General features: G+C 46.1%; 1 protein-coding gene across 1 annotated transcript; it reads left to right on the forward strand.

The window, feature by feature from the left end:
* Window positions 1–27,550: 27,550 nt before the first annotated feature.
* LOC308160293 (activating transcription factor 7-interacting protein 1-like) lies at window positions 27,551–58,912 on the forward strand (the record flags this gene model as incomplete). The annotated part of the gene is made up of 14 exons (XM_080534211.1): window positions 27,551–27,641; window positions 27,933–28,174; window positions 50,475–51,008; window positions 51,236–51,401; window positions 51,973–52,142; window positions 52,687–52,824; window positions 53,075–53,146; window positions 53,403–53,461; window positions 54,356–54,747; window positions 55,701–56,318; window positions 57,040–57,141; window positions 57,378–57,470; window positions 57,850–57,923; window positions 58,445–58,912. The coding sequence occupies 14 exons, from the start codon at window positions 27,551–27,553 to the stop codon at window positions 58,910–58,912; spliced, it is 3,219 nt and encodes a 1,072-aa protein (XP_080390337.1).
* Between the last annotated feature and the right edge of the window lie 13,177 nt (window positions 58,913–72,089).

Raw genomic sequence — 72,089 nt, forward strand, 5'->3', positions numbered from 1 at the left:
TGATGTGAACCTGAAGGACTCCTCAGGAGTTGATGTGGAAGCTGACATCTTCGATGAGCTAGTGAGGGGTGCTGCAGTATCTTTCAAGGTGTTCACTGAGGAGCACTCTGGTACTTTTGAACACTCTGGTAAGAAACAGGAACGCCCCTCTCCATTGTAAATTTTACATTCAGGGCCTTAAGCTGACAGTTTTATCCAAAGCAACTTTACATTTTGTGAGTAGGAAGAGAAACGACAATAACTGTGTTCACAGTATTTTAGTATTCAACGAATGTTAATACCCAGCCAACATGGGTAACATTTCGTGCAAACATGGTCCTTTTATCAGGAATTAAGGGAGCCTATTTCCTCGCCACCGAGATATATACTGTAGATACAGTGGTTTTGCTGATTTTGGCCAGGTATTAATGTAATGGATTTTGGCTTGATAGAAGATGGATGTGACTCGAGAGGCTTTGACCTGCGCTGCTTTGCAGTAGCCTTCTGATCCCTCCAATTACCGTAATTTCCGGACTATAAGCCGCTACTTTTTTCCCATGCCTTGAACCCTGCGGCCTATACAATGGTGCGGCTAATCTATGGATTTTTACAGCTAACGGCCACAAGGGGGCGTTCTAAATCTATGGATTTTACCGGTCCACCACCTTACACCTCATTCTGACATACAGCGAGCGAGCGAACCGGCAACAAAATCATGTGCGAAACTGTCCTCATATGCAGCGTTGCGATTTTATCACGGGTATATTCCAAACCACTCAAATGAACTAGGGGTGTGAACAAACTTCTAGTATTGTTTAGCGGTTGGACGGCCCGTTTCACACCCCATCCTGACATACAGCGACGCAAGCGAGTGAAAGTGATTAGAATGCATTCATTTCAATCAGGCTGTCCTGACATGCCGTGAGCGACGTTTTGCTGGCAGCGATGACGCTGGCCCCTCAAAAAATCACCCGAACCCTTACATATGGTAATTAAACATTAAAACACCTGCGGCTTATAGTCCAGTGCGGCTTGTATATGTACACAATTGGTTTTTACCCTAAATTTAGCTGGTGTGGCTTATATTCAGGTGCGCTTTATAGTCCGGAAATTACGGTACACTTTTTAACCCCCAAAGTCGACAACTAGTTGAAGCTCGTACTTATTTCACAGCTCTTGTTGCCACAATGCTAAATATACCTCAAATGGAATATTATGCAACTGAAGTTATTGTTTTGCCTCCCTTGTCCCTTTAGGTGAGAATGAGATCTCTGAGACCTCCTTCTGCTCAGATGAAGGGATGTCTTCCTCATTTCAGTCATCGTGCTCCGCATCAAGTGCTGCCAAATCCACGTCAAGTAGCTCCACTGTAATTTTAGAGAGCACCAAAACATGGAAAAGGAAACTGGTAGAAGGACCACCTGACAGCAAGGTGGCAAAAGATGTGAGTTCATAGGTTGCTGGTTGATGTCAGGCATTTTCAAAATGTGTGGTAGGTTTACATGTGATATCTGTATTGCAGACGGTCTACGTAGCTTTGCACCAAAAACCAGGGGGTGAGGATGTATTCAAAGAGTACAACAAAACCAAAAGCCTTTCTGATCAAACAAGAAGGAAACTCGTAAACATCTTGGTGGCAGATATGGTCGAGACTCATGGGTAAGTGACCAATACAATATACTCTACTTCCTTAACTGAAATACTTACTAATTTTGGTTATGTTAAACTCATCCATCCTCTTCTCAACCGTTTACACCGTTAAAAATAGCTTGAACTGTATTTCAAACTGACCTTGTTATCTCTCTCGCTATATTGCAGGAAAGTCCCATCGGTCAATGTCCGTGTTACCTATGCCCTTGGAATAGTCACCCTTTTCCCCAATTTGAAGGATCTGTCTTCACCAACTGGTTATGTGAGTTACAGTATATAGCAGGAACCTAATTTAATTAGTATGTTAGGAATTCCTAACTTGGTATCAGGATCCTGATAAAGACACACCCATAGCTTCACAATGAACTACACTGAGAGGAGTTCTGCTGAACTCTAGGATTTTCCCATTTTTGCTTTGATGGATTTTAAGTATCCAATAAGGACTAGATCCTTTCTCTACTAATTTGGCAGGGGATATTGTTGTCATCACATTTAGCTCAGGTCTACATTTTTGGACTAACTTTAGAATTTCAAAACAAAAATAATTTCACACCTTTCTTCCCTGTGTAGCACACATTGTTAACACATTGAGACAAAAACGAAAAAAATATATATATTGAAAGATATATTCATATTTTTGGTCTGATGTTGCCTTGTTTTACAGGAACAGTTCTATGATCTTGCCAGTGGACAGGGTTACCTGGGCTACAGATTGAAAACAGTGCAGCGCAACATGAGAAGTGCCTCCAAAGAAACCCGGAGGAGCTCCAAGTCTTCTCATAAAGATGGCCCCAAGAGTCAGCGTGAGACATCTACACCCGCACAGCTGTCAGGTGATGAATGCAGAGAAGCAATATCCATGATGAAGCATTCAGCCGACCAATCAGTTGTCAAGGAGAAAATGAAGGCAACGTTCAAGCACCGACAGAGTATGCTACACGATCAAGACCAGTCTGCACTCGTCCTAGATCACTTCTCCCGATTCTTGGATACACCAGGCTTGGTGAGCACAATGGAGACTAGCTAGATGTACTAATAATTACATGTCATGAATTGTGCGTAATGTTTGGACATTGTTTCTGTGTGCTAGATTGACCAAGACTTCAGAATGATCTTTGGAGAAGACATATCCCGCAAGTTTATCGAGAAATGGCCAACCTTCTACAAATCTAGGGTCTTTACTGCATGCAAAGACCTTCGCCCTGGTACTCATGTGGACGATCTTTTGACTGCTCAGGAGGAATCAAATGATTCTGTTAAGTGTACATTTAATGTGGGTGTTTGTTTACCAGTCCTCATCTGCACCTATGAGCTTTGACTGTACTCATGGGATGTGGGTGTGGCCCTTCTAATCCACTAGGATGGGACAGTGACGTGGCAGCGCTCCTCCTGCTTGTTCATCTCTTGCCTCCAACTGCAAAAGGAAGGAAGACTGGAAAAGTCAGTGCCAGTGATGCTGCTGGTCATGTGATCAAGTTTGTGAAGGTATGTTCTACACGTGGATGAAGAATGATTGTTGATTTAACCTCTGATTTGATACTCTAGGTCTGCCTAGAGTATCTCCCCTTCACAGCTCTTGAAAAGAAGCATCTCTGGGCGATAGATAAACAATTTGGTACTGTATATTTTATTCACTGTAATTCTAGGAAGAGACCAATATTGTACCAGATTGATCATTTAAAATGTTTTTTTTTAACCAAGCAAAAAACTGCTGCTTCAGTTTTAATGTACTTCTAAATGGTTGAATAGACATGATTATGATTTAAGAGCTTACGCCAGCCCTCCATACGCCCAAAAACTACCTTTAACATACATGCATGTAATTTTGAGATGATGCCTGTCCAGGGAAGGTGGAAAATGTTTTCTGTCTCTTGGGTGTGAGCACACACAAACACAAGAACAATTTCTTCTTCATCGCTCTATAGGTCGGGACGAGCATTGACGCGTTCCTCAGCAAAGTTGGATCAACACAGCCCTTTCTCCTCGCGGTCGGAGAAAAGCAGAGCAGTATCCAGAAGTTTTACATCGTCCTGGACCAGAAGGCCATTCCGTGCATGGTACAAACATCTGTCGCTGCCTTTGACGAACTGTTTAAGGCACACTTTGTGTTTGCTGTGTCCTACGACGAGGCCTTGACCAGCTTCTTCACCTTCCTTCAAACTACCGTGTATGGCATTGAAGTGGGAACTGCCAAGGAGAGTCCAAGAGTCAAAGAAATCAGGGTGCGACTTCACAACATTGAGGTTTAGGGAGAACATTGAAAGATGTTTACATGCTACATTTGTAAGTTAGAGCACAGCACTAGTTCAGCTTTGTTCCAACATTTGAAGTTTACTCATGCTTTGTACCCAGGCCGTACGTTGCGTTTAAAATGCGGTGAACATGGGTGTTCATCTGTTTTTTACACTTATTGTGGATTCAAGAAACATTTATTGAGAGTACATGGAGACTGTGTAGCCTCTGGATCTACTGATCATTTTGACTCTGTTGATACTCCTGCTGTTACTACTCCTACTGATACCACTACAAATGTTGACGTAGTTGGTCATTCACTGCCAAATGCAGCTCCTATTGAAAAAAGGCACTTATTGGATATGTGTAGCTCTATTATGGCTCAAGTACAAGCATCTGGAGTCCCTGAAAGTACTGTGCAATGTTTAGCTAGTTCAATGGAGGAGCTTGTCAAAGATGTCCATGTTCAAGCACAGGAGGCCGTTCTTAAGTGCCTTTCATCTGAAGTAACTGAACACGCCCTAGATAAAGTTAGAAACTGTTTTGAGCAGCTTGAAAATCCATTCTCACTCCTCAATACTGAAACTAAGAGGCAAAGATATTTTGAAAATAAATGGAAAATTGTTGAGCCCAAGGAACATGTTCTCGGTGTGCGTTATGATGTCCGCAAAGATAGAACAGGTCTATACAGTCAAATTCCAGTCAATGACAAATTTATGTATGTACCCATTTTGGGAACTCTTGAGTCAATGTTTACCAACCAGGAACTCTGCAACTGTTTTCAGGAAGTAAAGCGTCATCAAGATGGCATTTTCAAAGACATTAATGATGGTTCATTATTTCCGAAATCATTAATTATTTGCACAGCAAGAACATGCGCTTCAGATTCAGCTATATTACGATGATTTCGAAACAGCCAATCCGCTCGGATCTAAAAAAGGAATACACAAACTCGGTTGTATTTATTTCATTTTAAGAAATTTACCACCCAAGCTAAATTCTGTTTTGATGAACATTCACCTTGTGGCACTTTTCCATTCAGAGGACTTGAAGAAGTATGGGTTTGGTCCAATCCTACAGCCTCTTGTGAGAGACTTAAAAGTTTTAGAGACACAGGGACTCCAGACGCCCTTTTCAGATACACCGTTGAAGGGGTCTGTTATTCGGGTTACTGGTGATAATTTGGCTATACATGGCCTTTTTGGCATGGTTGAGTCGTTCAGTGCAACTTACTGTTGCCGATTTTGTTTAACCGACAAAGCAAGCTTGCAGTCAGTCTTTATTGAGGATGACCCAGATTTAATTCTTCGCACAAGGGAGCTCTATTCAGAACATTGTGAAGCTATGGCACAAAACCCTTCTCTAGTCCACTCATTTGGCGTTAAGAAAACCTGTCCTCTCAATGAACTGCAGTTTTTCCATTGCTCTGACAATTTTGCAGTGGATATTATGCATGACCTACTAGAAGGTGTTGTACAGTATGAGTTGAAGCTGGTTTTTCAGTACTTAGTGAAGGATTCTGTTTGTACTGTACATTCAATTTCAGAAAGGATTCAGAGCTTTAACTATGGATACAGTGAGAGAAAGAACAGACCTAGTACACTCAAAGTTGACGATGGTAGCAACGACCTTGGTCTCAATGCCATTCAGTCATGGTGCCTCCTGCGTAATACTCCCTTGATTTTTGGAGATCTAGTTGACCAGGACAGCAGTTTTTGGAACGTGATTCTACTTTTGATTCAGATCGTTAACATTGTATTTTCACCTATCATAACAAAAGGAATGACTTATTTTTTGAAGCACTTAATTTCTGACCATCACAAACTGTTCAAATCTGTATTTACAGATAAGAGGCTGATCCCAAAGCATCATCTGATGATTCATTATCCCAGATGTATCAGGAAAATAGGTCCACTTATACACATGTGGTGTATGAGGTTCGAGGGGAAACACAATTTCTTTAAGAGGTCTGTGAAGAACTTTAAAAACATAACCAAAACACTAGTAAAGAAACATCAGAATCAATTGGCTTTTCATTGGGAGAATTTTTATTTCCAAAGATTTACATTTGGTCCCCTTAAGTATGTATTAATTAGTGAGCTAGAGGGCGGTGAGGTCTTGGAGGCTTGTGTAACTTTGAATGCATCTAGTGTCCCCACTACTTCCTGGGTGAAAATTTATGGAACAGAGTACCACATTGGAATGTATGTTTGCACTCATGTTGAAAATGAAATGCCTATTTTCAATAAGATTGTCAATGTCATTATTAAGGATGAAGAAGCATTGTTTTTGACCACTAAGTTCATTACGATGTATTTTGACGATCACTTGAATGCTTTCAGTATTGGTGAGGTGGATGATGTGTTCACTGTCATTAGTGTGTCTCAGTTGGTGTATTATAGACCGTATGACAGGCAGTTTTCAACTGAGAATGATGAGAGGACATACATTGTGCCCTATTGCAGTTTTGTCTGATCCCAAGTGCAGAACTTTTATTTTTATGGAATGTGCCATTTTATTATTTCATGTACAAAGTACATGGCTGGGTCAATAAAGATGACTTAACAACCATTTCTGCAATTTGTCTTGTATGTATTTAGGCTAAGTGGGAAAACTGTTTTGTTGTATCCACACTACACAGGGTTGTTCTTAACACTGTATTTTAACACCCAACACCAGTGTAGTGTGAATACAACATTTTTGGTGTTAATTGTTACATTGTGGAGTGTTGAATCACTGCAAATTTGGTGTTAAATCAACAAAAAATTGGTGTTGAATCAACACAAATTTGGTGTTGAATCAACACAAATTTGGTGTTTAATCAACAAAAATGTGGTGTTGAATCAACACAAATTTGGTGTTGAATCAACAAAGATTTGGTGTTTAATCAACACAAATTTGGTGTTTAATCAACACAAATTTGGTGTTGGATCAACATAAATTTGGTGTTGAATCAACACAAATTTGGTGTTGAATCAACACAAATTTGGTGTTGAATCAACACAGATTTGGTGTTGAATCAACACAGATTTGGTGTTGAATCAACACAAATTTGGTGTTTAATCAACACAAATTTGGTGTTTAATCAACAAAAATGTGGTGTTGAATCGACACAAATTTGGTGTTGAATCAACAAAAATTTGGTGTAAAATTTTTAACACCATCAAAAGTGTTACTTTAACACTCAATAAAGTGGATGCATATACACACTTTGCTGGTGTTAAAATGAACACTGTGGGTGTTAATTTAACACTAGTGATTTTACAGTGTAGAAAGCGGCATGACTCCACGGAGGCCACCGGGGTACCTCCCAGCGTGATGGGAGGGGGCAGGGCTGCTTTCCTTCGGAAGTCCACCACCATCTCCACTGTTTTCAGAGCATTTAGCTCCAGATTGTTTAAACTGCACCAGCTCTGCAGCCCCTCGATCTCACCCCTGTAGGCAGATTCGTCCCCCCCGGAGATGAGGCCCACCAGGGTGGTGTCGTCTGCAAACTTCAGGAGCTTGACCGAGGGGTGGCGGGAGACACAGCTGTTGGTGTAAAGGGAGAATAGTGCTGGAGACAGGACGTAGCCCTGCGGGGAGCCCGTGCTGGTGGACCTGGAGCTGGAAATGCTCTTCCCCAGCTTCACCCGCTGAGACCTGTCAGTCAGGAAGTCCGTGATCCACCTGCAGGTGGAGACCGGCACAGGGATAGCTGGTGCTCCAGGATGTGTGGGAGGATCGTGTTGAAGGCCGAGCTGAAGTCCACGAACAGGATCCTGGCGTAGTTGCCTGCAGTGTCTAGGTGTTCTAGTACGTAGTGCAGAGCCATGTTCACGGCGTCCTCCGTGGATCTATTGGCTCTGTACGCGAACTGCAGGGGGTCCAGCACAGGATCCGTGATGAGCTTCAGGTAGGCCAGGACAAGGCGCTCCAGGACCTTCATGACGACAGAGGTCAGAGCGACGGGTCTGTAGTCGTTGAGGCCTGTGACCTTGGCCTTCTTGGGGACGGGGATGATGGTTGATGCCTTGAAGCACGCTGGGATGTGACACAGCTCCAGCGAGGCGTTGAAGATGTGGGTAAACACCGGGGCCAGCTGGTCGGCGCAGTGCTTCAGGACAGAGGGAGAGACGGAATCCGGACCAGCTGCCTTCCGGGGATTCTGCCTCTTAAACAGTCTGTTTACCTCTCGCACTGTGACAGAGAGAGGGGGTGGGGAAAGGGGGGTGGGGGTGGGCGGGGCGGGTGAGGAGGGGGGAGGGAGGGAGGGGGGGGGTAGCAGGAGGGACATTGGCCCCCCTGGGGGACGGGGGTGGTGGTTGTAGCCGGGGGGTGTGGAGGGAGAGGGCGGGGGTGGGCGGGAACCTCTCTTTCTCAAACCTACAGTAGAACTCGTTCAGCTCGTTAGCGAGAGGGAGGTTGTCGGACATCAGCGGGGACCTGGGTTTGTAGTTGGTGATGGTCTTTAGGCCTTTCCAGACGGAGGCGGAATCCCCCTCAGAGAGCTGTTGCTGCAGCTTCTCCGAAAAGCGATGCTTCGCCTCCTTCCTACCTTGATGAAGAGAAAGGTAATTAAGTCTTGTTACTCGTACATATGTGATTTTTATTTTTTTAATGCATAGGCTATTGTTATGAAGGCCCACAATTTAGAGCCAGTTAGTTTCCCCAAATCAGCCCTATTTTGCCCCTGTTATTTCCTTTATTATTTTCCATACTATTCATGTACGTTTTCATGAAGGTGTATGTATTGTTATTGTAATTGTATAAGTTCTGTCTTAGATTTGTTTAGTATTGTGCAAGCGCCAGAGTAGTGGGCGTGGTTTTGAGTGGCGTACGTGACCGGATGTATGATTGGCGTACGTGACCGGATGTATGTTCGGTTGGTATATATAGCGACGGAAGTGGTCTGTGAGTTAGAGTGAAGAAGAAGAAGCAGAAGGAACCGAATGTGAGACAAAGATGGTGGATCAGTAAACGCACACGGTGCTGAGACCGAAGACAACACGAGTCATTTAGAGACCTGCCTTTAACATTGACTGTTAGTAGTGAATCACGGGCTACCCGCAGCACCGCGGGAGTTCGGAGTTTGTTGAGTTGGCAGCGCTAGCCCGTTTAGCTGTGTCCCCGTTAGCCAGCCTTGCTAGCCGCCGGCTGCTAACGTTGGCGCATAGCGAGACCCAAGCTGGACAGAGCCGTCGCCTCCACGAGGTGGATTGCGACCGACCGCTGACACCACCGGAGCTGACCGTGGACCACCGGACCTGAACCCTTCACACCGCGTCGTTGACTACGAAGAAGCCCCTTTCCCTTCGAGTTGCAACGTCACTCCCCCCCCCTTGTCTGCTGCCTTCCTCGAAGCACATGCGAGCTCCAACCAGGCCTCAACGCGCTCATTTCAGTCCGGGACTCTAAGCCTTTTCAGGCCAGGTACTGTGTGTGAGTGAGTGATTGAGTGTGTGTGTGGCCGGCGGGGAGGGAGTATATCTGGGGATGTATATATCATTTGTATAAATAAATGTGTTTGTTCATCTTTGATACATTGCTGTGTGTTTAGTTGTCTGTTAGCTAATGCTAATGCTAATGCTAATGCTAATGCTAGTAATGCTAGTCTAAAGGGTTGCTGGCGCCCCCTGCCTCTATCCTCCTACACTGCCGATTCAGCTCAGAGTTAGTTAGATAACCAGCCCTTCCTAAATTCTACAGTCCTTTAGCTACTCCCTGGTTACAATTGGTCCTTCGAGCCGGATAGGTTGTGTAGTGATAGCATGGCTGAGCGCAGCCAACCAGACAAGACAGTTACCCCCCCTTCTCCGCCCCCTGAGCCAGAGCCACGACCACAGAGAGTCCCGCGGTTGCCTCAGAGGTTACAAGAGTATGAGCTTGAGCTCGAAAGCTCACTGAGTGGTAGTGAGGAGCGCACTCCACGGGATACAGTGGTCGGAGAGGCCGAGGTGTCCGCCGGCGCGCGGGTGGCTAGCACCGAGACAGCCATCAAAGAGCACCAGCCTGAGGATGAGATGGCAGAACAGCAGGGTTTTGCCGTAGAAACGGAAGAGCAGGAAGGAGAGGCCCGGTCTGACAGCGCCTGCGGGCGGAAGAGGGAGGGCCTCAGCCTTAACGATCTGCCTCCCAGTACGGCGCGCTCGAGACCTAGCTCCTGCCGTTCAGTGGCTTCCTCCCGGTCCAGGGTTTCCGTGGGCAGTTCTGCCTCTGGGGCGGATAGCATGCACTCCAGAGGGAGTAGTGCCGCGCTGTCAGAATGTATGCGCCAACAGGCCGAGATGGCAATAGAGCGGGAACGCCTCCAGTTCGAACGTGAACGCCTCCAGATGGAAGGAGCGGAACGTGCGGCGGAGAGACAGCGCCAGGAGGCGTTAGAGAGGGAACGCATCCAGTTCGAGCGCGAGCGCCTCCAGATGGAGGGGGCGGAACGCGCGGCGGAGAGGCAGATGGCGAGAGAGCAACTGCACGCGGAGAAGATGGAGGAGATGATGCAGACCATGCGCGACGTGTGCATCAGCAGAGCTCCGTCGGCCCGTAGCTCCAGAGCATCATCCGCACGGCCCTCTCGAGTGCCATCTCCTGAACCCCCCGCCGATGGCTCCATGACCCCCGCCATGACTGTCCAACTACAGGCCCAGCTGACCACCTTGAAGGAAGAGGACCAGGGACCCGACCGCTACGCGGCCCAGAGGGAGCCAGCGTCGCTGCCCGGGAGGGGAGCCATTCCCCAAGAGCGTAGCACACCCCTAGGTCCTCCAGTGAACCAAAATGCATGCAGGCCGGACACCCAGACCGTCACTCCAGCCCCGATCATCCACTACAGGATGTTTCCCCAGGTGGAGGGACCCAAGTTCCCCTTCTTCAAGGACGAGGACAGGAGCCAGTATGTGGAACTACGCATCTGCCTAGACACGCTCTTGGACGACTCCTGCTCAGAGTCCTACAAATATGCGATTCTCCTTCAGCATGTGAGGAACCCCAGAGCCCACAACATGGTTCTGGCCCATGCCTCCGCACCGACCCCTTACACCAGAGCGCTCGCCGACTTGGATGCCCGCTACGGTCGTCCCTGGAACCACGCCCTTGCTGAACTGCAAGCCCTCGAACAGCAGGCCCCCATCAAGGATGAACGGGCGCTGGATGACTTCGCGCTCCGCGTGCACACCTTGGTTGGAATGCTGAAGACGCAGGGCCCAGCTGGCGCCAGCGAGATCAACAGCACCTCCAACGTAGAGCGGCTGCTCCGCAAGATCCCACGCTTCCGGCAGGAGAGGTTCCGGCGACAGCAGCGCGTTCGTAACCCCGGGAAGTTGGGTCTGAGCATGGCTGCCTTCGCGGAGTTCCTACTGGAGGAAGTGCATGACACCAACGTAGACGCCATGGGTTACGCTGAGCCGAAGAAGGAGAGGGAGAAGGGAGACCGCTGGGACAGGCCGAGCTCGAACAGAGGACGCCCAGTAGGAGTGCTGCACACGGAGGAGGAGCCTCGGAGAGAGAGGAAAGCCCGACCTGAGGGAAAGGATTCCTCTCAACCCCCTCAAAAGGGACGGAGAGGTCCACCGCCATGTCCGTACTGCACCAGCGAGCACTGGTTCAATGAGTGCAGTGACTTCAACAACCTGAGTACCGAGGCCAAGCAGAGGTGGCTCGAGGAGAACAAGAGGTGCTGGAACTGTGGGCGCGACCATCTGGCTAAGAACTGCACCTTGAGGAGAAAGTGCAACCGCTGTGAGGAGGTCCACCTCAACATCCTACACGAGGTCTCCCTCGCCAGGTCCACGGAGGGCACCAGAAGCCCTAGGTCCGGTAGCGCACCGGAAGAGGAAACACCTGTCTACTACCTAGACCCAACCCAGAGCAGCGGCTCCAAGGTCCTACTGAAGGTGGTGAAGGTCCGACTTCACCACAACAACGCTGTGTACGACACGTACGCCGTTCTAGACGACGGGTCGGAACGGACCATCCTTCTCCAGGAGGCAGTGCGCCAGTTGGGGCTCCAAGGGACTGAGGAGAAGCTGACTCTGCGCACGATACGTCGCGACCTTAAAGAGGTCACCGGGGCGAGAATCAACTTCTCCATCTCCCCGGCGGGGCGGCCGTCGGACAGATATCGGCTTCAGAATGTCTTCACCGCAGACCAGCTAGCGCTCTCCCGCTACGACTACCCCCTGGAGAGATTACGCGCAAGATATTCCCACCTACGGCGAGTAGACCTACATCCGATAGAAGGAGCGGAGCCAACCCTTCTCATCGGCTCGGACAACGCTGCACTGATCGTGTCGCTCCGTCCTCCGCTGAGAGGACCACGAGGCTGCCCGATGGCTGTTAAGACTGCGCTTGGGTGGGCCCTCCAAGGCGCTACCGAGTGGAGAGATAGAGACGGGAGAGCTACGTCATCCCTCCATGTCCGAACCGAAGAAGTGCAGACCATCAACTGCCTTCACACCAGTGTGGACTCCATGAATGCGGCGCTACTAGACAACGTCCAGAAGCTGTGGACGCTAGACGTTGCGCCCTACAAGAATGAGAAGCTCTATGTACGGTCAAAGGAGGACGTCTACGCCATAGACCTCCTTAAAGCAAAGACAGTGCGTATCGAAGTCCAGGGCGTGAAGAGATACGTCACACCACTACTCCGAAGAGAACCCATGCCAGAGTTTCGAGTATCCCCTCGAACCGTCCTACAGTGTCTGACCAGCACTGAGAAGCGTATGAGGAAGGACGAGGTCCTTGCTGCTTCTTACAGAGCGGAGATGAAGAAACTGACGGAGTCCGGTCTGGTGAAGAAGCTTGAGCCAGCCGAGGCGAACCAGAGTGCCGAGTCTTGGTACCTCCCGCACCACAATGTTCACCACAACGGGAAGAACCGAGTGGTCTTCAACTGTAGCTACCAGGTGGGGAAGCTCAACCTCAACCACTATCTTCTCCCTGGTCCAACCTTGACCCCAGCCCTCTTGGGAGTTCTGGTGCGATTCCGTCAGCAGCCGATCGCAGTCAGTGGTGACATTAAGCGAATGTTTCACCAGGTCAGGATGTTGGAGGAAGACAAGCCACTCATGAGGTTTCTCTGGAGAGAGGACCCGAGCGACCCCGACCCCTCTATCTACCAGTGGGAGGTGCTACCCTTCGGGACAACCTGCAGCCCCTGTTGCGCTACCTATGCGCTACAGACTCACGCCGCGCCGGAGACGGCACCTCCTGGAGTGTTTGACGCCGTCCATAAGAGCTTTTACGTGGACAACTGCCTCCACAGTTCGAAGACAGCCACGGAAGCCCGTCAGCTAGTCCAGGACCTGCGTGCTCATCTCCAGGAGGGTGGATTTGAGATCTGCCAGTGGGCCAGCAACGACCCGCAAGTCATCAGAGACCTCCCGAAGGAGGCCACCTCGACCAGCAGCGAGGCTTGGGTCTCTCACTCACCAGATGATGCTCAGGAGATGACGCTCGGACTTATCTGGCAGTTCCAGACCGACACTCTACGCTATCGCAATAAGCCTGCCAAGCCCCAACGCGTCACGATGAGAACGATATACAGCACTCTAGCGAGCCAGTACGACCCACTGGGATATATCGCTCCCTTCACGACGATGGCCAAGGTGCTTGTCCGGGAGCTGTGGGCCCAAGAACGAGGATGGGACGATCCTCTGCCTCGTCACCTAGAAGAGAAGTGGAAGGCCTGGGAGCAGGAACTTCCCACTCTCCAGCACATCAAGCTGCAGCGGAGCTACTTCCCTCCCTCCACGGACCTAGAGAGGAGTGTCATCACGCTACATGTATTCTGCGACGCCTCGGAGATGGCGTACGGGTCCGTGGCATACGTCAGAGCGGCAGAGCTTGGAGGTGAAGTCCACGTCTCGTTTGTCCTGGCACGTTCCCGAGTGGCGCCGAAAAAGCAACAGTCCATCCCAAGACTGGAGCTGTGTGCTGCCCTGAACGGCGCGCAACTGGGAAGGTTCCTGCTCGACGAGCTCCAGCTACCTCTGATGAGCGTCACCATGTGGTCAGACTCAACTACCGTCCTCCAGTGGTTGAAGTCCAGCTCATGTCGGTATAAGGTGTTCGTGGGCACCCGAGTCGCAGAGATTCTGGAGTTGACTGAGGTGAACTGCTGGCGTTATGTAGACACCAAGAGGAACCCTGCTGACGTCATCACGAGAGGGGCAACTCTCCAGGATCTGGCTGAGCCCCACCTGTATCACACGGGACCAGACTTCCTACAGGAGCGGGAGTCAGAGTGGCCAGCCACGCCGGCGTTAGCAGAAGACAGAGAGGACAAAGAGCTGCGTAAGACGTTGTTCTGCGGAGCCACCCAGGTCGTAGACCCTGAGACTACTCCGGGAGAGGAGTGTGAGACGCTCGAAGAGCTGCAGAAGAGGATGTTCTGCTCCAAGGCCGGTCTACCCCTAGATACTACGCTCAGCGCCGAAGATTACACCGCGGCGGAGCTCCTGGTGCTGCAGAGTGCCCAACAGGATGCCTTCTCCCGAGAGCTGGAGTGTCTCGAGAAAGGGAAGCCGATCCCCTCGGACAGTAGACTCCGCGGCTTAGCTCCAGAGCTCGACGGTGTTCTCATTCGCGTGGGTGGCAGACTGCGCCGCGCTCAAGATCTAGACCTAGACACGAAGCATCCCATCGTGCTTCCCACTAAGCATCAGGTCACCAGATTGGTCATCAAGCACCATGATGACAAAGTGCAGCACGCGGGTGGAGAGCGTGTCTTCGCGGAGGTACGACGGAGATTCTGGATACTCCATGGACGGGAGGCGGTACGGAGATATCAAAGGTCCTGCTCGGACTGCCAGAGGTGGCGAGCCACGCCGCCGCAGCCCATGATGTCCGATCTGCCCGAGGACCGGCTGCGACTGAGACAGGCTCCGTTCCACTCTACTGGGGTCGACTGTTTCGGGCCACTCCTAGTCCGAAACCGGCGAGCCTCCGAAAAGCGGTGGGGCATCATCTACACGTGCCTGACGACGAGAGCAATGCACCTTGAAGTTCTGCACCAGCTCACAAGCGACAGCTTCCTCATGTCCTTCAAGAGGTTCACCTCCAGGCGAGGGACCCCTAAGACCCTCCGGTCGGACAGAGGCACCAACTTCGTCGGTGGTGAGGCCGAGCTGAGGGCGAGCTACGCTGCGATGACTGAGGAGGCCCGTGACAGACTCGCCTCCCAGCAAGTGAAGTTTGAGTTCAACCCCCCAAATGCTCCACACTTCGGGGGAGCCTGGGAGCGGGAGATTCGCTCAGTAAAGAACGTCCTACGTACCATTCTCGGACAGAAGGTGCCTACCGATGAGGTGCTCGAGACTGTACTAGCAGAGATTGAGGGCATCTTGAACTCCCGGCCCCTAGGCTATACCTCCAGTGATGTAGCAGATCTGGATCCCATTACGCCCAACTTCTTGCTGATGGGGCGGCGAGACTCTGCACTGCCTCAGGTAGTCTACGACCCTGCAGAGCTCACCGGAAGAAGATGGTGGAGGCACAGCCAGGTGCTCGCGGACCAGTTTTGGAGGCAGTTCATACTGCACTACCTGCCGACCCTGCAAGTCAGGCAGAAGTGGACGAGGGAGAGAGACAACTTGTCCGAAGGTGCCGTGGTACTGGTGATCGACCAGTCCCTTCCACGCGCCGCCTGGCAGACAGGCAGAGTGACCAAGGTCCTGCCGGGTCCGGATGGAAGGGTGCGGACGGCCATCGTGGACGTTGGTGGTCGCACTTACACCCGACCTGTGGCACGCCTGATTGAGCTCCCTCAAATTACAAAGGACACTATCACCTCATACCTCACGCTGCTAGAGCAGCCTAGCCAGTGTGCCTTCCTTAGTTAAATGAAACCGAGGGTTTCATGGGGCGGCTGTTATGAAGGCCCACAATTTAGAGCCAGTTAGTTTCCCCAAATCAGCCCTATTTTGCCCCTGTTATTTCCTTTATTATTTTCCATACTATTCATGTACGTTTTCATGAAGGTGTATGTATTGTTATTGTAATTGTATAAGTTCTGTCTTAGATTTGTTTAGTATTGTGCAAGCGCCAGAGTAGTGGGCGTGGTTTTGAGTGGCGTACGTGACCGGATGTATGATTGGCGTACGTGACCGGATGTATGTTCGGTTGGTATATATAGCGACGGAAGTGGTCTGTGAGTTAGAGTGAAGAAGAAGAAGCAGAAGGAACCGAATGTGAGACAAAGATGGTGGATCAGTAAACGCACACGGTGCTGAGACCGAAGACAACACGAGTCATTTAGAGACCTGCCTTTAACATTGACTGTTAGTAGTGAATCACAGGCTACCCGCAGCACCGCGGGAGTTCGGAGTTTGTTGAGTTGGCAGCGCTAGCCCGTTTAGCTGTGTCCCCGTTAGCCAGCCTTGCTAGCCGCCGGCTGCTAACGTTGGCGCATAGCGAGACCCAAGCTGGACAGAGCCGTCGCCTCCACGAGGTGGATTGCGACCGACCGCTGACACCACCGGAGCTGACCGTGGACCACCGGACCTGAACCCTTCACACCGCGTCGTTGACTACGAAGAAGCCCCTTTCCCTTCGAGTTGCAACGTCACTCCCCCCCCCTTGTCTGCTGCCTTCCTCGAAGCACATGCGAGCTCCAACCAGGCCTCAACGCGCTCATTTCAGTCCGGGACTCTAAGCCTTTTCAGGCCAGGTACTGTGTGTGAGTGAGTGATTGAGTGTGTGTGTGGCCGGCGGGGAGGGAGTATATCTGGGGATGTATATATCATTTGTATAAATAAATGTGTTTGTTCATCTTTGATACATTGCTGTGTGTTTAGTTGTCTGTTAGCTAATGCTAATGCTAATGCTAATGCTAATGCTAGTAATGCTAGTCTAAAGGGTTGCTGGCGCCCCCTGCCTCTATCCTCCTACACTGCCGATTCAGCTCAGAGTTAGTTAGATAACCAGCCCTTCCTAAATTCTACAGTCCTTTAGCTACTCCCTGGTTACAGCTATATTTTCCTAGCCTGGTGGTCATGTTAATATTTTCCAGATGTCTAAAATAAATGTTTTACCTTTTTATTCTTTTCAGGGAAAACCTTACTTTTCGACGGGGAGACGGACCATCTGGTTCCGTCTACTGACCAGACCCTCCTCGACAGCGACTTCTTCATTGTCGCGGGCCGCATGATGGGGCACAGTTTCCTGCATGGTGGACCATGCTTGACCGGCCTGAGCCCAGCCATTGCACATGTCCTGTGTGGGGGGGCGCAGCACATGACAATTGTCTCCCCATTGGATTGTGTGGACATGGATGTTCGGGAGGCGCTGGAACTGGTTAGAAATAGCTTTTTAATTGCTAGTATTGTGCAGTATTTCATGATGTTATATTGCTCTCTATTTACAATGTGTTAAGTAATTGCTTTTTACATTTGTTACATTTCACAATTACATTTCTTGTCAGCTGAACAATGGTCATGACCTCACCGAGGACAACAAAGAGAAGGTCCTCTCCCTATGCCAGGCATGGGATTTCCCAGGGCCTACATCAGCAAACAGGATGTGGCTGGCGGAGAAACTATTGGTGCATGCTGTAAGTTTGTCTTTCTTAAGTCTTTGAATTTAAACGAAACCACTGGTTCTCATTGAATTCACTGTTGCCTTAATATAACCATGACACGTTTTTGGGGGGGTTTATTTGTTTTACAGGTGCTGGAAAGGACGACCAAGCAGGTCAAACACCTGAGGAGGGGGCTAAAAGACACCGGTGTCTGGGAGCTATTAAGTTCCAGGCCGGACACTGTGCCAGTCTTATGGCCAAGAGCCGCAGAAACCAGGATCACGCCACAGGTAATGCAAATGAAAACATTAAAGCTACATGTGACAGCATTTTTATTGCTAAATATTCACTTGTTTTTGTTTACGAGAGTATGGATTGGCCTTAGCAAGATCCCCAAAATATTTTTCGTGACATGTGACCCTGTGAATTTCAGATTTTAGACATAGGTGTCTAGGCTAGATACCGTGGGAAATATTGCCAGAAGTGACTTTTTAAGCATGCAACTACATCAACACTCCGCCCTCGGAATCCACAAAGCAGTGTCACAGCAAGAGAGGAGGGAATTGTAGGAGATATGGTTCTTAAAACACATGATCATTTTTATCATGACCAGTGGGGTCGCCAAAGTGCGAACTTATCACATGTAGCTTTGCATTAAATGTGTCTCGATTATTTTTTTAAAGATTGTGTATTGAAACGGCTTTTGTAATTGAAAAAGCATATAGGGGGAGCAAATTTTAACCGGTGCATTTATATTAGATGATTCTGGAGAAAATTGAATGGCCGGAGGCAGATTCGGACATTGAAGATGGCGATGAGGAGGGCCAGGAGAGGATGCTGGGATTCCTGAGGACCTTCATCGAAACAAGTATGGCTATTTTTCATTATTCGATACTGATGCCCTTACATGGATGTGTATACAGAACAAGCACCAAGCGCATTAGACCACAGCACTCTCTAGGGCACTTGCAATTGATTACTTTATTCTGCCAAAATCTGCCACCTATTGCTCTAGGATAGGTCTCCTAGGGCGGAGACATTCGTTGTTGGCCCTTGTTGAAATGGATTGTTTCTGAATTTATATCCTATCCACTACCTAGGTTCGTCTGAAGGTCTGAAAAGACTTCTGGCTTTTTGGACTGGGTGGGATGTCCCTCCAGAATACCTGGAAGTGGAAGTGGTTGACTGTGTTCTACCACAGTCATCCACTTGCTTCCTGAAGCTGAAATTGTCCAAACATCAACGGACATATGAGGACTTCCACCGCGACCTGATGGCCAGCATTTCGGCCGCTTCCTATGGCTTTGGCCAGTATTAAAGGTAAATAACATTGAATAAAAGAAATAATAAAGTATACTTTCATGACATGCAGGCACACACATATACACACACAGACGTACATCTGGAGATACTTACACTATCATAACATCCATCTATCATTTATACAGAGCGATTAAGACCCCAGTCATGTAGCTCTATACCATAGATCTGACATGATCACCTTTTCCTTCCCTCACAGGTGCCTGATCTCCCTCTGTGTTGTTATTGTTGTTGTTCCTGGAGATGGTGTCAGGTGTTGAATAGGACGTCCTGCTTCCTGCTGCAGCAGTGGGTGTGGCAGAGGCCCTGGAGGGCGCGTGCGACAGCAGGATGGCCGCCATGCTGAGCGGCTCGGGCACGGAGCAGCCTGGGCACAGCGTGGCCTTCCTGATCTCCCGCCGCCGCCTCCCCCTCCCGGCCTGGGCTGGCCTCCTGTGACCCCTGACCCTGGCCCAGACTCCCCCCTGGTCCTGGTCCTGGCCCACCCCCGCCTCAGGGTGATTTAGGGTTGGGTGGCTTCGCCAGGCTGCATGTGACTTAATAAAAGGCCTCTTTGGAGATAATTGATTTAAGCTCTTTGTGCTTTATACGTTTTACTCAATCTAATAAGAATCAATTAAATCCACGACAATGGCCTACACTGCTGTTCTTTTATAGCCTAAACTGCTCCTGTTCCTAGTTACAGTTTTTTTACGGTCGCTAAGTCACAGTGTTCAATACTGAAGTCACAGAGTCACAACTCTAGATACAGTCTGCATTACTAACACGCATGTTGGCCAATCACTTCATTCATGTCTCAAAAGAAGCTCGTTCAACCATACACTGGCAACAATGTTCACTCAGAAAGCATACACAGTCATTCATAACATTCTGACTTACATAACATTAACAACAGGGAGCATTACATAGTCTGAATGATTTTCACAAGAATGAATATTTCATTATAAGAATGGTTTGATTTATAGTAATCATAGACAGAATAGATGACTGTAAAACTGTAAAGTATTAGGCAACAAGAATGAATCAGAAATGCCGCAATTTGCTTCTATCCTTAAGTGTATTTATTTTTTTCAGTATCTTTGCAGAAAGTAAGTTACGGTACATTTACTTCAAAGTACACAACATTTACTTGTGTAAAATGAAAAGTGGAAAATAAAGTGGAAGATGCAAAGTTCAAACAAAAAAGAAAAACGGAAATTCCAGGGCTACAATACAATAGCAATCACACCAAAAATGTCTCACTCCTGAGGGTTTTGGTCCACCCTCTGGTCTGCATCTGGTCACATCTAATGTCTTCCCTGGCAATGCATCTAGTCTATTTCATTTCATTGTATATATTCTGCTAATATTTTCTAGACATGTCAATATGATTACTGCAAATAGTGAAAATACCACCGCTCATCCCTTATCAGACTTTGCTGAGGTGCTGGAACTGAAGAGTATCAATAGAGTGCAAAATAACAGTCACTCAAAACACTGTGCAAAAAAACTGTTTATTGTGAGCTTTCTGTCATATATGATAGGAATATGATTACTGCAAAAATGCACCAAATCATTTTGTTTTGAACGTGTTCTTCACCGTTTTGAACACAGTATGTTAACAATGAAAACATTTCAACTTTGTCGCTTTTAACAGGTCACGCGCGGTATCAACCAATGAAAATGCGTGGGGCATCAACCAATGAAAATGCGTGGGGCGAGGACAACATGCAAGACACGCCCCAATATTTGCATACATTACTGATAATCGGGGAAAGAATGAAAGCATGAATGTGGAAAAGAAAGAATGAATGTGGAAAACAATGTGGAAAAGAAAGAATGAATGTGGAAAACAATGTGGAAAAGAAAGAATGAATGTGGAAAACAATGTGGAAAAGAAAGAATGAATGTGGAAAAGAAAGAATAAATGTGGAAAAGAATAAATACATATAGAAATGTATTGCGTTATACTGTGTGTATTCATTGATGTATTTGTTCATACATTCATTTATGTGTCTATATATTTATTGTTAATTTTGGCAGACTTGGTCCTCCATAGTAGAGGAGCTGGGAACCGGAGGACGACTGTTCAGATGGGAGAGGAACAGTCTGCATGTGATTGACACCGGTTTTGTTTTGGTGTTGTCTCGCGTCCATGTGCGTATCCTGACTGTGTCACCCGTTTTACCGTTTTTTGTTCTTCCGTTTTTTGTTTTACCGGTATTTATGTTCAATGTGCTGGTGTTCGAGCGCGACCGCTCTGCACGTCATCTGTCGTAAATAGAGCGGGAAGCACGTTCAGCTGGAGCGCCGCGCGACTCGTTGCAGATACAACGCTTCGGTAAGTTAGCTGTTCTCTTCCCGTTTGCTTTTAACGTTTAATGATCAAATCCGTAGTTGTTTGAGTGTTGGTTGTAATTACTCTTTGGCTGATTATGTTACTATACCCTAATAAATAGACGTTTCTGTATTTATTATACATGATTCTCTATGTATTGTTTGTTTTGTAACATGGCTGTTCAGGCCAAGCAGGGAGGGGGCGGGGCGTAACGCTAGCTAGCTAGCAGATTTTAGTGAAGTTAATGACAGTTTAGGCAGTTGATTGAATTCATGTCAAAATGGACCAGAATCTCAAAGGAATGTTTTCAACCTCTTGTGGAATCAATGCCACAAATAATTGAGGCTGTTTTGAGGGCAAAGGGAAGCCCTACCCAGTATTAGTATAATGTTCCTAATAAAGTGTCTGAGTGTAGACAGATTTGCAGGATTTGGAAAATATCCTCAAGTAAAAGTATTAATTATCACGTTTATCACGTTTTCTGAATACTTTACTATTTTCCTGGGTCCTATTATCCCCTTTTTACTGCAAAAAATGGGTTTTACCTGGTTGCCTGTGAATCACAATCAAACCCATTCACCACCCAGATCAACTTTCAAGTAGGCGCAATGAGGATCCTTTCCTTTATGGGTATTCTCCATATATCAGATTTTGTAGGTTTATGTAGAGAACTTTAGGGAGTGCCCTAATCTGATTGTATGGTGGTCTCTGACATTTCAATAACTGGAGATAATAGCTCCAAGTCTGCAAGAGCAATGGTGGACACACTAGCTGCCGGGGCCAAGCAGAGCAGACCTGGTGGCCATTTTGAGTTGCTGCAATAACCTGTGGCACCACCAGAAAATGTGGCGGTGGAGAGACCATGTGTGGGGGAGGGGAGAGTGAATATGTAGCTGCTGCCTTACCAGCCTGAACACAGTTTTCTGAACATAATTATGCAGGAAGGATTTAGATCTAAGCCTAGGTCTATTTTTCTTGATTCTCCACAAGGAGTATTCCACAAATCCATGTTGATGCCCTACCAGTTCCACGAATGGAAGCGTGACAATAACCGCGCCTCAGAACATTTTGTAGTCACTATGTTTTGTTTTATACACCTTTGTTTTTAAAAAATAAATTACGCAAAGATTGTGGGAAAGATGAGGTAGTGTGTGTTCTAATAGACCCAAGAAGAGCTTAAAGCTGTGTAACAGACAGAGTGCAGACTCTAACACCATTTTGCGTTACACCTCTTGTCACATGGTGTTTGCTAGCATGCTGAAGCTTTAGGCAACCTTGTGCTTCCCAGGGAAAAGCAACTAAATAACCTGCTAATAGACTAAAATCATGGCTCCATTGATGTAAAAAAACGGTTAGGGTTTTAAGTGTTTTCCTTGTACATGTTATATTTACTACATGACATTGGTCTCTTCTGACAATTTGTTGTGAACTACCCTGTAGCTTCTTAAAGTGGTACAACCCTGCATCGGTGTAATTTTCCACTGAGCACACTGAGTCTGTAGCTGAGTGAGTTTAGTGAGGGGGGGAGGGGTGTTCCAATGTCTATTGTGTAGGCTACAGGTTTACTGTGAACTCTAGCATTTTGTTGTTGTTTTTTGTTATTACAGTGTGTGTGTGTGTGTGTGTGTGTGTGTGTGTGTGTGTGTGTGTGTGTGTGTGTGTGTGTGTGTGTGTGTGTGTGTGTGTGTGTGTGTGTCTGTGTGTATAAGTCACCCAAGTGATTTCAGTCAGATTCTTTTCTATTCTTTTAAATGTCTATTGAGTAGCCTATAGAAAGATTACATTTGACATTTAGATTTCTTTAGGCCTTTAGTTGCGCATAAAGTATGCCATTCTGTTTAAAAATGTGAGGAGTTCTAGAATAGATTTCTTTTCTCTGGTGACCAAGACAGGTTTTGGTTCTAGTCCAAGAGTATTCACACCCAGTGTGGGTCTCTTAAACCAATTTAACCTCACCCACTCAGGAACATGGTACAGTCCAGCAGACAGTTTCCCCTCCCCCACTGTTTTTCTGGCTCTCAAATGCATGTGGTTTTGTGTTCACATGGTACAGCAGCAATTCAGTATGCTTGCTTTTTTTCTCTCTCTCCAGCTCAGAACAAATCTAACTCGGAACAAGAATCATTTAGTCATTCCTTTAGTTACCGGCTATACTGATATAATGTAGGCCTATCGCAAACATACAGTGTTTAATTAGAATTGTTACATTTGAAATCAAATGTAGTGGTTGTATCATGTATTTTATTCTAGAAACGTGATGACAAATTAACAAGGCCTCTTTAAGATTTATAGTAATAATAATAATAATAATAATAATATGCCTTATTTATGCATCAGAAACATAGCGAAGAACTGCAGTGTTATTTGCGCACCTTGTTTTGGCTAGACCTAATCACGTTTGTGGTCAGTGAGAGATGTTAGGCTAGTTAACGCAACCTGCACACACAACCGTAATAGTGTTCTGGATCCCCTGGTGCAATCTAGATAGTGATGTCATAGTTCTCCAGTTAAGTAAAGAAGTAAAGAAGTAAAGATAAGCTAGAACACCGGATAAGGAAAGGGAAGGGCAGAATGATTCTGAATATATTACCTCAACTGGTTTCAGCCGGTTCTAGCCAGTTCCTATTTCACAACCTCTCTGGATTGGCTAACAACATGCTGGAGAGAGGAGGAGCGCAATCTTACTCGAATCCACTTTATATTAATCAACAGTTCTGTCAACATATTAATAAATAATGTATTATTATTTTCTACCACATTAACATCACAAGATTGATACCAAATATTTAAATAATAGATCATAATAAACAATGGCTTAACTTGTGCAGTCTTTCAGATCACACTATAATAAATGTTGGCAGGAAACCCCCCAGGGTGCAGCAAGAGTGTTGCTAGGCTCTGATCACTTGAATCTGAGCACCAGCCTACATGTAGCTAGCTACTGCAGCACTTTATCCTCTCTATGCTTGTCTCTATGGTGATCTTGTTTAACTAGGCAGGTTATCAGGACATTTCTCAAATCGTGTTGCTACCACGGAGTTAGGAGTTAAAACAGGAGGTTGTTATAGGCATCTAGTCACTAGTAATTTGGTTTTGAGCAGTGTCTCTCAAACCCAGGCTTTGTGGTCTGGTGCCGGGCCCTGAGCTGACACCAATGTAGTCCTCAAAGGAGGACATAGCTTGCTAGTCCGTTCCCCAAAAAGACATAGCTTCCAAAGATACACCGGGCTAGGGCATTAGCCTATACAGTCATGATCCACTTCCATTCACAGTCTGCCCCAATCAAGATAAATGACTGTAACTGCATGGTATTTGGATTTGAGGATTAAGGGACAGCCCTTATTATAAAGCAATTACTAATGTACTGTGTAATTAACAACATGTTAATACAATTTTGTTACCTACAGACTTGTTGTTACAGACTTTCTACACAGGTACTGGGGCATCTTGATTTACCTGTCAGCAGCTTCCATTAAAGCTGACATTGCACGACCAGACCTTATGTGAAAAGGCTATTATTGAATGTAGCAAGTGCCAGTAGCAGTGCCTGTAGCTATGCAGACGTCAAAATGACATCCACTGGGCTGAGGCCCCTGTATGGTTAAAATAAACTGAGGTCTGTCAAAAACATATTGACCATATTGTTTTTTCTACACAAGTGAATTTTAAACAGACAGATACTTGAAGTTAATTCAGCTGCCATACAGGTAGCCACATTTTTCTGGTTGTAAAAGGTCATCTTTTGTCTGAGGGTTTCTGCTAATATTTAAGTGATACTGCAAAAGTAGGCGGAGTTTAAACTCCAAGTCGCTCTACTAGTAATTCAGTCAACAGCTGCCATGTGAAGCCCTGCAGTGCACAGCAGCACTGGTGGCCATTTTGAGTTTCTGCAGGCAGCCCAGATGCTATCTGTGAAAGATAAGGAAGAGGGGGATGGGCAGACTACAGAGTGAGCTGTTTACTGAATAGGCTAGTTCTACTGAAGAAAAAAAAACGTAGTCTGAACGATTCCTAAATAATTTATATTTTTGGTTTATCTCCCAAGACCATACATTTGGAAGAGACTTAAACAAATATTTCAGTTTATGATGACTAAAGGGCTCTGCACACAGCGTGCGATTTCTGTTGCGCATCAACGTTCCATTTTGAAGTTTGAATGGAAGTCTATGAGAACATCGCATTTACCCACACACGGCCCCGATTTTAATCGCACGGCGAACATTCGATTCCATTCATTTTGAATGGGACAAAGCACACGGCGTGCGAGTTTTGTCGCACTGCTTTGTCCCATTCAAAATGAATGGAATCGAATGTTCGCCGTGCGATTAAAATCGGGGCCGTGTGTGGGTAAATGCGATGTTCTCATAGACTTCCATTCAAACTTCAAAATGGAACGTTGACGTGCAACAGAAATCGCACGCTGTGTGCAGAGCCCTTAAGGTTACATAATTTTATTGCTTTCACAGTCAGTGATTTCTTTTCACATGTATGTTAGGCTGAAGAAGGCCATTGTTGCTTGTGTATTTTGTCTGTTAATTTTGTGCTCAGCTGCACCGAGACTATTGGACTTGGACTGTATGTTCCCCTGGAATGCCATGTTTCCTAAAAATATATATATATATATATATGTCTCCAACTATATATATATATATATATATATATATATATATATATATATATATATATATATATATATACATATATGTGTGGTGGCCTGGGAAAACCCTTCACATGGTGGCATTTTGACATTTTCATTTTTTTAAATATTTCCATAAATTAGAAGTTCTCAGCTATTCATAACTGGTTGAATGACTGAGATAGCCCTTTATTTTAAAAAGTTATGAGCATTTTAATGTATCATGTCAAAAAAAGTGAAAGGTGAGATGCTGCCCCCATGCTGCCCCCGACTCCTTTCTCCTCCGGGTCGGGGGAGGAGCCTATGCAGATCGTCCGGTCTCGTTTGTCTGCTTGTGATGCGGTGTTAGTCTGCTCGCCTCGTTGGTAAAGTATAAGTACTTTCTCTTTTGTTTTCTTAAAATGTTTATTCACCATAATGTAGTATGGAGTTCAAAGTACTAGAATACCACATAATATCAAAATCGCCAAAATCGCGATTTCCATCTATTTTTGTTCTTTGCCACAAACGAACGCCAGCGACATCCGACGGGTTTTCCCAGGCCACCACATATATGTGCTCCCCCTCTAGTTGGAGAACCCTCTTCTAGTTGGAGAACCCCCCTCTGCCAGAATGGTACAGCCCATTCTTGGCTGTAATTTTCCATGCTGTGGGAGACTGTGCTCGGGTGGGGGAGGGGTGGTGCTAAGTGTGTCAGGCAGGCTGTGCACCTTAGTATTGACTGTGCGCGCAGTTAGCTGTGGTTGCTTGGCAAAGAGCATGCTGTGCTGTCTGTTGATGCTATACAAGTAGCCTGTTTTTTTTCTTCATTTCCTGTAGCTTTTAGCCCACATGTTCACCATGGCATATATCCTAAAAAAACAGTGTCCTTTTGTCTTCCTCCTTCTACAATTACATTTACATCTTTGGCATTTAGCAGACGCCTTATTCCAAAGCGACTTATAATCGATACATTTGACTAAGCAAGTGAATCATCAATTCACCCTCTGCTGTACGGGTGTTTCATTGTGTGGTATCCAGTGATGTGAATAACGGCCTAACGGCGTTACTAACGGAGCTACTTTTTCCAGTAACGGGTAATCTAATTGATTACTATTTCCATCGTTATAACGCCGTTACCGTTACCGGTAATTCAATGCGGCGCGTTACTAGTTACTTTACTGAAGCTTCTCATTGTCATCCGACCTCAGTCACAGCTGCAAATGTGCTTTTGTTTGTTGGGGAGGGGAGGGGCGAGACAACCGCTTAAGTGATCATGATTGGCTATGGTAGAGAACATGTCATGGTAAGCCAACCATAGTTCAGTGTTGTGCGGATGTTTCTACACTCAAACCACACGCACACTCAAACTATCAGAGAGATACACGCAGCAATGGCTAACAAAGAAGGACACGGAGCCACGCCGTCCAAGCAGCTAAAGCTGGATTTTTCTGCGTCAGCTCCACAAAAACTTGTGACACAGACTGAACTGAACGGAATGATAGGCAGGTATGTTGTTGAGAACATGCTTCCGTTATCAACAGTTGATTCTGACTCCTTCAGAGCCCTAATTGCCAAAATACCGGCGAGAGGAGGGGCCGGTCCGCCATGCAGAAAGACGTTTTCTAAATATATAGACGCCGAGTACGCCAAAATGAATGCCGAGCTCCAAAATACATTTGAAGAGTTAGAATATGTCTCTACAACTGCAGACATTTGGACTGCACATAATAAAAGCTATCTTGGCGTGACCGCGCATTGGATTCATCCACATAGCCTGGAACGAAGGAAAGCAGCCCTGGCATGCAGACGATTCAAGGGCCGTCATACTCACGACAGTATTGCAACTGAACTTGACTACATTCACTCATCCTATGGCATATCCCACAAAATAACATCAACTGTCACGGATAATGGCTCTAATTTCGTCAAGGCCTTCAAAATGTACCAGCCAGCCAAGGAGGATGACTCTGGGGAGGATGAGGATGAGGTGACTTTTATGAACATTAATGATGTCTTGCAAAACAGTGTTGGTGATGATGATGCTGTGATTACTTTGCCGCCACATCAGAGATGTGCATTGCACACATTAAACCTGGTTTCATGTACTGATGTTGACAAGTGGCTACTGTCAAGACCAGAAGCAAAAGCAATATACAGAAGTGCTACGACAAAATGCACAGGCTTATGGAACAAGGCTAGCCGTTCAACGGTGGCCGCAGAGACCGTGGATGATGTCATCGCAAGGAAGCTGTTAGTCCCTTGCACTACAAGATGGAACTCGTTCTATGATGCCCTTGTTCGAATCTGTGAGATCCCTATAGTCGAGCTGAACACCATCTCCTCCAAGTTCGGGTTGAAAGCCATCACAGAACGAGAGCATCAGTTCATCAGGGAGTACTGTAGTGTAATGAAGCCACTAACAGTGGCCTTAGACATTCTTCAGGGAGAAGACCACTGTTTCCATGGCACACTCCTACCCACGCTCGAGACACTGATGTTCAAGACCCTGGAACTGAAGAGTGGCCTGCAAATCCTTGTTGACCTCCCAGAGGCAGTTGTCAAGGTAAGAACTAGTATCTATCTTTAAATACATTAAATGCATCCATACATTATGAAAAGTTTTAAAATATGGTTAATGTGTAATGCTATTAGTGTGTGTGTGTGTGTGTGTGTGTGTGTGTGTGTGTGTGTGTGTGTGTGTGTGTGTGTGTGTGTGCGTGCGTGCGTGTGTGTGTGTGTGTGTGTGTGTGTGTGTGTTTGTGTGTGTGTAAGACAGTCAGTATAATATGCTCTTTGCATTATGTATCATTTCAGGCAATCAAAACAAGATTTGCAGAGGTGCTGGAAAGCGACAATGCTGTCTTGGCTGCTGTGACTCTGCCCAGGTTTAAACTACGTTGGCTGCGGACACAGGACAGGAAGGATAAGGCCAAGGCAAGTCTGCTGGCAGAGTGCCGGAAAAGTGTCCAAGACGAAGACCAGCAAACAGGTACTACCAGCACACCAACACTCACTGACTCAGCCATAGAGGAGTTCTTTTCCTTTGAGGATGAGGATGACCCCTCTGCTACTGCTGAAAGTGAAGTTGTGGATTATCTCAAATCAGGAGGACAAGGGATGGACACTCTTAATGGATTTCCACGGATAAAGAAAATTTCACTCAAATACAATGCAGCCACTCCATCCAGCGCCCCCGTAGAGAGACTGTTTAGCCTGGGGAAGCTCGTCTTCACTCCAAAGAGGAACAGGCTCTCTGACCAGAAGTTTGAAAAGCTTCTGCTTTTAAGATACAATTACTGGTTTAATGGCTAGGATGGTTAGATGACTGGGTTGGCTGGATGAATGAATGCATGCATGGATGGATGAGTGTTAGGAAGGAGTGTACGGATGGATAGATGAATGAATGAATGTTAAGGAGCTAAAGTTGGATTTGTCCAAGAAATACTTTAAAAGCACTTCATATTGTTTAACTGTTTACTTTTGTTGTGTTGAAAATACTTGAAGTTACAGTATATCTACCAGTTGTCTGAAGTTGTGTGACAGTTTGATTTATTTAATTTATACTACAAAGATTTAAAAGCACTTCTTATTGTTAAATGTTTACTTTTGTAATGAAGAAAATACTTGAAGTACAGTATGTCTACCAGTTGTGGTCTGTTGAAGTGCAATAAATATGAAAAGTTCCCTGCTGAAACCTGTTCAGAAAAAAAAAAAATCCAAATTATTTTCTTCCTGATAGGGACCCGCTAGCCCGCTGCACCGTGGTAAAAAGTAACGCAATAGTTACTTTCCCTAGTAACTAGTTACTTTTATAATGAAGTAATTCAGTTACTAACTCAGTTACTTTTTGGGATAAGTAACTAGTAACTATAACTAATTACTTTTTTGAAGTAACGTGCCCAACACTGGTGGTATCTAGGGGTGTAACGGATCACGGAAATTCCGTGATCCGTTCGGATCGCCCTCCACGGTTCGGAACGCGTGTGTACCGCGGATCAATTGCAAAAAAAAAAAAAAAAAAACTCGTTTTTTTTTTTTTTTTGCGTTCGTAAATCCGCTCTGGAATCTGATCAGCGTTCAAGGAACGCCTCTTGTCCAATCAAATTACTTGGTCCCTTTATGACGTCGGACCCAGTGTGCGCTCCGGCGCTCTCAAAGCGAATTTACGAACGCGGCCCAAGTGTATCATGTTACGTTGTTCGGCGGAGAAGAACTCGAAATGCCTCCCTCGTCATTTAAATCCCATGTATGGGAGCACTTTGTCTTCTCTGTCAACTATGACGGGAGGCACGAAAAAGGTAGCTCGACAACTCAAAAAAAACATTTTTTTCATACCATGTTCAAAATAAGAGTTCACTTTATTATTTAGTTAAAAGTGGCATAAAACATGTGTATTCATCTGCTTTAAAGAGCCCAGTGATTCACTGCTGCAACCAGGCGCCTCCTCCCTCTCTCCTATCAGTTAAATTGAGTGTATTTCAGTATGATTATGTCATGTTTGAGTGTAGAATATGTTATATATATTATATATATATATATGTATATATATATATATGTATATATATATATATATATATATATATATATATATATATATATTACCAGTTTTGACATCTTGAATGTTGTTGGTTTTTGTCACATAGTAAAAGTGGTGTTTTTACAGAATTCAAGGAAAAAGCAGTTTTTATAAAAACAAAAATGTTTGTGTTGATCCGAAAAATGATCCGATCCGTGACTCAAAAACCGTGACACGATCCGATCCGTGAGTTAGGTGATCCGTTACACCCCTAGTGGTATCATATGTCAGAGCAGTCTATGCTGTGTCAGTATCACTTCATCAGGCTGTGCCTGTCACGGTGCACATGTGTACAGATCCTTTAAAAAACACACACCACGCTACTGAAACTAATGGAACAGTCCTAGAGCCCAGCCTCCCTCCCCCCTCCCGCCTTTTCCCTCTCTGCCCTGCCATGGCTAGTTCCCTCGATCACAGCAAAACAAATCAAGCGTACAACCTCTGTCCAACAGAAGGCCTACTTCTCCAGGCAGGTTAATTTGGATTTCTTTCTTTTTAAATGATATTTGACATTTGATATTGGTATCACTTCTTTCTGGCTAACATATTTGCCAACATTTTAGCTTTTAACTTACAGTTCTATTTTGTTTAGCTAAAGACCGCTAAAGCTAATTCCGCGAAATTCATCGTAGGCTATTGTTTTGTTTTTTAATTAATAAAGTGCTTTGTATGTGTTCTGTTACGTGTTTGTTTAATAGTAGGACAATTGATATTTGTATTTTATAATCTTTTGAATTTTAGCTGTTTAGAGGTTAGCACTAGGCCTATTAGCCTATTTGTGTTCACCTTGTTAGAAGTGACAGGATCAGGGGAGGCTGGTTCATTAGGGGCAATTGGACAATGCCCCACCAAAGGGAGAAGAGAGAGATATTTTTTTCTATGACTTCTAGACAGTGTTGCTTCTGAATATCATAGTCCAATCAGCTAGTGTTTATTTGTTTATTTGTTTATTTAAAAGGATCCCCATTAGCTTATGCCGTAGCAGTTTGCTAATCTTCCTGGGGTCCACATATAATCAACAGACAAACACCTAATACATTAATACAACATATAATACATTAAAGGGACAATGCGTGACCCTCCGGGACATCCACACACTATCCCCCCGATACAGTAGTAAATACAACAAAATAAACTAAAATAAATAAACATTTACAAAAAGGGCAAATATTATTAATCCATTAATTAATTAATTATTAAATAATTATTAATTAATCCACCTCAAAACCTACCTGTTCTCCCACGCCTACAGCCTCCCCTACCCCTAGCCATCTCCCCCATCCCTGCCACCCCCGCCCCCCCCCCTGGACATGCATACACCCTCCCCTATCCCTAACCATCTCCCCTCACCCTGCCACCCCCCTCCCCCCATGGACATGCATACAACCTCCCCTTCCCCGTTCGTTACCTCTGTGTTCTATGTGCTCATGTTATCTGTTGCTTGTTGTTTCTGTGTTTTCCGTTTTGCCCATATTGTCAGCGTCTTTGAGCCTCGGAAAAGCGCTATATAAATCGAATGTATTATTATTATTATTATTATTATTAAAATATAAAGACCAAAAGTGTTCTGTGGAGTATATCATAGTCCAATCAGCTAGTGTTCTGTGGAGTATGTTCCAATCAGCTTCAAGTCCCGCCCCTTTCAGGGCAACTTTCACTCTACTCGAAATTGCACTAGGCTGTTCTCGTAGACTTGCATGTAAAATCTATTTTGGTAACTTCAGGCCATTCGGTCATTTGTCTATGGGGTTTTGGGACATGCACAAAGAATCGTACGTGCTTACGTCATGTCATACGGCCGGCGTTCACCTGCTTCACCATGACTATGGCGGCTAGTAATGTTCTGAACAACTCGGTTGAATCTTTAAAAGAAACACCGTTCAGCCGTCGTAGCAACCAGGATAACTTAACAGTAAAGGAATTAGGACCACCCAGACCAAATGTAATTATAAAGCAAGTTTATACAAAGGCAGGGAAAATTGGAAAATCGTATAACCGAGGATTTATGAGGGGTTGGTATGAGAAGAAAACATGGCTAGCGGGATGTGAAGTAACAAATGCGTTGTTCTGCTTTCCCTGCATGTTATTCCATCCGAGTGCGGACGCATGGACAAGTACAGGTGTCACAGACATGCACCATTTGTCTGAAAAGGCAAAAAAACATGACCTGTCAAATTGACAAACAACAAATTAAGTAGTTTACAATGTAAGGAGGATTTATTTCTGTAAACAAATTGAGCAAATGGATTAGAAGGAGGCATCTTTTGTTCCCAACTTGAGGATATTACAACTGGACCTATTACCGAAGTCAAACTTCGTTTGTGGTCGCAATCTCCGCACCGGCTGTGTTAGGCTGCTACTGTTGGTGTTTTGCGAAGCCAGAATACACAAACTCGACCTGAAGGTAAGAGAGTCAGCTAAGATAAAAGCTACTTCAAACATTTAGTAATATCGTCAGCATGGTACGTTTTCTAATGTCGTCTTTTAGCTTGTTTGTTTGTATGTATTCAGCACACGCACACACGCACACCCGCACACACACACACACACACACACTCACACACTCACTAGAGGGGATGAAGAGGTCTGTACAGGGGGGTAGGGGGGATGAAGAGGTCTGTACAGGGGGGTAGGGTGGATGAAGAGGTCTGTAGAGGGGGGTAGAGGGGATGAAGAGGTCTGTACAGGGGGGTAGGGGGGATGAAGAGGTCTGTACAGGGGGGTAGGGGGGATGAAGAGGTCTGTACAGGGGGGTAGAGGGGATGACGGGGTCTGTACAGGGTGGTAGGGGGGATGAGGAGGTCTGTACAGGGGGGTAGAGGGGATGACGGGGTCTGTACAGGGGGGTAGGGGGAATGAGGAGGTCTGTACAGGGGGGTAGAGGGGATGAAGAGGTCTGTACAGGGGGTAGGGGGGATGAGGAGGTCTGTACAGGGGGGTAGAGGGGATGAAGAGGTCTGTACAGGGGGGTAGGGGGGATGAGGAGGTCTGTACAGGGGGGTAGAGGGGATGAGGAGGTCTGTACAGGGGGGTAGAGGGGATGAAAAGGTCTGTACAGGGGGGTAGAGGGGATGAAGAGGTCTGTACAGGGGGGTAGAGGGGATGAAGAGGTCTGTAGAGGAGGGTAGAGGGGATGGAGAGGTCTGTACAGGGGGGTAGAGGGGATGAAGAGGTCTGTACAGGGGGTAGAGGGGATGGAGAGGTCTGTACAGGGGGTAGAGGGGATGGAGAGGTCTGTAGAGGTGGGTAGAGGGGATGTAGAGGTGGGTAGAGGTGATGAAGAGGTCTGTAGAGGTGGGTAGAGGGGATGAAGAGGTCTGTACAGGGGGGTAGGGGGGATGAGGAGGTCTGTACAGGGGGGTAGAGGGGATGAGGAGGTCTGTACAGGGGGGTAGAGGAGATGAAAAGGTCTGTACAGGGGGGTAGAGGGGATGAAGAGGTCTGTACAGGGGGGTAGAGGGGATGAAGAGGTCTGTAGAGGAGGGTAGAGGGGATGGAGAGGTCTGTACAGGGGGGTAGAGGGGATGAAGAGGTCTGTACAGGGGGTAGAGGGGATGGAGAGGTCTGTACAGGGGGTAGAGGGGATGGAGAGGTCTGTAGAGGTGGGTAGAGGGGATGTAGAGGTGGGTAGAGGTCTGTAGAGGTGGGTAGAGGGGATGAAGAGGTCTGTACAGGGGGGTAGAGGGGATGAAGAGGTCTGTAGAGGTGGGTAGATGGGATGAAGAGGTCTGTACAGGGGGGTAGAGGGGATGAAGAGGTCTGTACAGGGGGGTAGAGGGGATGGCGAGGTCTGTACAGGGGGGTAGAGCTATTCTCATGCTAAAAGCGACTGTAAATCCAGATTTTAAAGTTGATATTCTTCCCCGTGGAGCATGCCCCCATAACCTGTGCCCCACCCAAAAAAATTAGCACCAGCCGCCACTGCACAGGATCCCAAGAACAAGAACATGGAACAGGTTATTGTCATAAAAGTCTCAGCTGTTGAACTCTTCTAGGCCTAGCCAAAATGTTTTCTCTCATTGCTTTCATGACTAATGTGGAAACTTGACAGAACAAACATCCTCTGATCAACATGGGGAAAAAGCGACTCATCAAGGTTCCTTTTGGTGTCTCCTCCCACTTGTTAATTAGTCAATTAATTTGCTAATTGGAGAAAAAACTAAACACCTGGGGGTTGAAACTAAGGTAGACCCCTTCAGGATCAAAGCTGGTTAACCAATTCATAACTAAATTATTTGGAGCCAGTTAGGAGGAAAGGGAATACTTCTGGAAGATTCCTGGGAACCAGCTACCTCAGCTAAAGCAACTGTGAATAACAAATTCAACATTTGCGAGTCTTATTCAACAGTGCAGAGTGAGGAGAAATATGCTTTTTCAGTGTCTTGTGATGGATCTAAAATCTGTTGGAAATGATATTGAGCTGAAACAAGTTCTTGAAATGTAGGCTAGGCCTTTCCCTACGCTTACAGGGCATGTAGACCTCACAACAGAACATGGGAGGACTGCTTTCGCTCAAGGGGGCCTTGACTGGGGAAAGCAGTGGCTTTTTGGTTTGAGCATATTCTCTCTCTTTCTGTGTAACAAGAAACACCAGAATAAGTAGTATTCAGACAGCTCCATGCACATGAATGAATTGTTTCTAATAGACCTTCATTGAGTCCTGCATATTTCTAGCTTGGACTCCTGTTGTCTAATTAGCATCAAGAATAATGTGATTAATGGCCTACAACCTGCATGGTGTGTAGGTGTAGATGTTTCGAGGTGTTTTTGTGACTCTCGATAAATATCCTCTTGCTGTGCTTTTGCTCAAGAATTGTAAATGGTAAAAGTATTTACCATTTTCATTGATTTGGAGGCATGTTCTTATGCCTGACCATGCTGCCAGACGTTGTTGCTCTCTGTCAACTGTAAAGTCAGTGACATTTCCGAGGTGGAGGGGAATGATCGAGATGGATAGAAACAACTTCAAAGTGACAATGCCGTTGACGGGAAATTAGTAGTCAGTACTGCTGCGATAGGATGGACGGTTTTGGAGTGATCCATAGCAGATCATTTGGCTTTCTTTAGACTTGTGACTGAGAAAATCTTTAGTACCCTTTCTGTGGATATTGGATCCAATGGACTATATGGGTTTCACACATAAAACATTCAGACAATCTAATACACAATGCGAATACTTGATGAGCTTGATTATTACTTGATTATTTATTTATTTAATCCATGGTAGTCAACAGAGAGAGAGTTCATCAAGTCCAACCATTTTGTTTTATGAGCGATCTTGTCTGCAATGCAGTTTCAATACATGTTTTGATTCGCTCTGTGACTGCTAAGAGGAACGATAGTTATGGAGATAGACTCCAGTTCTATGAGTGGAGCGGAGCCCCATAGGGGAGCTCTGCTCCTATTGGTTTACCCGCTACCTAAAGTAGCCAATGACTGAATTTTTCAATGTCTGCGCCCGCCTGGGGTGCTATATAAAGGGGCGTCCTTCGCTCCCTCATTCTCCCAAACATATACAAAACAGCCGGGTTTGAACGAGTCGAAGTGGGCCAGCAGCCCTATGGGGCTCCGCTCCACTCATAGAACTGGAGTCTATCTCCATAACTATCGTTCTATATCGTGGAGCTCCGCCCCATAGGGGAGCTCTGCTCCTATTGGTTTAGGCGGAGCGAGCGAGGCCAAATGTACCCCCACTGAGACTATTAATCCGAAAAACAATCTCAGCGGCACCCGGAGCTGACCACTGATGTTGGTTCAAGACAACCTTAAAAAGTTGGCCCAACCCACACCGAGTCTGCTCCACTGATCTAGCCCTTACGTGAGCACGCAGGGTCATAGATCTAACGGAACATGTCCTGGAGGAGGTCCCCTCCCCAGGCACATCCGTAATCATCCTGACAGCACTTGAATAGCATCCCCAACCAGGGTAATCCAAGTGCCATCCCCACTACATCAGTCCTCAGCAAACTGAGGACCGAATGAGAAAAGGATGACGAAGAAATATCACTTACCTAACCCTTACGTTGGGTTGTTGATCTAACCGAACATGCCCTGGAGGAGGGTCCCCTCTCCAGGCACATCCGTATTCATCCTGACAGCACTTGAATAGAATCCCCATGACCAGGGTAATCCAAGTGCCCTTCCCACAACATCAGTCATCAGCAAACTGAGGACAGAATGGGAAAGGATTGAGGAAGAATATCACTGACCTAACCCTTACGTGAGCACGTAGGGTTGCTGATCTAACGGAACATGTCCTGGAGGAGGGTCCCTTTCCCAGGCACATCCGTATTCATCCTGACAGCACTTGAATAGAATCCCCATGACTAGGGTAATCCAAGTGCCTTCCCCACTACATCAGTCATCAGCAAAACTGAGGACAGAATGAGAAAAAGATGAGGAAGAAATATCTTTCAAGTAATACCGTACAAAAGGTGATGGCGACGACCAAGACGCCGCCTCACATATCTCCTCCACTCCCACTCCCCTGAGAATGGCCACTGATGTGGCCATGCCCCTGGTGGAATGAGCCCGAATGCCAGTCGGCACGGGCTGCCCCTTCGATTCGTATGCGAGGCTAATAGCCTCGCAAATCCAATGGGACAGCCTCTGCTTCGAGAGTGGTGCCCCTGCTTTCTGTCCGCCGTAGCAGATCAGAAGCTGGGGAGAAGATCTCAGTCCTGCCGTGCGCTTCACATATTGTGCCAACGCGCGCACCGGACATAGACAATGTAAACGCCTCTCCCTCTCTCCGTCGTGAGGAGGAGGAAAAAAGGCGCTCAGAGCACAGCTCTGAACCCTAAACCCACGATTAACCTTAGGGATAAAAGCCGGGTTAGGGCGTAACACAGCTTTTGTTTCGTCATCAGATATGATCAAACAATCTGCCCGTGTCGAGAGAGCACATAAATCACTCACTCGCTTAGCCGTAGTCAAGGCGAGGAGTAGACTCGTCTTGAGAGACAATAAACGCAACGACACAGTGTCAATGGGTTCGAATGGGGGCACGCACAGCGCCTCTAGCACAATCGACAGGTCCCATTTTGGCATTAGAGTCCTAAGAGGGCGTCTAAGCCTACACACTCCAGTCAAAAAACGCTTAACCAGCGAATGACTGAACAGTGTCGTTGTCGCAAAACCCTCATGACAAGCTGAGATGGCAGCCGCGTAAACTTTAATAGTTCCCGCCGCCAATCCCTTGTCAAACAGCGACTGTAAGAAGCACAAGAACGTTTCGACCCGACAGCAGACTGGGTCAACGTCCTGTCCCTCACACCACTGTGTAAACACTCGCCAGCGCGCCGCATATCCCTTTGCAGTGGATTGCGCGCGCGCACTCTGAATGGTCTGAATGACCGCGTCTGTCAGACCCCTGCGTTCTAACAAATCCCTCTCAGTAACCAGGCCATGAGGGGGCCCCCCATCATAGGCGGCCCCCTCACCAAGCCTCTGGCCTGAGAGAGTGCATCTTGTCGATGAGGTATGGGCCATGGGTCCTCTACCAACATCTCCATCAGTTCCGGAAACCACGGGGCTCCGGGACGGTCCGGGGCTACAAGAATTAACTCTAGCCTCTCTGACCTCACTCGTGCCAACAGTGGGAGGATAGATGTCAGGGGTGGGAACGCGTATAACAGGACCCTCGGCCATGGGTGGTGTGCGAATGCATCGACTCCCAATGGCGGGTTGTCCTGTTCGCGCAGGGAGAACCAAAGGCGACACTGCGCATTCGTCCGGGACGCAAACAGATCCACTTCTGCTTGCCCGAACCGTGCCCAAATCAGAGACACAATGGAGGGTGCTAACCTCCAGTCGTCGTCCCTCGGGCCTCCCCGTGATAACAGATCTGCTCCTTCGTTGAGCAGACCTGGAATGTGGAGAGCTTTTAGCGAACTCAGGTGTGTGACAGCCCACAGCCATATATCTGTCGCTAGGCGATGAAGTGACGCTGAGCGTACTCCCCCTTGACGATTGATGTATGCTACTGTTGTCCTGTTGTCGGATCTGACTAACACGTCCAGATCCTTTAACACTGGGGCAAAATGAAGTAGCGTTAACTTCACCGCCTCGAGTTACAGCAGGTTGATGTGACGCGTCTCTAACGGTCCCCATCTTCCTGCCACCGAACCTGCCTGACACACTCCTCCCCACCCAGTCAACGATGCGTCCGTGAAGACTGGGTAGTGGGATGCCGGTCTGCCCATGGCGACTCCGCGCGGGTCTCTCCAGTAGCTCAGGTCGGTCTTGACCGATCTCGGTATTACAATCAACTTGCGACGGTGTCTCACTGGATCCAGTCGCAGTCGTGCGAACCACCTCTGCAGCCTGCGCATGTGTAATAGGCCTAAGGGGACCACTACATGGGCTGCAGACATCATTCCTAGTAAGGACATCATTGACAGAGCGGTGATTGTATTTGTCACTCGACACACCCGGAGAGCTGACGTCAGTGTCGCTCTCCGTGGTGCCGATAAACTGGCCCTCATCTTGGCAGTATCCAACTGAATGCCTAGATAGGAAAACTGTTGAGCTGGCCACGGAGCACTCTTTGTCCAGTTGACAGCTAACCCCAGCTGAGTGAGGTGCTGCACCAGTGAGGTTGCGTCCCGAATGGCTCGATTTGGGCATTGGGCCAAGACCAGTAGGTCGTCGAGATAAGCTAATATGCGTATCCCGTTTCGCCTCAGTGGTTCGAGTGCTGTCTGCACGCATTTGGAGAAAGTTCGAGGAGCAAGCGCGTACCCGAAGGGCAGGCGCGTGTACTCGTAAACCTTCCCTTGGAAGGCAAAACGTAGAAATTTCCTGTGCCTCTCTGTGATTGGCACATGAAAATACGCGTCCCTCAGGTCTATGCTGATTCCGTAGTCGCCTTTCTGTATACAAGACAGAAGGCGCCTCGTCGTCAACATACGAAAGGGGCGTTTCGCCACTCTCTCGTTGAGGACCCTTAAATCTAGTATGGGTCTCATGCCTCCGGATTTCTTTGGGACAAGGAAATACGGGGAGTACCACCCCATGTCCCACTGGTCCCTCGGAACCATTGTCACTGCGCCCTTTGTTAGGAGATTCGTAATCTCCTCCTGGAGCGCACGTGTTTTTATCGGGCAGGACAAAACAGTCTCTCTCACGCCCCTGAAGGGCGGAGGAGGCTGAATGAACTGTAGTGCATATCCCCTCCTCAATGTCCTGTCCAGCCAGCCCGACAGAATACCTGCCCCTTCTAGCCATTCTGCATAACGCAACGACAGCGGCTGGGCCGTCTGTTGTGGTGCAGTCGACAGAAAAAGCTTGAATTTCTGTATGACCCCAGCCGCCGCTGCACACCGAGGAGGTGGCACAGCCCAAGGTGGGGTCATTTCGAAAGGGATGGGCTGCCGTCTGTAAAGAGTGTTTGCTATGTGTAACAATGCCCTTTATTGACGCAGGTTTATTATGTCTGATAATCAAAGAACCGGCCGCACGCTCATGAGCTGGGCCAGATCCTGATAGACATGGAGGGGTTATTGATGTAAATAACGATCCCTCTATACGGCTACAGACAGGGGTGTTTAACCCTGTTTGTGTCGTGATAGGGGTAAGTCTGTTAGGCAGAGAGCTGGCCACACGCTGGTACACTGGGCCAGTCTCCGCTTCGTTTCTAACCGGTAGCGATTGGACCACGCTCCGACAAGGCAGGCGGGTCTCCGCTCCGGTAGATAACATGGGAAAATCACCTTTACTGAAAAAGTAAGGTGGGGATTTTCCTTCTTTTACCTCTTTATGAGGTAGCAGCCATGAAGAGGAAACCGGTGGTGGGGTCATTACCGACCCCTCCGCCAGTGAAACCGGGCCACGCTGCCGTGGGGGGCCGTAGTGGGCCCTCCGAGTGGTCAGCGGCGGGGGCTGGGGATGCCGAGTGGGGCATGGCTCCGTCTGTAGAGGTGGAGCCAGTGCCGCATCACACCGAAACCTCCGTTTCGCAGCCGTTGACGGTCCAGTCGTCACCACGGCGGAAGAAGAAGAGGTGGAGGGTCGCTGGAGGGGGAGGTGGCTGGCAAGGTGCCTCTTAGCCTCCTCCATCGCGGCCAGGCGCACCGTCAAGGTGTCCATGGCGGGACCGAATAGCCCTTGTCTCTCTATTGGAGCATTCAGTAGGGCCATCCGGTCCGCCCCGGTCATGGTGGTGAGAGACAGCCACATCTGTCGCTGCTGCACCACCGCGTTTGCCATCAGGCGACCCCCACAAACCGCGACGCCCTGGGCCAGGTACATCGTCGCGGCACTGAGCTTGCTCAGAAGTACCGTCTCCGCTGCAGACAAACCGTAGGGTCGGTCTGTGGTGATTTTCGCAATGGCGGCGTTAAACACGGCGATGTTATTCGCCGCTGCCGCCGCCTGCGCACCGAGAGCGTAGCTCTTGTCTACCAGGGTGGCGTTAAACCTGTCACGCTGGTTGGGCGGCATAGGTTTGTTAGGCACCGACCAGGCGCTGGACCCCGGTACCAAGTAGGCGGCTAGCGCTGGTTCGAGCGGCGGGGAGCCGTTGGTCATTCCCTCCGCGAGCCCCTCCACTCTGGTAAAGGGCAAGAACGCCTTCACTGGCGCCCTGCCTGTGAGTGGTTCTCCCCACTTGTCCTCCACGAACTTATCTAAGCCCGGGAGGACAGCGTTAGGAGGTTGGTCCTGTCGCTTCGCCCTTTTCCCGTAAAACAGGTCCTTCTCCCAGAAGGACTCCGTTGGGGGAGGGGAGGCGGGACGGGGAATTGCCAACACGCCTGCCGCAGCTTCCAGGAGGCCCTGGAAGTCGTGGCGGAGTGATGGGGGGGCGAGGGCGGGGAGCACGTGCTCTACCTGCCGCTCGCTCTCATCAGAGCTTTCTGATTCTGACACCGGCACCGACCACTCAGTTGGGTGAGGGCGGCGTGATGTCAGGGCCGGCTGAGCGGGCGGGACCATCCCTACTTGGGGAGGTGCCTGCCCAGAACGCCGTTCTTGCTTGTCCTCCGCTGCTAGAAAATCGCAGCGGCAGGTGTCCCGGAGGAACTTCTTCGTGGTCGGCGGCGGACGATCCATCGCTGAAGGGAGAAGTCTCCTCCGCTGAAAAGTGTCCTCCGCTGCTTGGAAGTCGCAGCGGCAGGCGTCCCGGAGGAACTTCTCCATAGGCGGCGGACGATCCATCTTGAAGGGAAAAGTCTGGCGGGTCCTCCAGTCTTAGTAGTCGTCCTTCTCAGTCTTCAGATATAAACCCGTGCTGAACTTTTTGGGAGAATGAGGGAGCGAAGGACGCCCCTTTATATAGCACCCCAGGCGGGCGCAGACATTGAAAAATTCAGTCATTGGCTACTTTAGGTAGCGGGTAAACCAATAGGAGCAGAGCTCCCCTATGGGGCGGAGCTCCACGATATAGAACACATGGCGACAACAAGAAAATACATCTTAAGAATGATCTCCCTGTCAGCAGCTTTGTATTAAAACAGATAAGACTACATGGAAAGGTTGTGATGATGTCAACAAAAAGCAATGTGGTGGTGGATCTCAACAAGTGAATGTCATAACTTCCACACTAAGGCTCCTGGTCAGATAGAAGGACAAAAATGAACTAGAATTGGTATGCATGGAGTAGGCATAATATGACTTGGGCTTTCCTCACATTGTTTCACAATGTGAAAAATCCATACAGCAGTTGTACCTTTCCCCTGTAATAATGAATAGACAATGAACTCCTGGTGTTAACTGAATTCTCAAGTGGTTCAAAGGTCAAAGTATGAGGATGGATCTGGAAGGTGAAAATGAGGAGATGCGGAGACATAGCTAGTAATGCAGGAAAGTGCGTGTACGAGCTCACATTGTTAATGTTCATGAAGATTCAATACAGTGGTAAATAACTGTTTCTCAATCAAAGGTCAAAACAGTCAAAGATTCTGGTTATATTGTTAGCAGGAACAATCAATAAAAGAGACATGGGAAAGAGGCAGATTATAAATAATAATAATCTTTTGGTTAAATCCCTATTAGGTCTACATGTAGGCTAGATCAATGCAAATATTAAGTTGACACTGAAAAGTGGGCGGAGTTTCAACTGTAATGTCCTCCTGCAAATGTGGATACTGATTTAACAGCTGGCAAGCACTAGGCCCTTCTGCGCACAGCGCTGGCGGACATTTTGAGTTTCTGCAGTGTATGGAAGAGAAGAGAGAGGGGGATGGGCAGAGTACGCAGAGTGAGCTAGTAGCTGGGCAACATTATTTATACAGTGGTGAAATTGAACTCATTTATACTCAACATAATAAATAAATAAATAATCTAATTTTGGCCTCAGCTTGTACTATTAGAGCAGTGAGAGAAACAGAAATGAATGAATACTAAAATAATGTGTGATGATTAACGTTATATCAACATATTTTTGCCATCAGTGACTAGTTTTCACAGGCTGTATGTTATAGGTCTATTCATTAATCATATTAAATGATTGATTTTTATCAACGTTTTTATGTTTTTATCACCTAAAAAACGGAATTATCTTTTATCTGGTACCTCTGTATTTCTCCTATTCTTTGTATGCTCAGTCACAATTGATATGCAATTATAGTGTTCAGGCACAAGAAACATGATTGCTACTCTAAAACAGGTATTATTTTACAGCTTGAAAAAACATGTAGCCTTCACTGTGGGGGTTGTATAGCTTGTTCTATCAGAAGGCTGTTTTCTAATGTTCTAGTTGATGTTCTGTCTCTCCCTAAGACATAGACTTTGTACTTTAAAGAAGCAATAGTGTTAATAGATTTGTGGTGGTTACTAGTATGCAAATGGTTCCACCTCTCTAGCTCCCCATCTAGTTGGAGAACCCCCCTCTGCCAGAATGGTTTAGCCCATGCTAGGTTGTAATTTTCCATGCTGTGGGAGACAGCTAGGGTGGGGGAGGGGTGGAGCTAGGGTGGGGGAGGGGTGGTGCTAGGGTGGGGGAGGGGTGGTGCTAGGGTGGGGGGTGGTGCTAAAGTGTGTCAGGCAGCACAGTATTGACTCAAAGTAGCTAGCTTGGGTATGTTGGCAAAAGACACACTGCGCTGCCTGTTGATGTTGTTCAGAAGTTGCAAAAATAAGTGGCCTATTTTGCATAGGATGTTGCCTTCAGACGGTCACAATGAGAAAAATCTTTTAAAGGAGGAAATCCTTTTGCTTTCATGTTTTTGTTAGTAGGTTGTCGTCATTGTGCGAATGTTACACTCTATGCTGTGCCAGTGTCCCTCTGCTGACTGTTTTTAGTCATGAGAGTCATTGTCACCGTGTGCCCACAGAACACCCCACGCTGCTGAAACAGATGGAACAGTCCTAGCTCAGCCCCCTCCCCCCTCCTGCTTTTTTTCCCTCCCTCTATCCTGCCTTTCCTAATTCCCTCGATCCCAGCAAAACCACGCGTACGACCTAGACTGTCCACCGGAAGAAGGCCTCTTTCTCCTGACGTTTCCTGTCAAAGGTTAACTTAGATTTCTCTCTTTACAAATATATTTGACATGTCCATCTGTATTGCTTCATTGAGATTAACCTTTCAGCTTTTAACTACCAGTTAGTTTAAAAAAAAAAAAAGAATCGCTGAAGAGCGCTAAGCTAATCACGCAACGCTGAGGTCATTGTACGTTTTTTAAAAAATCATTATATAGGAAGAGCTGTCTGTGTTAATCACTCTTTGTTTCATATTAGGAAAACATGCATTTTATATGAATTTTAATCATAGGAGCATTTTAGGATTCGCATGCTCATCTGTTAATTAACACTGAGATGGTCTCTGCTGTGAGAATGCTATAAAGTATTGTAACAAAAAGAACATTTGAATTGTGAAAAACAAGCTGTGTTGGTGACAGGAAGCGGATGGACAGTAACAAAGAAGCAACAGCAGTCATCTGAGGTAGCCTATTCATAGCTAGGGGGGGTAGTGGTGGTCTAGTGGATAGTGAGTTGGACTTGTGATCGGAAGGTTGTGAGTTTGAATCCCGCCTGAAGCCACACCACTACTAGTGTGCCCTTGAGTAAGGCACTTAGCCCTCAGTTACTCCAGGGGGAATGTCCCTGTAATTCGTAATTGTAAGTCGCTTTGGATAAAGGCGTCTGCTAAATGGCAAAATTAAAATTATTTAAATTATAGCTTTCAGTCACGTGGTTTCTTCCCTAGCAACCACCAACCTGACGGGCAAAAAGTATCATAGCAACATCGCTCAACATGGCTGCCTACTATTTAGACCACCTCACTCATGAAGAACTATCAAGATACACGACGGTGATAGGAGTGGAGGATTGACACCATTCAAATAGTGTTGGATTCCCTGTCTTCTACTCTATCCGGACACGTTGGAATTATTTTCCTAACCCCCGGAGAATCAAAGTTATTGACCTGCAAAGGGTGCCTCCTTGACCGGCTTTTCCCGTGAATAACACCGGTTATGGAGGTGGTACAAACATAAGACTATTATTGCTAAATTCACTATCAGTATACGGTCATTTTGAGCCCTTAACCACCGCGCTGACACCCCGAGAAGATATACTTTTAATATGAAACTCGATCAACCGGGCGTTCACCGGCTGCTGGACGAAACTCCCAACTCCCGCTGTCAGCGAGGCGAGGGAATATTTATATCCGGGAATTCGCTCCTTGCTGTGTCCACGGTGATAGGAGTGGAGGATCGACTCCATTCAAATAGTGTTGGATTCCCTGTCTTCTACTCTATCCGGACACGTTGGAATTATTTTCCTAACCCACGGGAAATCAAAGTTATTAACCCGCAAAAAGTGGGTTTTGCCCGTGGGTTTTGCCCGCAAAAAGTGCCTTTTGCCCGTCAGGTGGGCGTTTCCACTATGCTGTGACGTCACATGAAAGCTATGAATACCAAGTCTGTTCTTCTGCTGGGAGACCCTTGTCCCGTGGGGAACTGTAGACACAAAACCTGCCTCTGACCAATATGAGGAAAAACATGAATCAAAGGTCATGTTGGTCTGAATCAAAGTTCATTGCCTGGCTGCCCTTGTCACTCATTGAAAAAATAAACTCACACCTGTGGTTTGAAGGCAGAACATTTTGGATTGAGTCCAATTAACCCACAGCTAACGACCTCACATCCTTGTGGAAGCAGGACGGAGTAAAGGAACTAAACAAGTTCTTGGAAGATTCCTGGAAAGCCAACTATCATGAAAGGAAATTGATGACACACACGCACGCGCACACACTGATCTATGCGTCCATGTTTTTTTTCATTCACCTAGTCAGACCAGCTGACATTCAACATTACATTTTCTTTTATTAGTTTTTTTTTACTAAACATCAAAACTTGTTTGTGTCTTGAGCGGATTCTGAATGTTTCTGAAAGAAATCGAAAAAATCAGATGAAACAAAGTCTGAAGGCCTAAAGGAGCAGAGCAAAGGGCCTCACAGCAGAACACAGGAACGCTGTACTTGTCTGGAAGGAAAAAACAGGACGAAAACATGGACTGGGAAAATGTGTGGCTCCATCTCTACAACTTTTCGGTTTTGTGGTTACCTCCTCTCACTTCTGTACGAAACGGACGTAATGAAATGCTCTATAGGCCTGATCATGCCAGTCTTGTTCAAGAGAGGAGAGGATCTTTACAGTGGCCTGAATAGACCTATGCCATGCTTGCATATATTCCTTTTGGAGTAGGCCTAAGCATCATGAAGACGGACCTGCACCTGTCTGCTGAGTAGAAATAGATAGCCTAGATAGGTACTTTATTGATCCCCGAGGGGGAATTCAGGTGTTACAGCAGCTCAGACCACAAAACAACAACAACAACAACAACAACAAAATGAAGTGACAATTGAGTAATACTAGTACTAGGTAAAAAATACAAAATAAAAGATAGACCAATAGAAGGACAATTATATACAGGTAAAATTGAACATCCACCAGCCTGACTCTGATCATCCAGATCGAGCCAGCCGGAGGAGGAGTTGTACAGTGTTATTGCGGCAGGCAGAAAATATCTCCTATAGCGCTCCTTAGTGCAACACAGTTGTAGTAGTCTGTTTCTAAAGGAGCTTTTCTGCTTTGCCACTGTGTCATGTAGGGGATGGGAGGAATTGCCCATGATGGCCAGGAGTTTGGTCCTCATCCTCCAGCTTTCCTCATAAGCGTGTTCAGCCTCTTGGTGTCACCTTCCTTGATAGGCTAGTTGAGACGATTGAATTTTTTGCCACTAATGCAATCATCCCTGTCGCCACGCACTGATGAATTCAGGAATGGGCTGATTGCTGGGTAAATATTTCAAACTCACTTGAGTCACAGATGTGCCCATGAAATTTCAGTTCTGTAATTTGCTGTGCTGTTGGTATGGCTGTTTTGGAGTGGTTTAAGCACTGGATGATCACACAAGACAAATGCTACCAGAAGAACAGAGGTGTGGACCAGATGGCTAGTGAAGATGATAATTCTTTCATCATCTAGTTCAGAAATCAGACGTCTATGTCTAGGTTTACACAGACCAGCAGTACCATGGCAGTAAATGCTATATAGCACATGGGACTAGCTTGTGATCAGCTATGACCCGGATTATGGGAGTGAGAGGGGAGGAAATATACCCACGAAAAAGCACTTTCAGACCATTTTACAAATGGAAAAGTCCGGAAATGTACGTAATATAAAAACAACAAAAACAAACGGAACTATCTATCTGCATACAAATATATATGAAACGTGTGTGTCATCTTTGCAGTCAACACAAATACAGAGCAATTTATTTATTAAAATGGTGGGGGTGCAACTTGATATGCTACAGCGTATCCAGAATCTGTTAGCAGCTTCTGGGGCCACAGCCTCCCTGCGCACAGCAGAGCTGACGGACATTTTGAGCTTCTGCAGTGAATTCCCGACGCAGTTAATGGCAGGGTGGGGGAGGGGAAGACTACGCGCAGTGAGTAATAACATTGGAATGTGAACTGAGCCATTGAACACCACAGGCTGTGATAATACAGCACCGGTTCATATGAAGAAAACCAAATATCAGAGATTATATAATGAGATCATATATAAGGTTTATACAATATGGAACACAGTGAAAATGTGAGGCGATAATAGCATAAGACATATTTTTCATCATCTAGTCGAAAGGACATTTTTACAGTACCAGGACATTCCAGAGGTTACAAAAGAATATAGATATCAGCTCGAATCCTGTTCACAAGCTTTTCTGCATGTCAGTGTGGGTAGCTATGCAGTTACAGCAAAGTGTCTATTGCTTAGCACGCAGTGTGAAGGGTGCCTTTACTAAGTGCAGTTTGTGTAGCGGATGTTGTACAATCCGGGGTCACTGTCATGTGATACCAGACAGCATGCCGATGTGCAAACATGCCTACAGGAAGTCAATGGGGTGGGGCAACAATGTGACCTATTTATATAGATGTGCTGTCAGTCCACTGCAGCCTGTCTAGGCAGCAATGCAGCAATAATGCAGTTGTAACTGGAACTGATTTTACAGGACAAACCTAAAGCAGCTTGACTGCTTCAGTCTGCAATATGACATCAAAGGGTTCAGTCCTCACTATCTACTAATTATGATTTTTGGAAATGAAAACAAATCTGTCCACCATATATATCATGGCTATTTCGTTTTCAGCACTTTGTTTAATGGACCTGTTTACTGTTAACATCGTTTTTCCTAGGATATTGTTGTAACAATACGTAGCCTATATTCTGGTACTAGCCTATATTCTGGTAATCTATTCTGGCCCCTGCTCCTAGCATAGATTTGTTTTTCTTATGATGACTGATGGCTAAATGATTCACTTACTTAGACAAATGTATTTGTTGTAAGTCGCTTTGGATAAAGGCACCTTTTGGCTAAATGCCAAAAATGTAAATGTAAATGTAAATACTTCAAAGAACTCAACACACTTGGTAACTACCTGGTGCCAGTAGTGCTTTTTATTATGTTGAATCCCAAAGACACCCAAAGAAGTAGTCCAAAGCAGAGGTTATTTCTGTATTACCACCATATGTCATTTTCATTACCCAGTCATCTCTGTAGCTGTAAGTGCAACGAAAATTACTCCGCAAACATTACTGATCTCAGTAAGTGATGATGTCACGTCTGTATGACTGGTGAAACATCCCCTCGACAATTTAAAATAACTGTGACTAGCACCAGAATGATAGATAGATGGATAGAGATAGATAGTTATTAGATATAGATAAGATTATTAGATTAGGGATCAATTCGTTTATTGATCCCTGAGGGTAAATTCAGTCGTTACAGCTAAGACCACAAAAACAACAACTAAATAAATAACGTGACAATTGAAGAATAAGCTAAAAATAAAATGGATCCAAAAATACATAATAAATCTAGACCACTAGACATTTTGGACCTTATATACAGTAAGCAAGGGAGGTTTAACATGTTCCAGCCTGACTACTGGCCACCCAGGTGGTGGTCCTGTGTGGTGTTCTCACCTTTGACCTCATAGCTTTGCTATTCGCCAAGTTAATTTTGACTTATTTGACTGGTGACTAGGTTAAAATATCAATGCAGATGGTTAAAACATTTCTGTTATCCAGTCTGTAGTTAGTCAGTGGCTTTAGCTGTCATGCCAAGAATTAACTTTCAAAGCTTGATCATGGTGTAGTTTGGGCTTATACCCGCTCTGATCCTCTGTGTGAGAGGGGAGGCTGGCGGAGGTTGGGGTCGGATGACGGGCTCATTGTAATGCATGGAATGGAATATGGAATGCGTGTTTTAAAATCATTCCTCATTCCATTCCATTCCATGCATTACAATGAGCCTGTCCTCCTGTTTGTACCGCCACCAGCCTCCCCTGGGGTAGTCCTGTGTGTGTGTGTGTGTGTGTGTGTGCGTGTGTGTGCGCGCCTGTCTGTGTGTGCCTGTCTCCGTGCGTGAGTATAGCCTATATATTTGGTCCCTAAGCCCTGGGACACATCATTATTATGCTCACATCTTGCCATAATTGTGACTCAGGTGTTTGTCATGTTGTGAGCAGTAAGCGACGTAATCACATCCATTACCTGTGTTTTTGTTATAACTAAATTATAATCATATTAAAATAATAATTATAATAATAAAATAATAATAATAAGACGTAAATAATAATAGAAATAATTAAATTAACCTCTGAGTAAAACATGTTGGCAACTTGGTTACTCATTGTCCAGTATATCTCCTTTTCAGTGTATTGAATATCAAATTACCTGTGCTTGTCCTGTCTAATGCTGCATACCATTCAAGCATGAAATACGCTTCGAGTCAATCCAGTGAATACATATAAAATGTTCCTCTTATGTTTTTCTCTAGGTTGTTGGAGCTTTTTGGTGCCAAATCCATGATCGAAAACAACACTACCTCTAGGTGAGATATAAAATAAAATAAAGTGTTATATATCATAATAAACATCTATATAAATGTATTTATTTGTATTATTATATATTTAAACATGTAATATATGGTTACAGATGAGGTTATTAAATGGTTCTAGGCCTGGTATACTTATTGCCACAACTGAGTTCAGTGTGGATGAAACAGTGAGGCCTAAGAGAAATCTACTTCTACAATAGTGTACACTCCTATTGGAACCTAGCCCTGAAACCCAAATACGTTCAGCAATTGGAACTGTGTACGGTAAATCAAGCACCCATTGCATAACCGTCACTGTTGCCAGCAGAGCCTGAAACTAGCAGCCCTGATTTGCTGGGGAAGTGGCCAATGAGAGTGAAGGGGGAGTGGAAGAATGCAGAGTAATGCTGCTGTCCTCTGGAATAATGTTAGTTCCACGCTGCAGAACAGGGTTGAACTACACTTGACATCCCGAAGCTTGTCAGCCAATTGAAGTGAAGGACAGTGATGAGGGTACAGTGGGTACTGCTGTCATGTTAGGAAGAGTGTAATTTTTTAACGGTATGGCATTATTAGTTAAGAGAAGTTGTGAGCGAAGAAATGCTGGACTTATCGCCAGGATTTGAGATTGTGTAGTTAAGACTCGTCTGAGGTCACATTTGCTGTGTAAACTGACTTGTTGAAAAGGATAGCTAAGAATGCAGAGCTCACAATGGAAAAAGAACCTTCCAGAATAGAACAAAGGAGAGGAAACAACCCACAGGGTTCTACAGTGACCCCTAGTGTTGGCTCTGAAACACTGCAGCGCCTGCCTCATCTGTACTGCGGTGCGTAGAGGGCAGGTGGGTGTTAACAGGTGGGTGGATAATGCTGGTAACCCTCCCATGGATCCTGTCTGTCACTGTGGTGTTTCTGACCTGCTAGACTAACAGCCTCATCCCTGCTTGTCTCTTCTCAGGTGAAAATGGAAGTTGCCGTGGCGGAGGAGAAGAAGAAAATCTTCAGAGCGAGGAAGACCATGAAAATAAGCGACCGCCAGCAACTGGAGTCTCTCCACAGCACCTTGTCGTCCCCCGTCCCTACTCAGTTAAATTCCTCGCCCCCCCCTTCTCAGACCCCTCTAGTCAACGGCACGCATACAGCAGATGGACAGAAGGGGGCAGACAAGATAAAAAATGACACAGACTTGAAGAGCTCTCGCTCCACATCTCCTCTCTCCCAGGCCTCTCGCTCCCCACCCCTGATGTTGACCCTATCGTTGTCTCCCTCCCCACCCTCCCAAAGTTCGAATGCCAAAGAAGGCACCCCTCCCTCACCCCCGTCGCCATTCCATTCCCTAAACAGCGAACTGAAAAAGATGGAAGAAGAGGGGAGGAAAGAGTGTCCTGTGTCCCCTTCAAATGAGACTGGGAAAGGACAGAACAAAGAGGTGACCACAAAGATGGAGGACAAGAAGAAAGAAGAGAAAGAAGCCACTGGCGCGAAAAAAGAGGTTTGTATGAGAGAGAGAGAAATAATATTAGTATTACAAGACAGCAAAGATCAAAACAGGTCAAAACAGGTCAAAGAGGACATTTGGGTCATGGTTTGATACTGCTGAAGATGGATTAGGGGGTCCAAGCATTGCTGGAACTTTGTTTGTTTTTTAGCTAGCATTAGGTGGTTTGGCGGCTCGCTAACTGTAGCCAAGTTTACTTATCTGGTTGTTCTCTTTTCCAGGAGACGAGCGCTACAACAGAGGACAAAGCCGTGGATTCTGCTAAGGATTCTCAGTCCTCTCAGTCCGCTGTTTCACCTGGCACGTCTGCCAAAGAGTCCGGGAAGGACAAGGGGACGAAGGGGACGAAGCAGGATGACATTGTGGCCATGGAAACGGACAAGGACAGTACAGAGAACAAGGCCCCTGAGGAGAAGTCCTGCTCACCAAAGGTTACCGTCACAGCCGCCCCTAAGGCTACCAAGGCAGCCCCCAATCCCTCCCCAACCTCTGCCCCCGAGGCTGATCAGGACATGAAAGAGGAGGAGGAGGAGGAGGAAGAGGACAAGGGAGAGAAGGATGATAAACAAAAAGCGAAGGAAGGATTAACTGTAAAGGTGGAGAAGAAAATGAAGGAAAAGTTGGAAGTCGACTCCTCCAGTGTGAAAAAGGAGATAAAAGTGAAAGCGCAGGTTCACACAGAGTTTAATTCTACCACATCTCATCCCTCATCCACCTCTTCTTCAGCCACAGGTATGAAGCAGAATCAGAATCACAAATTCTAACAGGAGGACCTATCCTAGCTAAACTGGCCAGTGGTCCAGGATTTTTGGACATTAGTTTTCGGGGGTGGGGGGGGCAATATGGGAATACACAACATAAACATAAAAAAAAATCATAATGCACAAGTATGCTGCAAAGGAAATGTATTCCTGTGGTGGCCGCTAACTAAACAAATTGCATCACACTCTCTTTACAGTTGTGAAGGAGGAGAAGGGCACTGTGTCTGGACTGAAGCGTCCTACACCTGAGGGCAACGTGAAGGTGGAGAGAGAGGGGAAGAGGCAGAGGGTGGACGGCGTGGCGTTAGAAGCACAGCTGGAGCTGAAAATCACTGCGAATGCGGGCAGTCGCCTTAAACTTGAAAAGGTTTGTTTGACTGTCTGACCATTGGAAGACGAGTTGTTTGTTCTCATGGGTTGACGTTTCTTCCCTGTGGGGAAATTCCAGATAGTTTACTTTGTGTCAGATTTGAAAGAGTCTCTGTTATATTTTTAGCTCAGGCCACACACATTGAAGAAGGCTTCGGCCTAAACCTTTGGGTGTGCACTTCTGCATGATAGAGGGGGAAAACATAAGATAGTAATTTGGAAAAAATAAGATGGTTCTGAAGTTTGCCTTATTTGAGTGCGAACCTCCTCCTGGTTCCTGATGCCTTTTGACTGAATAGAAAAAAAATATTTAATACATTTAATTAAAAAATAATAAGAAAAAATAAGTAATTCTTCCTTCTCCCTAGCATTATGACTGCCAATGGCCCCTGGTCCTAGCATATATTTATTTTTCTTATGATGACTGATGGATAGGTGATTCAATTAGACAAATGTATTTGTTGTAAGTCGCTTAGGATAAAGGCGTCTGCTAAATGCCAAAAATGTAAATGTCTGAACCTTTCATTGTCTCTCTTCCTCAGGTCGTACAGCAGTTGGTGGAGGAGCGGTTGCGGGTGCTGCAACTGACTGTCTTCGACCAGAATTTACAGGAGCTGAAGGAACGCGTGGAGAAGATTGACAGTGCCACCAAACACCAGAGCAACTTTAACACATTACAGGTAAGCTCCTGAAAAATTAAAACAATTAAACGAGAATGGCAATAGACGTGTATCTTACGAAGATTTAATTTTATTTATTTATTTATGTTTTTTTTTTGTTTTTTTTGGGGGGGGGGGTTGTGCCAAAGTTTGGTTGTGCCAAAGTCAGTCTTTGCAATAGATAAAGCACAAAAGAGAGGCATCAATAACATGTTATCCTTACAACTAGAAAGTCTCACATTTTATCATTGTCTCTCTGACTCTTTTTCAGGCCAAGATTGCAAGTCTAGCAAAAAAATGTGGAGAGGCCAACCAGGCCTCAGAAAACAAAACAAAACAGGAGGTAATAAATGTCATCATTTTCATTATTTCAAATGTAATTACTAGGTAAATTCTTTGCAACCAGGAAAATGCTTCAATTGGGGGAATAGTACAAAAAGTTTTGTACTTTTGGTAGTGGCGGGATCATTAAAAGTATATCTATATATATATAATATGTGTCACAGAAATAGTTTGAGGTCATCTAGCTAGTCGATACATATTGAGCTGTCCAATTAAAGGAGTGTTAACGATGTTCATTTAATTTGTAATTTTAGCAGGTGCTCACATCCCCTGTTGCCAAGGCTGCACCTGTGACAACCACCACTCCCACACAACGGTAAGTGTCCACTCCTGCTGCTGCTGCCTCCTTATTTAGAAGGCTTTTAATTACTTGGAAGCAATTCCATAGGATCATTAGGATATTATGACCAAGAGTATTCGAAACAGATTTAGCAGCGAATATATTCTATAAATGTGAGACGCGTGTTGTTAAGTTGAAATATTACAGTAAATTATATAGTACTGTATTAGTTCACTCAACAAATCATATATTAGTCTCAGTATTCACAGTTTTCAGACATTTAAATCTCCCCATGGCAGACCTTCACCTAATCTTTCAGTTTTCTTTACTTTACTTTACTCATGTGAGATTGCACATTTTCATTGTTTTGGGGTTTTTTGCAGCGTAAAATGTATTTCCTTTCCTTTGTCATTCAAATCATGCTGCAGTGTGTTTTTATCATTGTATGTGGATTTATCATTGTGCCTTTGTATGAACGTGACAATACGGGCCTGAAGCCAATACCACACACGGAACCACACACACAACGCGTGATTGAACATGTGTGGTTCTGTCCTGGAACGTTATCCGTTAACACTTAAGGCTGGAGATTTAAGTCTTGTAAAGATTGAAATAAGGGCCTAAAACCATACTTTCGGGAAAACAGATCATAATTATCTTTTATCAGGACCGCCTTGACTTGACCATTTGAGTGCCTTTCTCTCACATTTTCCCCAAAATGTCCCACCTTGACTATTTTGTTTGGATTAAATGAGTCACAACTTGCCGATCTTTTTCTTTTTCTTTTTTTTTCGCCTGCAAAACACCACGTGGTTCAAGGTCCAGAGTCTTGTGACGTTATACAATGTGAAGCTTGATCAACCTCATGCTGTACACAGTAATACAGTTATGCAGAAACCCGATCCAACTGCACCTCTCCTCCCCCAACAGCGTGCTTCGAAGGCAGCCGCTGGAGATGCAGTCTGGGGTACAGAGAGAGAGGCGGGCGCCCTCTGTTGGTAGGACACCGCTACTGTCAATAGAGAAGGAAGAGGAAACAGAGGAAGAGGAGGAGGATGATGAAAAGCCGCCAATCACCCAGAGACGACAACCAATCAAGAAAGAGCCGCTGGAACAAGACAATAGAGGAAGTACACGAGCAGACATCACCCTCCGTCCCCTCAGCAAGGAGAGGGAGAGACAGCTGTATTACGACTGCAGAACCGGCACAGGGAAGGCTAGAATCGAACGCTACGCAGTGTACCTGTTCCGGAACATAGTCCCTTACGAGCACTACTCGGACTGGGTCAACAATGTGAATTACGTAGGCCTTGCCCATCAACGTGCGAGAGACTATGAAGGCGCATTTACAACATCGGTTCAACAATATGTGCAGTGAAGACTGGAGAAAGATTCGGGACTCTATCAATGAACTGCTTAGAGTGAAAAGAAGCAGACTTTTCTTTATGTCGAAATAGTATTTTACGTGTTATTATACGTTTATTTTGCAAACTTCTGTGTGTTCTATTGAAATTTGGTTACAAAATTATTTCTGGATGGAGAGTCTTCATGGGTGCAGTTGCAATCGTTGTTATGAATGTAAAGATGTGTTATGTTCTTTAACCATGAAAAGTATGTTGCCTCATAATATTCCTTAATACACTTAACTATGAATTTAAAAAATACATTCTTGAATTTACATAATTTCGAGATTAAGACATTTTTCTGGATTTTATTTTATTGATACAAAAATAAGTTTGAGGTTTTTTTTGGGGGGGGGGGGGTTTGTTTTTGCTTGTATGACACCACAGCGCCTGCCCAAAATGTTAAGTGCACACAGCAAAACTCCCGGAAAATCCTACATATGGAGTGGACCGTCTCATGTTCATCACAAAAGCCCCACAAAGAATTGTTTAAATGGCCAAAATGTATGGGTCAAAGCACGGACCCATGCTCTGTCCTCCCTTGTCTATATAACTTCTTAAAAACAACTCAAAGCATTCTACATCTCTCTAAACAGGCTAGTGAGGACCACTATGGAGGTAAAGCAAACGCCCACAGCCCTGGGTCCTACCAACACTACAGGTGAGGATCCTTTCTCTGACTTACTCCCATGAATATCTCCCTTGCCTGTGTGTGATAAGGATGTTATACTGAATTAGGGGCTCGAACCCACAACCATGAGATATATTTAAAAAAAAAGATTTAATACATGACCTGTAACATTACCTGGCCTGCAGACCGTGTCTACTGAACTCACCTGTTCTTATCCTTTCTATTGTGTCAGTCTCTCCAGCTCAGTCCAAGCAGTTGCCCACCGCCACCACTGCCATGGTGTCGCAGACCCCCTTCCTCCACCTGATCCCCACCACCTCCAACACGTCCTCCTCGCTCGCCACCGTCTCCTCCCAGGGCCAGACAGGCACCCTGCTGCTGAAAACCACGTCGGGCGGCAACATGGTGGGCCAGGGCCAGCCCCTCCTCATCCAGCTGCCCCTGTCCGGCGTGAACGGCCAGCCCGGGACCCTGGTCAACATCCCTGTCTCTTCTTTCGGCTCGGTCAACTCCCTCAACAAGGCCATGACCACCACCCCCGGCACCACCTACATCCTCAAGGCGGCCCCCTCCACCGCCATCATGTCCACCACGGTCTCTGGCCTTCAGGCCTCCAACACCCGCCTTTCCCCGGCCCAGGTGACCCTGGCCCGGGCGGTGTACCAGGGGGGCGCGGGGGGTATTAGTACGCCCAGTGCGGGGGTGTCAGTGACTACAGCGAGGGCGCCGGCGATGTGCGCCCCCGTGGCGGGGGTGGTGTCGTCCTCGTCGTCCTCGTTGTCTTCGGCTTCAGGACCGGCAGCTACAGGCTCGGCCGCTCCAGGGACTCCCTCTGGGACCGCCATGACGTCCAAGACAGGTGGGTTTGTCCTTAACAGGTTTACTGTGACAGTTTTTTTTTTTTTATAGATAGTTTTTGGTTATTTGTAATATATAATCATATATAATATATGCCATTTATCTGACACTTGTATCGAAAGCCACTTACACTGCAATGACTACATACATTTGGCAGTACCATATTTTCCGGACTATACGTCGCTCCGGAGTAAGTCGCAGGAGCCAAAAATGTGTAATGTAGAGCACCCACAGCACCCATTTATTATTATTTGTTTTTTACAATCGTTTTTTTAATTGAATACACGTGATTCCTTTTACATAAACGGTTAGGGTTAGGTCGTAACAGACAATTAATTTGGTTTGTATATATTGCTCTTCAAATGGTGTCCTTCCATTAGGACTTGGTCCCACACCAGTCTTTTCTTGGTGTAAGCAGTAGTATTTTTTTGGGAAGTAGTGTTTCCATCACCCAGCGTGATTCTGAGGACTTGGGGTGAGCAGGGAGGAGCAAACTATGTCCCTGGTCCGAAGTTCCAAAAAAGATCCCCATGACCCCAAGTCAGGGATGGTCCACTAAGACCGTGGCTCAGAACGTTTTGGGGCCTGTCCTGCGAATGGAAGTGACTTTACCTTTCAATTCACTCAGAGAGCAACGCCATGCATTTTTGGCATTTAGCAGACGCCGCCTTATTCCAAACATTCCGTGCAATGTCTCTCAATGTCATCTTTCTCATTTTCAGATAATCAAGCTACAGGGTCTATCCCAACCAAAACTACTGGCCAGGGGCCTCGTCTCAAAAATTCCTTCATAGATCTCACTGAGGATGATGACGACGTGCAAGGTGAGGAAGACCGAACACCATCCCTTCACTTTCTTCACCTCTATTCCATTGATCGTTTCATTCCTACTCCCCTCCTCATTGTTAATTCAGTTAAAAACACATAATTTCTCCCAGAAGAACGATTATTTTCTCCTCTCTTTGCAATTCTCTCGTCTAGTTTTCCTCACACTTTCCTCCTCTCTTTATAACCTCTTTTTATCGTCCTTTAATAATTCCCTCTTTCCTCTTTTCCTTAGTGACTGGTGTAAGTAAGGCCAAAGTGACAACAGCGTCCTCTTCGGTTACCCAACGTACCCCTGGGCCTCCCCCACTGATCAGCACTCCTACTGGTGAGGCCCACAATGCTGTGTGTGTGTGTGTGTGTGTGTGTGTGTGTGTGTGTGTGCGTGTGTGCGCGTGTGCGCATGTGTATATAATGAATGACTTTGTCATATCCTCATGACATTTCTTCAACCCTCATCATCCGAGTAGAGAATAGGATAATATCACCGGACTCTACACCCCCCTCCCCGTTCGCTGACTCTGTGTTCCATGTTACTTGTTGTTTCTGTGTTTCCCATATTCCCTATATTGTCAGCGTCTTTGAGCCTCGGAAAAGCGCTATATTAATTAAATAAATTATTAATTATTATTATTATCAAAGATTATTATTAGTATTTATCTTGAGAAACTGTGTGTAATTTGAGATTTTTTTTATTTTTGCCAAAGGTACTACAGCAAGAGCATCTCCTCAAAGTTCCGTGAGCAGTCCTCAACTCACGGTCCACCATCGCCCCCCTCTGGTGAGATTCTAGATATCTACTACAAAAGTGCACATTTATTTATTGAAATTCCAGGGTCCGAAATTCCATTCAATATGGAGTAAATGTGTATAGGCCTGTGTCACACACATGTTAATCAAAATAAAATACATATGAAACTTTTCTCTAAAATATCTTGTCTATTGTACTCTTAAGTAAGTAGTAAGTAAGTAAGTAACGTTTATTTATATAGCACAAAATGTACAACGACAAGAGCCGCCCAAAGTGCTTAACAGATACAATATAAAGAGAAAAACAAGGTAAAAGGGATACAGATTAAAGAAAAAAACAGACAAAATAGAAAAATACACTAAAAGCAAGGTGCAGTACAAATAAAAGTGCAAAGAGTGCAGTGTCGGGAAGGCAGGCTCACCTCAGGTCAAAGGCCAGGGAGAAAAGATGTGTTTTTACTAGTTTTTTAAAAGCCTCTTAAAACTACATGCTGGACCTTTCATTTGATTGTTAATATATATCTGATCACTAATTCATATCTCCTCCCGTAGGACTCCCCACCGAAAGCACGCCTGGGAAACACTACCAACACTACTAGAGCCCCCTCCACTGCCCTGCCCCCCTTACCCACCGCCCCCCCGAACCCCACACGCCTGCCCCTGGAGGCCACCCAGACCTCGCCCCCCCAGCAGCCTCAGCTGAAGCTGGCCCGGGTGCAGAGCCAGAACGGCTTTGTGTTGTCCTGGTGCGTGGCGGAGACGGACCGCAGCTGTGCTGCCGTGGAGAGCTACCACCTGTTCGCCTACCACCAGGAGGCCAGCGGCCCGTCCTCGGCCCAGCAGCACTGGAAAAAGATCGGGGAGGTGAAGGCCCTCCCGCTGCCCATGGCCTGCACGTTGACTCAGTTCGTCTCTGGATCCACGTATTACTTTGCCGTTCGGGCGCGTGACGTCTACGGTCGCTTCGGACACTTCTGTGAGCCTCAGTGCACTGATGTCATCAGCCCCGCCTCAAGCTAAGGAAGGGGAAAAGGGTCATTTCACAGGACAGGAAAGTTGAAAGGACTGTTCATTTCTTTCCGTATGGTTTTAGGAGGCTTGAGTGTTGACAAATACATGTATGAACACACACACGCACACATTCGGAAACACCTAAATGTATACTGATGGACTCAAGACTACTCCGATTGGGTAATAGGATTTGGCAACGGTTACTGCTGTGCCTACATACGTATTGTATATTTTTTGTGACTTATGAAGCTATTGTACATAAGTGGATTACCGCCCCCCCCCCCCCCCCCCCCCCCTTCGATATTTATGTTGATTTCTGGTTTGGATGTTATTTAGCCTGTTGTTCACTGTTCTGCTTCACTTTGTCTCAGTCCTAACATTCCTCCTCATTGTAACCAATCGTGATCAAAAAAACTAATCTGCAAGCAACTGAATCAACCTTCAACCAATCAGAACACTGAACCAAACCATCGAACCAGCCCCATTTTTTGTCGAGTACGCTGACTTTATAGGAATGGCAAGTTCAATAAAAGGTTTTATTGAAGTCAAGTCACGTCTTTGTGTAATGATTGCCTGCTTGCTGCTGCTTGAGTCCCTAATTGCTTTTATTACTATGAGATTGTCATGGGTTGACTACAAAGTCCTTCTTCTCACCCACAAATGCATCAACGGACACGCACCTCCCTATCTACAAGAACTCATCACTCCACAAACCTCCACCCGCACCCTCAGGTCTTCAAACAGTTTGCTCCTCCAGGTCCCCAATACCAGGCTCCGCACCATGGGGGACCGAGCCTTCTGTTCGGCTGCGCTGTGCCTGTGGAACAGCCTTCCTAGCCAGCTAAGGGCAGTACAGAGCCTGTGGAAGAGCCTTCCTAGCCAGCTAAGGGCAGTACAGAGCCTGTGGAACAGCCTTCCTAGCCAGCTAAGGGCAGTACAGAGCCTGTAGAACAGCCTTCCTAGCCAGCTAAGGGCAGTACAGAGCCTGGACTCTTTTAAGACAGGCCTTTGACTGTTGAACTGTGTTCATTCTTGTGATTTATTTTGTGTTTTTTTACTATGTTTTTAACTTATTATGTTTTTTGTTTTTTTTACTCTGTAGCACTCTGAGATTCTTTTGAATGAAAAGTGCAATACAAATAAGGGGTAGTGGTGGTCTAGTGGATAGTGAGTTGGACTTGTGATCGGAAGGTTGTGAGTTCAAATCCCGCCTGAAGCCACACCACTACTAGTGTGCCCTTGGGTAAGGCACTTAGCCCTCAGTTACTCCACGGGGAATGTCCCTGTAATTCGTAATTGTAAGTCGCTTTGGATAAAAGCGTCTGCTAAATGGCAAAATTAATTTTAATTAAATTAAATTAAATGCATTATTATTATTTATAGTTAATAACACTTTAGTTAGCTAGCTAAACTAGCAAAGTAGCCTATTGTGTACCCAGGCTTGAGACAGGGTTTTATATTGTAGTAATATTAATGTAACTTACATTACATTTACAGAAGATTCCTTGTTTGTAGCCCCTCTAAGTTGTAATGAGATCTGCCCCAATTACTGCACCCTGACAATATTTTAGTTTAGAATAAAGTTGGTAATTTAATGTCAAACTAGGTGTATTCCTCTATTTCAGAGACCCACATCATCAGCAGTAAGTGTAAGTCTAATGATGGATCCAACTTCAGGTGAATGCAGAAGCAACCTGCCAAGAAAGCGGAATGGACAGCATCATCCACTGCTCTGATGATGGACAGCATCATCCACTGCTCTGATGATGGACAGCATCATCCACTGCTCTGATGATGGACAGCATCATCCACTGCTCTGATGATGGACAGCATCATCCACTGCTCTGATCATGGACAGCATCATCCACTGCTCTGATGATGGACAGCATCATCCACTGCTCTGATGATGACTCGCACTCAAACCTGGTGTCACCCCAAAACCTGGACTCATGGAGAACTTTGTTGAGGGCGGCAGAAATCAGAAAACATCTCCCAATTTTGGACCACACCTACCACGGACTCCATACACCTACAGCTTTCACTGCCTTGTGGGCTAAATAAATGTAACTGTTCATCTGCCTCCGCCTCAGTGTCCTGCATTCGGGTCCACTCCCGTACAGAACGTAGGCTAACACACATTTTAAATGACAGCAGTCCATACTTTAAGGGGGGATAAGGTATTAAACTACCAACAACAAGGTCCAACAAGGTCTATCACATCAAATAATAATCTAGGGATGTATAGTAATTAATTACTGTCTTTATCCAATCTGTGGTCCAAATGTTCTTTAAAGATATGCAAATTAACTCATATTTTAAGTAGATAATGCATCATTTGCATATTTAAACAGAACATTTCTGAAAACTTGTAATACAAAAAATTATTGTCTCAATGTAAGTAATCAACTGGGGAAGTTTCATGGTGATATCTATTAGGTAAAATGTTTTACCCATCAAAAAGTCCCCTGCCATATTCTGCTCCCCTTCGCGTGAGTCGCACGTAGCTCGGGCTGTGCTTGTGATAGAGACATGAGACAGATGTCCTTTATGCGCCTGGGTCTCCTGAACAAGTAGAGACCAACCCCGAGTCGATCAGAACTTCCTACGCTGAGCTATGGTAACTCTCCCGCACCTACCGCACAATACCTCCGGAAAACCGCAGAAATTAGGCATTCACCGGTAGGGGGTAGGTGCGGGAAAGTTACCATAGCTCATCGTAGGAACCATTGATCGACTCGGGGTTGGTCTCTACGTGTTTAGGAGACTCAGGCGCATAAAGAACATGAAAGGGCTCATGTCTCTATCACAACCACAGCACAGCTACGCGCGAATCATGCGAAGGGGAGCAAGATATGGCAGGGGACTTTTTCTGTCAAAACTCCGGTTTTGAAGAAAAGCACTCCATACCTTTAAGAGGTGATAACCACTACACCTCGTTCCAAATTATTATGCAAATTATATTTTTCTCAGATTTTCCTAAATAGTCGATGCAAATGACAATCAGTATAATTTTCAAGTCATCAACCGTTAGAGTATAATTCAAATTTTATTGAACAAACCTCCCAATGATAACAGTATTTTTTTTTTAAATAAAAAAACTCAAAATGCACTGTTCCAAATGATTATGCACAACAGAGTTTCAAAACATTTTATAGGTTGTAAAGAACTAAAAATGGTAATTTGATGAATTTAGGGTTAGGAGGTCATATTAGGAGGTCATATTTACTGAAATCAAAAGCTATTTCAAACAAAAACATCTTAACAGGTCAAGTTACATGTTAACATAGGACCCCTTCTTTGATATCACCTTCACAATTCTTGCATCCATTGAACTTGTGAGTTTTTGGACAGTTTCTGCTTGAATTTTTTTGCAGGATGCCAGAATAGCCTCCCAGAGCTGCTGTTTTGATGTGAACTGCCTCCCACCCTCATATATATTTTGCTTGAGGATGCTCCAAAGGTTCTCAATAGGGTTGAGGTCAGGGGAAGATGGGGGCCACACCATGAGTTTCTCTCCTTTTATGCCTATAGCAGCCAATGACACAGAGGTATTCTTTGCAAAAAAATGCCTCACGCGAGGCCCTCCAAAGCGCGAGGCCCTGTGCCACCGCCCCAGCTAGCCCCCCCTTAAAGCGGCCCTGCCCCCACCCCCCTTTACAGGTGCTAGGCACCTCAAAGTACAGTGGCTGGTGCTCACTCTAAACTGGGGTGCTAGACAGCAGGTATGTCCTACGTACCGGTATATGCAGATGTAAACCCAGGATATCTCAACTAGTCATCTGTCCCTGTGTGCACAAATAAACATAAATGATTAACAAACAAAATACATAAACAAGGTCATATAAAAAATGGAAACTTTCATACTTAACATACATAAATACAGAGACTGAGAACGTACACAGAGACTGAGAACGTACACAGATACTGAGAACGTACACAGAGACTGAGACAGACCTTTTCCAAAAAACTGTTTGTGGTGCTGGTGGAAAGCCAGTGGGAAGTACAGAAAGACTGTGTAAGGTAGGGAGATGAAAGGGATATGGAAAGTTAGATCTTTACCTTTTCTTTTTAGTGTTTTCCCCTGCTTTTATATTCATTCTATGCATGTATATGTTTTTATATTCACTTTATGTTCTTATTCCTTATTGTTCTTATTGTAAAACACTTTGAACTGCATTTCTTGTATGAAAGGTGCTATATAAATAAAGCTTTACTTACTTACTTACTTACTTACATAAATCATCTAAATGAACAAAACAAATAACACAAACAAAACAAAACAAGGCTCAACCCACCAGAGCCCCGCCACAGCTCAAAACAGGAGAGAGAGACAGAACACTCAGGACACAGAACATTTATTGAAAAATAATATATAGATATAAACTTGACTGGTGGATAGTCCAAATCACTGTGGGTAGTCCAGTTAGAACTATGATGTCCCTTTATGCGTAGATACAATAACCAGGCCAGGTTACCATCAAAGGCTTTAATGAATTCGTGAACTTGTGGTTCTGCAAAGACAACAGAATGCAACTGTAAGAACATTACACAGACTCCACCGAACATACATATATACACAAATACCTATGCCACATGCTATCTACCCTATAACACATATACATATATATATATACATCAGTGGAGGCTCCTCCATAGAGGTGGAGGAGGCCTGGCCTCCCCAATAATTTGAGAGAAGAGAGAGAGATTTAAAAAAGCAATAATTATATTTATTTTATTTATTTATTTATTTAACATATTATATTATATTAATATTATTTCCGTTTTGTTCATAAATCTGAATTTTTCCATGGCTAAAACCCAATATTGCCATTGTAAAGCACCTACAGGCCAGAATCCCTATCCGTTTCTATTGAAGGAGGCCAGGCCTCCTGTCGGAAAGTCCAGGCCTCCTGTCGGAAAGTGGTTTCTCATAGAAGTCAATGTAATGCAATTTTTCTCATGGCAATATTTGATTGGCCAAATCACTGAAAATGGGTGGGCACAGGAGGCCTTGCCTCATCATGCATTGAGTCCAGGGCTGAAAGATTGACATTTTGTTCGTCCAATCACATGAACGCCAGTCACTTCAGTGCAGGACACGCTAGAACACCCATGGCTATTATCCCAGAAAATAATAGCTCATTTGGCCAAATACTTGTGCTTAAAATGACCTCGGAAGTCGGCGAGATTCTAGCGCGATTTATACATCGAATAGGTAGACAACATTTAGGATTTATTGAACAGTTTAATTTTAATATTAATAATTAATAATTGTATGTAGTATGTTGTGGTGAATGTTGTGAGCCTGAGCAGAAGGGACAATAGCTGCTGCAGGCGGACCATGACCCATTGTGCAGGTAACTTATTACATATGTTGTTTGAGTTCTATGTTTTGGTGCATTTTGCAAGAGTCCACTCGTGGTGTTGCTAGCATTCGCGAGCTAGGGCATGGCTAGTCAGTAACGTCATGTTGCATTCCACGTGTAGTACCTTTTTCCGCCACACGCGTGTATGAGTGCTGTTCTGCAGGATAAATATTAGAAATGGATGAAGTATTGTTCTGAATTGTATATTGTGTGTCTGATTGACATAGTGTTTGAGTGCTTTTGACATGTCATTGATTGTATGTAGTATGTTGTGGTGAATGTTGTGAGCCTGAGCAGAAGGGACAATAGCTGCTGCAGGCGGACCAGAGATTTATGCCAATTGTTTTGTTTATTTGATGACCCATTGTGCAGGCAATAAAAGCTGCTTCATCCACCATCCTGAGAGTGTCCCAATCCCTTCAGTACCGCCAAACACAAATTAATAATTTTTAACAAAGACAGATAAGAAGAACAGGGAACATTCCATCGCGAGTGAAGCGAGCAAGCGGAAAAAAAATTGGCCTCCTCAATTCTGGAAGTCACCAGCCTCCACTGATATACATACTCACAGCACATCAAACATACACCTAGCATACGTACAGCATATGGGCAGTAGTGCGCACGCGCCAGTCATAACATCACGCAATCTCCCCAACCGACAAACATTCAACATCTAATACACATTTATCTACCTCACAGAACTACTCTCAATGCTGAGGAAACACGGAGGATTACTCACTTTATCGTGGACGCACAACTCACGATACATAACAATCTTAACTAAACTCTAATGGGTTAACTAAACTAATAGGTATTCGCAACTTTCTCCGGCTCGTAATCCCTGCTCAACATGCCAGTATTCTTCTCTTGCTCGTCATTCCTAGAGCCCGCCTCTGCTGGCCAGTGATTGGCCGCTTTGACCACTCAGTCCTCCAAAGCCTTTTTAACAGCCGCCCCCAAATTCACAGAGCGATTTATTTTTATTTATTTTTAAATATTTGTTTATTGATCATTTTCCAAAACATAAAATAGTGGGTCATACAAATGCATGAGCAGCCAGAGAGGTAATCAAATGATACAGCATCCATATATACCCACAGACGCATATAACAACAGCAACAACAACAACAAAAAAAGACGTAAAAAATAAATGAAGTAAAATGAAATAAAGTAAAAAAGAGAAACCACACCTAACAAACACACATCACATAGCTTGGATGTCCAGATATTCAAATAAATTGTCTGTATACCCTAAAACAAATAAGCAGTAGCCTAATGTATAGTGGTCAAGAGTCAGAAATATATGGGGCCCGTATAAATGGTTCCACTAGTTAATCACACACATTCAACCTAACCCAGCTGTCCCAATTGAGTAATTGTAGGTAGGTCTACCAGATGGTCTACTCCTTATGGAGCATCTGGCAGGTGTAGGGCCCTAATATAATTAAGGAAAGAACCCCACGTTTTATAAAATCTAAGTGTTGATCCCCCCCTGACACATCTTATTTTCTCCATTTTAATAAAGTATAAAATGTCCCTAAGCCACACACAGTGAGATGGAGGATTGGTGGATTTCCACTGCAGTAAAATCAAACGTCTGGCCAGAAGCGTTGTAAAGGCGACCAGGCCAGCTTTATATGATGGTAGTGAGAGATTGGCAGGGAGCACACCAAAACAAGCTGTTAGGGCCGTTGGCCAGATCGGAGTTTCAATGCATTTTGAAATGGTTTGGAAAATGTCAGACCAAAAATTATGTAGGGAGGGGCAGGACCAAAACATGTGACCGTGTGTGGCAGGGGCCTGATGGCATCTGTCACAGGTGGGCTCGACATCATCATAAATCTTAGCTAGTCTAACCTTAGTAAAATGTGTGCATTCGCACAGAGCGAATTTGAACATCCGAAAAGGCCAGAGGATCCAGATAAGCAGCGACGATCACTCTTCTTCAGGAAGGGCAGGGAGGCTGATGATTTCCATTTCTGACGGGCCTGGAGTCCTGGAAGGTAGTGCCTGAGAAAGTGTTTCCAAAAGTGGTCAGCCAATATCTATATATATCGCCATCTTCTGCGACCTAGGGTCTTGGGACCCTCATAAACGACCTGAGGTAGGGATGCATCCCGCCGCCCCATGCGGAGACAGTTGGGGGTGATGGGATCAGGGTCCGCCACGTCTGATGCGAGGTCGCTTCTGCGGCGGAGACGTCCACCCACTCTGATGAGTACTGTAGCCTCGTCAAGCTCTGGGGCAAGTGCCATGAGGCGGCTGGATTTTGCCACCGGTTTACTGGCCTTCAGCTGGGCTACCTCATCCGCAAAGGAGTCTCTCTGTGCCTGTTGCAGGGCTTCCAGTTCGGCAACAGCGTAGGTGTCAGCTGTCAGGGAAGTTGACGGGTCCGCCGCCCCATGAAGCTGGCGGGCAATGACTTCCAGGTAGTCACGCAGGGTCTGTTGTTGCTGTAGATCTGGCAGCGATGAAACTGAGATTGTCAGCACAGCAACAGCAGGTCTCATCTCGTGGTCGGGCTCGTTGCCGGGTGAACCCGGCTTCTCAGGCCACGCTGTTGGTGGCAGTTTCAGGAATGTTGGGCCATGAGTCCACCTGCAGCCATCACTCAGGTCTTTGAGGGTGAGTCTTCGCGTGAGGTCGTCAGCTGGATTGACTCTTGATGGCACGTATCGCCATGTGGCAGACCCTGTTAGTCCTTGAATCTCCGCCACTCGAGTGTCCACAAAAACTTTGTAGCGACACGATTCTGACAGCACAGCCAGAAGTGAGGGGCCTAAGGCAGGGCCTGGAAGTAGGAGCTTGTTGGGGTTGTGGCCTTGGTATGGAAAGGAGCAATTATACACCACCCGGTTCTTTCCATTGTGTTGGACTATATGGTGTGGTGTATACCATGCCTCTTCTGTCTTCTCCACCTGATGTGGCTCCGATTTCACAGCGTAGCCTGCTTCTTCTAGTGTGTGAATCTCTGCCGGGTAAGTAGCGGTTTGTTCCGGATCCTTAGCCAACTGTTTCTCAATTCCCCTCAGCTGCGGGAGCACAGCTTCCGGTGAGGCATGTAGCTGTGGCATGGTTTTGACTTGAAATAGGGGTGTGGCGTGGCGCTCAATGCCATCACTCTCACCGTCTGCTCTTGAAGGAGGTGCACGGCCTCCTGGTCTTGACGCGATCTCACGGCCAACTTCTCACTACGATACGGCAGCACGTCCGTCTGCCGCAACTTCTCCACGTGAGGGGACGGGTCTGTCGGGGATGCTGTGGATGTGAAGAGACACTGTGGCTGGTCACGATCAAGCTTGATGTCTTGAGCTGGGCCTTGCAGAGTCCATCCCAGCCGTGTTTTCACCGCAGCTGGTCCACCAGGCGGGCCCAATCTAACAGGCTCTATGGGGGTGATGAGGTGGGTGTAGTCAGAGCCGATCAGCAACACTGGATGAACTCTATTCAGTGGCTGGAGAGGTAACCAGGCTAGATGTCTGTACTTCTGCTGTAGTGCACCGACAGGATGGGTGTGCTCTGCCAGACCCAGCTGCTCGGCGGAGAATGCACTCTGGATCTTGTACCTCTTCTTTGGCTCAGCAGCGGGGGATATGGTGAAGGATACGGCCGCCCCGTGAAGCACCTGCAGCTCCTGTCTGACTGTGCGGAGGACCAAATCTTCTGGCTTGCCTTTCAGGCCTAACTTCTTTGCTGCGGCCTGGAGAAGGATGGTCCTCTCTGATCCGTCGTCTAAGATAGCATATGCTTCCAATGACCTTACTGATCTTCAGGAGCACTTTACAGTTGGATACTGGGCGGTCGACATACAGGACTTGGCTAGGTGTGTTCACGAGACAGATATCCGTTGCTGGCACTTCATCCTCTGCTCTCTCGTTCACTTCATGCAGTACAATCAGGTGTCTTCTGTTGCAACTCTTGCATGCAGCCTTCAGTGTACACTGAGCTGCGTGATGACCGCGGCCACAGCGCCAGCATCGGTTGTTACCTTTGATCCATGCCACCTTCTGCTCTTTGTTCAGCTGCTTGAAGTTGGTACAATTGTTCAGAAAGTGGCTGGTGTTGTCGCAGTATGGACAATAGGCTTTCCCTTTCTCCACTTTGCTTTGGTGGCTGGCTGAAGGCTCCGATGCAGGCGCTGTGGGGGGACTTGTCGCTGCAGTCTCATTTGTACCCAGGAGAATGGTGGTGGTCTTGCTGTATTGTGTTGAGTCCCTCTGGTTCCCTCTCCTCCGGTTGGATGGCTCGTCCCTCTCGTAGCTGACACACTGAACGATTTCTTCCTGCACTTCGAGTTCATACTCTAGCCACTCAGCAAAGTCAACGAGCGTGGGGATGGTTACTCTCAAGGGGTGGATGAACCTCTTGAAGCTGGCAGTGAGGTCATGAGGTAGCTTACCCAGCAATCTGTGGACGTGGGAACCACAATGCAGCTCTACAAGGCCTCTCTCCCCCAGCTGTTCTAACATGCCCACCAGTGAGCGTACACGGAGGGCAAACAGACGAAAGGCTTTCGCATCTCCACTGCGGACATCTGGACCATCCATCACCTCTGCGATGCGTTGCACAGCCAGCTTGTGAGGCTGCCCATACATCTTGGTGAGGGCTAACATGGTGTCTGTGTAAGGCTGTCTGGAGTAACTATAAGAATCTGCCACGATCTCAGAACCATCTCAGGTTAGGGTGAGGATCTGGAACTTGTACCGCTCCGTGGCATCATCCGGGAGGATGTTCTCCAGTGCAATCCTCATCCTTGAGAACTCTCTTGGATCTGGCGACGTCAGTTGTGGAATCGATGGCTTGGGTCCTCTATATGTACGCTCTCTGGGGGGTGGTGGTTCTGCATAGTAAGGATGACACAGGGTGTACCCTCTCTCTGTTCCATCTGGATACCTATCTCATGGGCCACGTGGTGTGTAGCCTGACCGTGACTGTGTTCTCTGGCCATACTGGTCTGCACAGGGGTAGCTTGTGTGAGGAGAGGCAGAATAGTATGGTGTGTGAGAGGGGTCTTCTTTCACCTGGTGTGAAACTCTAAGGTGGGAGAGATCCTCTGCTAGCTCTTCAACATGGTTAGGAGGGGGGAGGTACTCCTCTCCATGGCCAGCAGGATACCCAGTTGGTTGCATCCGGGCTGGTGTTGGGTGCCACCTCTCTTGCCGATCGTATGGGCTTGGTGGCAGGCGGGAACGTGGAGGTATCTGTGGGGTTGCAGACCTGGATGGGGCTCTCATATTTGACACCAGGCTCTGGTACTGTTGCTCTTTGTTCTGTTGCTTAATTTCTTTCAGTGCAGTAACAAGTCCCAATACCTGTATAGTCTGGTCCCACTCCTTTGTCAGCTGGTCCCACTCCATTTCTCTCTGGTCTGGTGCATTGCCTTGGCTGATCGGCGATGCGGCCCTGGAGTGGAGGGGCCCTACCTCTATAGTATGGAGCCGCCTCTGGGACCCTGGTCCGCTTAGGTCGTAGTCCGACAGGTGGGAGGGAACTATTCCTCGTCTTCTGGGTCGGGTGACCATCTCATCTGGTTTGGGGTGTTGCATCTTTCACAGCAATTTGCCTATCCGGCTCGAAGGACCATTGAAAAATATAGATATAAACTTGACTGGTGGATAGTCCAAATCACTGTGGGTAGTCCAGTTAGAACTATGATGTCCCTTTATGCGTAGATACAATAACCAAGCCAGGTTACCATCAAAGGCTTTAATGAATTCGTGAACTTGTGGTTCTGCAAAGACAACAGAATGCAACTGTAAGAACATTACACAGACTCCACTGAACATACATATATACACATATACCTATGCCACATGCTATCTACCCTATAACACATATACATATATATATACATATCAGTGGCGGCTGGTGCTACAAATTTTGGGTGGGGCACAGCAGTGTTTCCTCCAGGATTTTTCACATTAGTGGCGGGGGGGGGTCCTCTTTCGTGCACGCGCATAAAACGCACTGGCGCTCAAAACGCACTGGCGCTCAAAACAAAGACGTAATTTCACTTTACCCACGCAATACCCACTTAAACATGTGTGAGGATACGTAACAGCGTTTTTTTCATGACATTCACCCCGTCTGTGTTACTGTTTACACAAGTACAATCACAGTGTGACAGTCAGATGGAGCATTCGGTAAACAACAACAGCAAGGTAATGCATCAGTTGAGTTAAAGAAAACCAACTCTTACCTTTGAGAACACCAACATGAGCCGTGTTTACCCGTACCTCCGCCGTTCTGTTCGTGGTGATTTCAGAGGCAATAGATTATTTTTGCCCCGCGCATACGTTAGGTGCGAGGCTGCTCGGTTAACCCATTAGCGGGAACATTATTAGTTGCACAAAATAGGCTGATTTAATTGACCATGAACATCAGAGACAGACATTACGAATGTTCATTTAAAATACTCCGGAAGCCCGGAAGTCCGGAAAACCGGAAGTCGGAAGTCCTCAGCATAATGCATTGTCTGCAATACAACCGGTTATTCAGGACGCACATTTTTGCGCCCCGGCCTAGAAATAGACACAGCCAATTGGAGCGCTGCTACAGCTCACGTGTAAGCGAAAAGTATTCGGCCTGCCATAGACTGGCATTGACCGGCGCCCCGACTCCTCCCCTATGTATTTTAACAGTGAATTTTACACACACACAGATAAAATGTTTATTGTATTGGAGGATTTTTAATGAATGCTGATAGGCGCCGACAGAATATCAGCCGCATTTTGTGAATAAACAATGTTTATTTAAAAAAAAAAACGTTTACAAATCGCAACTAGGAAGTGAAGGTGGGGAACTAGGAAGTGAAGGTGGGGGCGGCGCCCCAGCGCCCTCTATCGGCCAGCCGCCACTGATACATATACATACTCACAGCACATCAAACATACACCTATAGCATACGTACAGCATATGGGCAGTAGTGCGCACGCGCCAGTCATAACATCACGCAATCTCCCCAACCGACAAACATTCAACATCTAATACACATTTATCTACCTCACAGAACTACTCTCAATGCTGAGGAAACACGGAGGATTACTCACTTTATCGGGGACGCACAACTCACGATACATAACAATCTTAACTAAACTCTAATGGGTTAACTAAACTAATAGGTATTCGCAACTTTCTCCGGCTCGTAATCCCTGCTCAACCTGCCAGTATTCTTCTCTCGCTCGTCATTCCTAGAGCCCGCCTCTGCTGGCCAGTGATTGGCCGCTTTGACCACTCAGTCCTCCAAAGCCTTTTTAACATTTATAGTGCAAAGACCAGGTTGATTGTTAATTAATTAATACATTTTAATTTTGCCATTTAGCAGACGCCTTTATCCAAAGCGACTTACAATTACGAATTACAGGGACATTCCCCCTGGAGTAACTGAGGGCTAAGTGCCTTACCCAAGGGCACACTAGTAGTGGTGTGGCTTCAGGCGGGATTTGAACTCGCAACCTTCCGATCACAAGTCCAACTCACTATCCACTAGACCACCACTAGACCACCACTACCCCTTAATCAGGAACAGGTGTGAAATGATGGGACTGGAACCAAGCATTCATCTGAGGCTACGTCCACACCAATACGTTTTTTGGATAAATGTTTTTCGTATATAAAAATATTACCATGTTTAAACGCAATATAAACGCTGTCATTGAGCATTCCACACCAGTAGTCGGCGATATAATTTTATCCCCATAGCCCCGCTGGCCAATCAGACGCCTCTGTCTCTCAATGTTCTCGATCATTAACTGTGCATTTATCTGTACACAGGTTAAAAGTCAAGTTAACAGTGAAAGAACTAGAAGCACTTTGTTCAC

Source organism: Nansenia antarctica (genome assembly GCF_963989245.1).
Source record: "Nansenia antarctica genome assembly, chromosome: 6".
Taxonomy (NCBI): Eukaryota; Metazoa; Chordata; class Actinopteri; order Argentiniformes; family Microstomatidae; genus Nansenia; species Nansenia antarctica.